The sequence below is a fragment of the Rissa tridactyla genome, chromosome 3, assembly GCF_028500815.1.
Source record: "Rissa tridactyla isolate bRisTri1 chromosome 3, bRisTri1.patW.cur.20221130, whole genome shotgun sequence".
NCBI lineage: Eukaryota > Metazoa > Chordata > Aves > Charadriiformes > Laridae > Rissa > Rissa tridactyla.
In genome coordinates, this window is record NC_071468.1 from 21724005 (window position 1) to 21785173 (window position 61169).

At 39.3% G+C, this 61169-nt stretch overlaps 2 protein-coding genes across 5 annotated transcripts; both read right to left on the reverse strand.

The window, feature by feature from the left end:
- Nucleotides 1–5271: 5271 nt before the first annotated feature.
- DNAAF10 (dynein axonemal assembly factor 10) lies at nt 5272–12984 on the reverse strand. 2 transcript variants are annotated; one of them, XM_054197482.1, is made up of 8 exons: nt 12454–12984; nt 11916–12016; nt 10869–10999; nt 10305–10406; nt 8890–9005; nt 8408–8542; nt 6830–6927; nt 5272–6059 (listed from the first exon to the last, which is right to left on the reverse strand). In XM_054197482.1, exons 1-8 carry the CDS (start codon nt 12967–12969, stop codon nt 5852–5854), a joined length of 1407 nt encoding a protein of 468 aa, XP_054053457.1. In that variant the 5' UTR covers nt 12970–12984; the 3' UTR covers nt 5272–5851. The 2 variants fall into 2 exon arrangements, with proteins under 2 accessions (XP_054053457.1, XP_054053458.1); XM_054197483.1 differs by lacking the exon at nt 12454–12984 and adding an exon at nt 12146–12334.
- A 6615-nt stretch (nt 12985–19599) lies between these two features.
- On the reverse strand, nt 19600–60103 carry PPP3R1 (protein phosphatase 3 regulatory subunit B, alpha). Of its 3 annotated transcripts, XM_054197489.1 has the most exons (7): nt 59865–60103; nt 36911–36950; nt 34326–34518; nt 27449–27625; nt 25168–25227; nt 24061–24245; nt 19600–21768 (listed from the first exon to the last, which is right to left on the reverse strand). In XM_054197489.1, exons 3-7 carry the CDS (start codon nt 34387–34389, stop codon nt 21721–21723), a joined length of 534 nt encoding a protein of 177 aa, XP_054053464.1. In that variant the 5' UTR covers nt 34390–34518; nt 36911–36950; nt 59865–60103; the 3' UTR covers nt 19600–21720. The 3 variants fall into 3 exon arrangements, with proteins under 3 accessions (XP_054053464.1, XP_054053465.1, XP_054053466.1); XM_054197490.1 differs by lacking the exon at nt 34326–34518 and having other exon boundaries at nt 59865–60096; XM_054197491.1 differs by lacking the exons at nt 25168–25227; nt 59865–60103 and having other exon boundaries at nt 36911–36949.
- Between the last annotated feature and the right edge of the window lie 1066 nt (nt 60104–61169).

Here is a 61169-nt window from a genome sequence, read left to right on the forward strand (position 1 = left end):
TGCCAATTGCTAGTTGGCCTAAATCAACTAGTTAAGGGTGTGACACTGAAGAATATTACAGGGAAGAGAGATTCTGCTGTGATCCCCTTTGCTGCAGGGTCCTGCAAAAACGTCTCTGCCTCTTTGCTGGCAATTGCCTTATTGGCGGCTGAGGAGGAGGAAGGCCAGGGTGTGGGGCAGCTACTCACTGCCCTTTAGATCCTAGATACTCCTGCAGCCACCAAGCAACACTGACCCTCTTCCACTGTCCTCTGTGGACAGTGCTGTGCAACTGCAAGAGCGGGCTGTGCAGCGAGAAGCAGGTCCTCCCAAAAAGGCCAGCAAGGAATGAAAGCCTTGTATGGCCAAGGCTAGAACTGGCCACATCACCAAGTCACCAAATAGCTCTGGCCGAGTTCCACAGAAATCCTGTCTGGTCTTTCCTCTGCGCTGAACCTGGGCTGCCGCAGGCAGTCCTGTAGCCATGCCTTACACTGCACGCAAGTGAATTCAGCTCTCGGCTCCCGCCTGGGTTACCAGCTGCCCTTGCCCAAAGTACTGGGACTCGCATTTGCTGTCTTTGCTACTACATAATATCTTGGTGCACAAAGGCTTTAAATACACTGCAGACATATGGACTGTGACCTGGAGATTCTTTGGGGAGTGGGCAGTTGTTCCGCTCAGAGTGCCTAGTACTGGAAATACAGCAGTAACAGCATCAGGAGCGGGAAAATGCAGGCTTAATAATTGGGAAAAAAAACCCAAAATGTAGTGAATCAATGTATTTCCTGGCAGTTTGTCGGTACCAACATTACAGTTAGACAACTTTATTACACTGATGAATACCCAGGCCACAAGTTAGTAGCTTCTTACTTATCAATCAGTCAGCTTAGCCAAACAATCCCTATTTGCTATTGAATATACTTGATGGCAATAATTTAGGGAAGATGAGCTGAATTCTATTGTCAAGCTGTATCTGAAGTTATCACTGGAGGACAGATGTCTTTTTTTGATGCAATTCCCCATCTTCCTTCTGTGCACCAGTCCTGTGCACAGTGACACACAGATGCACAGTGACAGCATCACTGGTTGTGAAGAGGCAAGGGCACATGCGCTTCCAGACATTAGTATATGCTGTGCACCTCGCAGGTTTGCCATTTATTCCCTGCTTCAGCTCTGCCCTGAAGTTCAGAGTTACAGTTGCTATTTTGGATGGTATAAGCAATAATTATAAACTAATACATTCACACATGAGCCATTCTGACTTCATTGGGTAAATTCTCAAATGCTGGCATGCTACTTAACTTTTTCCTCAGTTCTGTCTTCTGTCCTTGCTCTTTTATTACCAGTTCTGGTTTTGAATACCTTATGTATCACAGCTGAATTTTTGAAAATCAGAGACAATAGGTGGTATTTCATAAACCTCAACAGTGCACTGTATTACAGCTTCTTATACAGACTTATAACTTGCCTTTCTTTGCTTAAAATTCAGTCCAAGTCATGGCTAAGCTGTAAATAATTTTTTTTGGAGGGGGAATGAAAACTACATACTGTAGGCCAAATATACACTACCTGCACAGAAACCTTGACAGGCTCTAATGTCTAAGGACCTGTACAAATGGTGAAAGTCAAAGTAACTGTATTGATGTGAAACAAAAAACTCTGATTTGCAATAGCTGGGGATTTGGGCAACACCTGGTCAAAAAAAAAAAAAAAAAAAAAGCAAAACCAAAACTGTGTAGCACATACCTATATTCTGGCTTCAATCATGCCCATAAACAGATTCTTCTCTTCCATGAGCATTCAGGGATGGTTTACACAGGAAACAAGCGATCGCTGCCAAGCAGATATACTTGTTAAATGTGGTCACTCACGGTAGAGCCAAACTCGGTAGCACATTCCATTCCCTGGCCCTGGGCAAGGCAGGGGTTTTCCAGAGTGCTCCTTGGTGCTGCGTCAGAGATGATTTGGCCCTGTGCATTTCATCTCTGATGCATTATGATTTTATTTAGAACACATTTAAATTCTTCAGCCTCCATGCTGCAGAGGCAAGGTGCCAGTCTTCGGCAAGAGGGGGCAGGACTATAAATAGAGAAGGCTAGGCTGCCACGGGCAGCTTTTGGTCTGCTTAAGTTTCTCGTTTAGCCTGGGAGATGCAGAAATCCAATCTGCTGAGGAGATACAGCATAGTACAAGCACTAGCAACAGCTCTTCTCTCCAGCCAGTAACTATCTTTCATTTCCTAGGTACACAGATACAGACGCTTACCTTTCCTGAACAAGGACAGCATAACTATTCATCTATACTTCCCCCCAGCTCCCAGCTTTTTGCAAACTCTTGCCACGCAAACCGTCATGTACTTTCATGAAAACGGCTACTTATGAGGGAAATGCATTCCTTCATTTCCAAACCACAAATAAAATGAATCCCCAAATTAAGTACCCAGAGGTAACAGGCATTTCATCTTTTGGAGGCCCATGGCGCTTTAAGAAGTGTTGTTTATTAGTTCTTGCTCTAATTTGTGCCACCATCAGGTAGGCTCACTAGCTCTCCCTGGAGCTGTTTGTATAAGGAAGGGACATTTTTGCTGTAGGCCAAGTACATAATAAAAAATACCACCAAGAGCACAGTTCTGCACTCAGAGTTCTTTGTTTTCCCTCACAAGTACCTGTACTGAGAGCTTTTTCTTCCCTTACTCTGTGCTTGACTCAGAATTACTAATAAAGAGAGAAACCATATTTTCACAAATTTCCGCTGTCTAGCATACCTTTCAGTGAGTATATTTTATTTAAAGAACAAAGCTAATGGAGGCCATCTCTGAACAGTGCATTTTAGACTCAAAGCACTTGAATTGATTCTTTGAACTCTACACCCCCAGCTTTTCAAAGCAAGCTGCAGTCAAGATTGCAGAGCAGTAGTTCCCCCTATTCCCTCCTGCTAGGATGCACCCTAAGAGGGACGACATTTAAAATAATTTCAGAATATGCTCTCAGCATTACACTATGCACACAAGCAGATGGAATTACTTGTGCCAAAAAAAATATAATCAATCATATACTAAATATTACACTTGAAAGCAAACCATCAAGTCTTAAGGAAGACAGATGGATCTCATAAATCTTCACCTTCACCGAATATTTAGCCTGCATCCCTTGAAAGAGCACTTGCGGAACTGTGTACATCTAACATGCTACACAACCTGCCGTTTGCTTGCCAAGCCAAAGTAAAACCTGCATGTACACCTGCGCAAGAGGTTAGCACAGCATGTTTTTGACAGATGTCATTAGCCCTTGCTCAGGGATCTTGACATTTTGTGCTCAGCCTTAGAAGCTTTGGTGCCAGTCCACAGCACTGGGAACCTACCTCGCCAGGGCATCCTCATGGTTCTGGACATGCTGGGGCACCTTCCCAGAGCTGAGCCGCTGAGCAATGTGCCTCCTTCACAAGGGGATGGATTCCCACTGGTCAAAACTAAGGGCTGCTTTTCTGTAAGCTTTTGTTAGTTTCAGATACCCCCCAGTTTGTTACTGGGCTTTCATCCCTGCTGGTCCTTGCTAAACCTGAGATACAAGAGCCTAAATTTGAAGGCAGGCTAGAGCTGAGTATCAGTGACCTACTAAAGCCATGGACTTCCACAAACACATCGACTGTATGGTTTACTGCAATTTTCCTGCTGGCCTCCCAGCATTCATGATTTCTCCATTCCACAAGGTTTAAAAGCCTGTGAGCCTTTTCTACCCACAGGTGCCTGCTCTCGTTTTCCTCAGCTGGTTTAATAAATTAAGATACCCAGGAGTTAATACTGACAGTTTTATCTCACTTGTATTTAGCTGGAATCTTAGATGAGAAAAAAATCTGAAGCCTCTCAGTCCAAAGCTTGTCACCTCGTGCTCACCAAAACAGAGCTGACTGACAATACACGAACAAATTTGCATCCCATTTTCCTGTCAAGTTTGTGATTTAGCTATCCCAGTATCATTTTTCTGACACAAGCTGTTATTTCTAGATTTTGGGAAGCCAGTGAGACACTCATTTCTTACTATAAATAACTGTAACGCAGTAGTAGCATAGAATCATAGCAAGGTCCAGTTTGGATCCATCAGCACATTCAGACCTTTTAGACCTGCCTCACCCTCTAGTGTGTGACTTGCAGCAGTAGAGAACTCACCAGTCCCCAGCAAACTGAAGAGGCAGAGCGCTCTGATCTGTCAGATCAGAAACCTCTGATCAGAAAGCTCTTTCAGAGCTTTCCCCAGCAGCCTGAGGACATTGCGTATCCCCAGGTCTGCATGTTTGCCATTTCTCACTACCTGAATCCCAGTCGTAGTGTCGTCCTTCTGCTACAGTTTCTCACCTTTCAACCCAGTTTCCCCTACTATTTTCAATAGTCTCTACCCTGTTTCCCCCATTTGCCACTTTCCCTACCTTAACTTTCAGTATTTGGCTGTTTCCTCTTCCTCCTGCATCTTGCTTGGATGCCCGTTGGTGGCAGGACCAGTACAGAGATAAAGCCCCGGTCCCTCTCTCTTTACAGAGCAGCCTCTAGTTTTGAGGAGCAGGCCCTGGAAGGTTCAGGCTTGATGCAGCACAGGTGACTCACCCGAATTTGTCAGGAAACAATTCCTCAATCGGAAGCGTGAGAAAACAGAGCTTCTTTGCAAATGGCCACACGGGGGCTTTTTTGTAGTTAACCTGGACAAAGCCAACATTTTCCCATAACAATCTGGCTTCAGAAGTAGTTAAATGCTTTTACTAGAAATTTGCATATGCACATACAAGTCACCTGAAAGCTAAATACCAAAGAAGTGACAAATGAAATCATTAGAGCTTACTGAAATTAAGAAGACTCCCACCATACATCCACAAATAGAGGATGTGCCTGCTAAAAACTGGCAGCAGCACACACTGGTAAAATCAGAAAAGAAACACAGTGCAGATAAGGGTAATTACAAGAAAAGTTCAGGTGAAACTACAGTAACGAAGCTACTCTGTCATACTGGGTTTTGAAGAAATGCTGAATCGATGTTAAAAAAAAATAAGTACCTTATCAAGTTTTTCACAATGGAGTTAAATTTTAGAAACTTTTGCTGCAAAAAGAGGAAGTTTTATCTAAGTACTGCACACTGTTCTTGTAAACCTATACAAGTACATTCATTCTTTCACTCTCTGGATGTTTGAATAATATACTTTGTTTGTATTAAGACAACACTCCATGTAATTTTATTTGTAGAATACCAAGTTACAAACAGATAGAAAAACAACAGACCATAGAAACATGTTATGAAACCAAACTAAAATAATAAAACAGTGCATTTTACTCAATAGTTCAATTTCAATACACTCTTCAATAAAAAGCTTACTCCATTAAACCTGAATATTTCAGCATTCATTATAGTTTCTATAGTGTATTAGAGAGTCACTTTAACAAAATTCTAATTGATAGAGCCAATAACACAACGAGTTTCTGTGAGGTAATATATAGTAGTTACCATTACATGCACGCATATGGACAATACTATATATAAAAAAGCCACACCATTAAACAAGTGTGAACAGATTTGCACTGTGATTAAACTGAACACAAATAATTTAAAGTGATTTCTGAAATTATAGATTGCGTTAACACAAAGGCACATTTTATTTCAAATGTAAATTCACATTTCTAGAAGGTAAGAGTTTTGTGCCCAGGAAACCTCACAGTCAAACAACTCTAACAGCATATATCTGAACTTTCAATAGAAAGATCTGGTTTCTATTTCTTTAATCCAGTTTTAATATGGGAGAAATTAAATTAGAAACAGAAGGGCTATCCCTTCTGTATTTACAGGCTGCAAGCTATATTGCGTTCTCGTCAGAAATTCTAGTTTTCCTGTCAAACTTTGTTAAGCTTGGTAACTATCAGCACCCTCACAGTTTGGTCAAAGGCACCACAAACACACAGTCCCTTTTTGTCAGGGCTCCAGTCGAGGCTAGAAATCGGCTGCGTTGACAGAGTCACATTCTGCAAGAGGCTGAGTGAACCTGCCACCCCCATCTCAGCTCCTTCAGAATCCTTCTTTGAGCGCTGAGATGGGTACTCACTGGCAAGAAGTAAAGAAAAGGAAAACGTGCACTTAAAATTTACTCATAAAAACACATTTAAAAAAGACACAGAGAAGGGTTGCCTCTGCTTTCAAGATAAGGCAAATAAATGTCTTTAAAATAATGAATAATCGTATCCAGCTATATCCACATCACATACTTAGTAAATGTTTCATGAAAAGAAAAAATGAGGCAGGAAGTTTTGCATCCTGACACCTCTCTCCTATAGCCCTTCATTTTTTTAACTGCTTGGCTTTTGCTAGAGGCAAGAAAATTTCATCTCAGCTATCCCTCTGAAACTTAATGCACTTACTTCACGGCATTTAGGATGATTCAATTATTTTGCCACGTAATGTAAGAAGATGTAAATTTAAGAATCATTAAAAGTCCAGGCTTTCAATATTCTTCTCAGACATAACTGCTACCATATGACAATTTTAAGAAATCCATTTTCTTCATTTATCACCTTGTTAACCAAAGATTTAATTATGACGGATATAAGGATATAATTAGATCTTGATTATGTTAAGAAAAGTGAGAAGGCCAAAATTCACCCATGCTGTTGTCACATTCTTTTAGGAATTAATTCAGGATTCCAGATCAAGTATTGATACCCTTTCTACTGCATTTGTAAGCAGTAATTTTAACAAGATATCTGAGGTTGGAAGTGTGACCCCCCCCTCATCCTTTTCAGGAAGATTCTTTCTTAAAGCAATTAAATGGTGCGTTTCTTATTGCCCTTGTTGCAGGCTAGAGAGCGATCACTTACTATTTCCAGAGATGAAGGCTTCCAGCTCCTCCACTCGTCATAAATATATCTCTGTTCTGTGGTAGGTGCCGAACCTGCCATATGGTAGATTTTTGTGCCTAATAACAAAAGAAATCAAAATCGTATAGAAGTCAGTTATGGATGAGCTTCGCAAGAAAGGACGCAGAATCTTAAAATGGCAATCACTTGTACGAAGAGAACCCGGCCTTCTCATGGTGGATAGCAGAACATCTGCTCTGAGGTACATTCCCTTCCTCTGGCCTTGGAACAGGACTCCTTGCAACTTGCCACAGGAGTGGCCAGTTCCCATGCAGGACAAGCCAAGTCAGGCTTCAAAAGCACCCCGTCCTTCCGCAGAGATACAGCAGCAGCCCTGCCAAGGCTCACGCTCACTTCAGCTTCTTCCGGACTGGCCATATAAGCAAGGTTAAATAGAGGTAAAAGCAGCTGTGTGTAAGCACGTTTTTTGAAACTGCTCTAGAACTACAGGATTCCCAGGCTCTTAAGTAACAGAGTCACCACAAGGTTAATTTCACTGTTTGACATCCCTTAAAATCATTACTGGAAGGGAATATACTACAAACACCGTGCAAACACAACAAACAATCTACAGTTCAAATGTAAATCTCAGCCAGGGCACAGCAAGATCACAGAGCAACAGAAATCACTTAGAGAAAAACTGCAACGCACCTACTCTGACTTAACGCATATCTGTCTGCAAATGTCCAAAAGGAAAAGCTTAAATGCAGTGAAAGAAAGATAAGATGATCCATTTTCACATTTTGGTTACTACAAACAGTAATTCAGTAAGCACTTTTATGTTATCAAAGTACTTCTAACACCTTATCTGCTTTGAATGGTGGTAGGGAAAATAGCAATTTAAAGATATTAAGACATTAAGTTGAAACTCAGCTTTTTCTAATTTAGGCAGTCCTGGAGAACTTCACCACAAAAATTCGTTTTCTCTAATTATCACAAGATTTTGTTCACTAAAAAAAATTTTAAAAATACTGCTTTATAAAGAACTTAGACTAATTAACGCAATGGTCACAGATGGAAGAAAAGAGGCCAGTAAGTCTCTCCTATATATTCTTTCACTCACTCCCAAAGCAATCCAAAAATGCTTGGTACTGAAGAAAAACAATGATTTCTCTGGCTCACCTGAGGTCTGGTGAGTGCAGAATGAAAAGCGTTTGCAAAGGGCTCACTTTGTTTTGGGATATATTTAAGATTTGAATCTGCGTGCTCATCACAATTTAATATGACCTCCAATAAACATGACACATGACTCCCAGACGAGGGGCACAGCTGAGTGCACAGAGGTGCAACCACACAGAGAAGCCCAAATACCCGGTTATAAAAGGGATGAAACCTGGGTGAGTGCTGGCAGCGAGAGGCAAGGGGCCCTTTCACTGCTTGCACCTGGGGCCACACCAGCCACACTGCCGCACTGCTTGTGCCCCAGTAACACGAGCATCTATTACCTATCGAAGACAAGTCACCTTAGACCCGCAGTACTTTGACAGCATATATTCAAACAGTCTGTCTCTTGTTAAGAAATACTCTGTCTCCCCATACCTTCTCTGAAACAGAAGCAAAACCTTTGGTTGGATGCTGAGTTCTCATATCGAAAACATGGAATTTTCCCTCAAGTGATGTGGCCACTAGCTTGTTCATATTTACATCTTTTCTGTCAAACTCCACACTGCAAACCTGGAAATATAAAAAAAATACATTCAGCCTTGAAATTTAGCTACTGCTAAAAAAAATAGGGGTTTGTGATTTGTAAAGACATATTAATCATTGGTTATTTTTACAGTGACATCATCACCAATTTGGAAATAACAAAATCATCTGAAAACATGAATCCACTGAAGAATACCCCATGCTATCCAGACCAAGAACTTGAGGGGTGCAGTTTGGTGAACTTAAAGAAAACGATTCCTTGGTACAATCTCAGCAGAAATGTCTTCCGGGAAGATTTCAGGTAGACAAACTCCTTTTAATTTTTCCATCCCGCATAGAAGCTGGAATGAAAAATACTTTTATAGTTTCCTTACCCCATTCTTAATGTTGGTCTCCCATTGTAGTGACATGGTTTTTAAGTCAAATAATTTAATGTCCCCGTTGTCGTATCCAGCACATACGACACGTTCCTCTTGATTGTAAGCATTGCCTGGAGAAAGAATTAATTAGAATACAGAAACCCTCCCTCCTTAGGCTGTAACTTTCAGACATCCTAAACCTGCAATTTCAACTTACATTTATGCCAGAAAAATATTACTATTGGGATATTAAGATTAATGAACAGTCTGGTTTTCAAACCTGAAAAGTATAGAAAATATAGCTTCAAAATTGGCAGTCTATTTCTTTTAAAAATATGAATAAAATTCTTACTCTCCCTGACATTACAGCCTTAACCGCACACACCAAGTACTGCACGCTGGTCTTGTAAACCCATACGAATACATTCCTTCTCCTAAATCCTCATCTGCTGTTAGGCCACACTTCCTAGACAGCACCACAGCAGAAAGCGGTTCCTTAACCAGCCTCTCAAGCGTGAAATGTTAGTGGGACAAGAAGCCTCTTCTGCAGACCCAGACTCACAGGGAGGCCCTGCGCACTACCACGGCCGTCACCAGGCAGAAGCCTGCCTCCAGGAACTCCCAGCTGACAGGTTCAAGGAAGCACAGCAGTGCCTGAAAGAGGCTGGCCCAGGGAACGTAGTTCAAGATGAACCTGGCCTTGGCTCACGTTTCAGTAACTCAAAAGAAAATTGAAGAAAATACATGTCCACTTTTTTCTCCATTTGTCAAAGCAGAAAACAAAGGTATCAACAGCAATGAGTGTTACAATTGCACCTACTTGCCAAGAAATGTCCTCTCCCTACTATCAATTTTGTTATTATAATCCATCCACTTATCAGCGGTTTGTAAAACTCACTTCCTGACTGTAGGGGCAAAAATGGAGGTAATCCAGAAATACCAGCTTGTGTAGAACACAATCCACTTGTTCTCTCCAAAGCAAAAACGCAGAGCACACATCAAGCATCTCTATGGTCTTTAATTAGCTCTTAGCTTCAAGGATCTTCTCTTAAATTAACGCCTTAACACTTGACAGTTGGAACTATGCTACAACAGCAACTTACGCACTGCAACATTTACACTCCATCAGGACAACGCAGCTGGATATACTGTTTTTACAGTCCTCGGCAGAGAAATAAAGCTTGCACAGCTTATCTGTGAAATGACTGACCAAAGGCGATAAGAAAATGAGTCCAAAACCCAGCCATCACAAAACTGTCTTCTTTTGAAAAACACATTAAAACCACATACATTTGACAACGTTGAAAAGCAAAACCTCCTACCGATTGGTCCACACAAAATAAGCTATTCCATAACACCCAGAAATACTTTGATAGTCCTCAAAGCACAGTCATATTAGAGGGAGGAATGGTTATAATCTGATAAATTACCGAATGCTACTGTCCAGCAGTCCCTTTTGCTCTCCCCCTGTACAGGTTCCATATTGGCGACAGGCGTATCTTTCTGTCTCGGGTCCCATACCTTCACAGTTCCTGGGAAAGAAGGACAATGGATTTTGTATTATGGATACACCGCCACATTGCGTTCACCTTCCCAGGGAAGGCCTTTGCTTTTCACCCTGATCATTCAAAACACAGGAGCACCTCTTTCAATTCCAGAAAGCCAGACTGCATTTAGCAGATAGAAAAAAAAAATATAACAGAAATAAAGCAAAAGTATTTGTTAAGGATGTTTTTTCTAGCTGATATTTTGCATTTATGCTGCTTCCCATTCCTTCTGTCCCACGCTCAGTGACAACAGTATCTTTTGCTTATCTACAGCTTCTAAAAGAATTAGAGAAAATTTGTCCCAAGCAAGACTGAAAAGACAGCGTACGAAGAACTAGTTGCAACGGATTTGTAACTAGTTCAGATGGCAGACTGCGCCCTGCCATCAAAGCTTGCAGGATACTTTCTCGGAATAACTGAAAAGACTTTCAGAGTTCACTAACTCACCATCTCGACTGCCAGTCACAATTTCTGGTGCACCTTCCCCAATTCCTAAGCCACCTACACCATCTATACTGTTTATGATTTCCTTATGACCTTTCACAGAATACACTGGTATTTCAGGAGCTTCTAAATTCCTAGGCAAGAAAGAAAAGAACAGACAATATGGCATTTTCCTTGACACTCAGGATTCGTATGAAAACGAGAGGCAACGTGAGCACAAATTATATCAGCTCAGATTAACAGTGGGAACAAAATACGGATATAACAAAGGGAACAAAATATGGGGAACAAAATATGGGTATCACTATTAAGAACCACATGTCTTTGATTCCTTCTCTGGCTACTGCTTTAGACTGGTCTGAAAGTTTTTGCTTAGTTCTGGACTTCCCTGTTTGTAAACGCAGTTGTGGGATTCACCACAGTGACCCTTAAAGAACAATTTTTTATGTTGGGCTCAAAGTGAATCACGCTACAGACCAAAACGCTCCAATTAGCTTTACCTTCAGTTAAGTACATAAAATGACCTTATTCGCTGATCCCCACCCAGATCTGACTACTGCTCTTCAGCTTCAAATGAAAGTCGCATGCAGCCGTGGGTTTCACTGTTCTTTCCCAACGATTCTCATCCTTTGAGAATCCTTCAGAATTTATTTTTAATTTCAACTAATGACTAATCCACGTCCTCTTGCTATCCCAACAAAAGAGAACTGATAGTTCCTTGGCAAGGGAAATATTATTATAGTAATAACAATAATAATAAAAAACAACCCAGCCTCTTTTCAGAGGAGGACCTAGAACGTTAGCAGGTTTTGTAGCTGCACACAGAAGAGGCAAGTGAAAGGCACCGAATTAAACCACTGCGCAGAATTCACCTTATTTTTACAAAACAGAGAGGTTCCAATACAGTAGCCGCCAAAGCTCGGGGCTGGGTCCCAACCATGGGCAGCACAGAGAACACTGGATGCAAAAGCCAGCCACGACAGAAACATCCCACCGAATGGACATGAACAGCGTCAAACTGAAACGCTCTGAGAGAACACGCGTGCTCACCATATGTTAAGGTTTCCGCCAAAATCTCCCGTGGCGAAGTACCTTTGCTGCAGAGATGTCGCCCCAAAAGTTCCACATTTCAGAGGTTTAGCCTTTTCAATCTTTTGGGAAAAAAAAAAAAAGAAAAAGGATATATTCTGTGCCAGCACGTGGGAAAAAGCAGCACAACCGCAGACTGCGGCAGCAGCTTCTGGAGAGCCCACGGGGTGGTGGATTTCAGGGACACGTACATAGGCTATTTGGCGCATAATACACTCAGAACACCAATTACACTTTGTATTTACTTCTTTGCGTACAGAAGAGCAGAGACTTCGGCTTCACGGTCCTACACCCCTCACGACGGCTCAGCTACCGATGCTCGGAAGCCGCCGTCTCCACCCATTTGCAGCGGAAAAACAAATTCCCCCTCCCAAAACCAAACACAACGCACCCACGGGCGCCCCCTAGGCGAGGGCGAGTGACGGCACCGGCAACTTTAACAGTCGAACCGTGCCCAAGCAGGGTGTTTTTCTCCTGGTTTTCCCCGGCCGGGCCTCACCTCCCGCAGCAGCGCCAGCCGCCCTCCCCGCAGCTCGTAGAGCTGGAGCAGGCCGCTGCCCCGCGCCGTGCTGCCCAGGCAGAGGAGCCGGGCGCTGCGGGGCACCCACTTGCAGTCGAAGAGGGTGTAGTTCAGCGCCTGCTGGGCGTGAGACGCCACCTGCGGCCGGTCCAGACCCGCCGCCATCCCGCCCCGCCGCCGCCCGACCGCGATCCAGGCCCGGCAGGAAGCGGAAGGGGCGGCCGCCACTTCCAGTCTCCTTCCGTTGAGGCAGGAGGGAGGGCACGTGGGCTCGCGCCCCAGCTGTCGCCCCGCTTTAACGGCTGCCCCGCCATGGAGGCTGAGGCGGCGGCTGAGGGCGGCTTCACCAGCGTCTTGTCCAAGCGGAGACGGAGGAAACGGCGGGCGGCGGGGACCGCCATGGAGACGGCGGAGCCGCGGCCCAGCAAGAGGCCGGCCTTCCCGCCGGTGGCCGCTGAGGCGCTCGAGGTAGGCCGGCAGGGGAGACACTGGCATGGCCGACACCGGGCCCTGGAACGGTGTCCGGTTCTCGGCCTGCCTTTGCCTCACTGGCCCTCTTTTCTCTCCCCCCCCCGGCTAGGTCGGGAAAGGGGAGCTGCGGAAGGTCGCGGTGCCGGCCAACAGGTACACTCCGTTAAAAGAGAACTGGATGAAAATATTCACGCCGATCGTGGAGCACTTGCAGCTTCAAATCAGGTTTAACTTGAAAACAAGAAACGTTGAAATCAAGGTAAAATAAGCTCCTTCTCCGGCTTGCCCCGCTGGTACCCGAAACGCGGCGCTTCTCCTCGCGGGTGTCCCTGTCCCGTCTGTTAAAGACCAGGGAAGCGTTCGGAATCTCACATAATGCCCGGGAAAAGGGAAACTGCATAGTTTGACCTAACCAGAAAACCCTCGCTGGGCGTCAAAATAAAATCTGTCAGTGTCTGCTTAGAAGCAAGCCGTTAATGTCAGTAAAATTTGAAAGTGTCAAATCTCTTCTTACCAGCATAAACTGGTGGGGTTTTGTGTGGTTCTTTTGGGGTTTATTCGATTTTTATAGGAGGAAATTACATACTTAAGAACTACAGAATAATCTCAGTCTGTTTGTTAATGATTTTGGAATGCAGTGTTTTCCAGATTTTTAAGGCTACTAAGTACTTACGTGACAATTTTGAGCTAACAGCGTCCTTTGAGTGGGGACGCACAAATTTTCTAATGTCTTTTCTTTGTGGCAGAAGATAAAGGCCTGTTGTTTAATAGCCTGTGGCTTTTCCTTAGCAGATTGCACTGAAATAGCTTAGGGTAGAGATAGCAGTATATAATTGTAAATCCTGTAGATGTGCATTCATCATTCTTACTCCTTCTCAGGAATATCCAGACTAGCTGTTTTTAAGTATATATATCCAAAGCTCATGTTACGCCTTTGACAGATGAGTTACTGTATTAGCAACGTTGATGTATGAGATTTTATAATGTAATGGTGAAAATATAGACACCAACAGTAATTTTGCTTCCTAACCTTGAAATCTTACTGCAGGTTTGACGGTAGCAACTAGAAGAAAAAAAATTGTATCGTTAGTGACAAGTGGGCCAAATTATTAGGAAAGGTGGCAGACCTGGCGCTTATTTATCCTTCCTAGAAATAACGTGAAGGAAAGTTAGGAACACTCTTGCAGTTCCACTGACTACTATACAAGTAAAAATCCTGGGATATTAACCCCGCTTTTTGATATGGCATGATGACTGCTCGAAAAGCAGGTTCTTTATCAAGCTGATTGAATTTTGCCCATATCTATCATGAGTATAAAACAGTTGAAAACTTTGAAATTAGTTTCTGTGATTTCTTTGATGTGGTGTGGAAGCTGTAGATGACATTTCAGCATACCTTTGACATTACAGGCCTTAACATAATTACCTTCCTTAATTATTCTTTCCTCCTTTCCTTTTCTTACAGCTTCAAAGACTGCTCTTTTCTAAGTTGTCCCTGTTAGGATTTGTAAACGCAGATGTGCACAAACTTTTCCACTGGTAGCAGAGGAAGGCTTTGGCCCAATTTTAAAACATGAGCTGAAAAAATGCCCTCTGGCAGCAAATCCCGTGGCCTCTGCTGGGGGAAAACGAAAGTATAAAACTTAAACACTCCAATATTTGCAGCTTTGTGAGGTTGATTTGTTCCTGTTTCAAATATCTTGTTTATCTTGTCCCATATATGTTACTGAACCTGTCTGGGATTCTAATCACCTGCTAGACTATCTGTAGGATATTGTCATTAGAATAACCTTCCCTCCTCAAGCTGTCTCCTGCCGTCACCCTTCTCTTTTACTCTGCTGTCCCACATTGCAGTTTAGTTTGGAGTTCGGGGGTTTTTGGTGTGTGTGTGTTTAATAAAAAAGTTTCTCCTCAGCCATTGGTGTTGGGGATTTTCAGTAGTTTCTCTTTTCCCTCCCCTCCAAACACAGGCTGGGATAGTTGGTGTGTTCCGGTAGTTGAGGGTCAACGTTATAAGCAAGCACAAAGTTTATCACTTGGGCCTTTCAGCAAAACGCAATATAGGAGCACTACCTAAATGTGTCTTTTTAATGGTTAGCCTTCACCTCTTAGATTTTTCAAGTCCTGATCCTATTTCATGGTCTTAATTTGCAAATGTAACTTCTTGTCTTGCAGACTTGTAAAGAGACAAAGGACCTCAGTGCTCTAACGAAAGCAGCTGATTTTGTGAAAGCATTTATACTTGGGTTTCAAGTAGAGGTGAGTCTCCCAACAGCTTGATTGTGAGATTGCTAGAATTTGCTTGCATGAAGCCTTTGGCCTCTCTGCAAATTACATTAGGAAAGAAATAAAATCTTTAGGTGGTTTTCTGGAAATAAATTTGTTTGAACTTGTGACTGGAGTGGAAGGCTAATTTCTTAAGCTAACACTGAATAAAAAGGTAATCTTCAAACAGCACACAATTAAAATTCTGAAATTGAGGCAATATTTAATGGCACGCAAGAAATTATATTCTCTCTGGCTCTGAGGTGCTCTGCACACGTAGAGATGGTTCATTTTGCTTTAGTCCTGGGTCAATAACCATCAGTCTGTTCAAAACTCAGACTTTACTCAGGGAAAACAAAACTACTTTTTGCAGTATCGGATGGGCTGCTCGTTGCCACAGGCTCATACCAACTTCATTAGCATAGGTGGGTCTGCAGGTTCTCTACACAGAAGTAAATGCTTATATTGTTATTGAAAATATAGCTGATTGATTAACTTTAGCTGGCTATTGTTTGATATGTTAAGTGGGGCAATACTACTGATGTCATCTGTTTATACGTGTAAAGAAAACATGTAAGCTTGCAATTCTGTTGTGGTACTGTAACACTCATGCTGATAACAAATCTCTTAATATTTTAGGATGCTCTTGCTCTCATCAGATTAGATGATCTTTTTCTAGAATCGTTTGAAGTTACAGATGGTAAGTAGTTTCTGCTGCGGTATTCATGTAGTCATGTGTGCCATCTGCGAGGACGTTTTTGGGTTGTTTTTTTTTCCCCCTGCTCCACTTGTGTCACTTGTCCCCAGGGATCAGGAAAACCTTTGTGCCAATACACAGAATTATTGTCTAGGTACAGGTGCCTTGAAAGAGTTGTCTTTTTTGTTAAGATGTCCCAACAAAAGCCCCCAAACCATCATCCTTAAAAGCAGGTCACTGTCACTTTGTCAGGTTGATTGGATTTTTCTTGTCACAGTGTAAACATTGTTTTAAACTTACAGGGAACATGGAGTGTGTTGGGGAATACATATCCACTAGACTTTTAAACTGGAATGTTTAAACTCCCACTGTCCTGACAGCGAGGGGCAGGAAGTGGACAGCAGAAACACTTATTTCCTGTGTTACTGTGACTCCTTGGAGCAGGGCCCAAGGAGGGTGGTGTTTAAATGGGATTCATTTCACTTCTACTGGTGTTAATTGTGTGCACTCTGGCTCTGTTTCTTCCCCTCAATCTTAATTGCTCAGTAATGAAGAGACTGCCTTGCATTACAGTTCTGTATGAGAATCTCTCTCATGCCCTGGTCCTGTAACGCTGGATGTGACTTTCACATCCAGTCCCATATATGAATACGGATACGGATGTATTTCACCTATAGCAAAGCTGCCTTCGTATTACTTAAAATGAGTTGTTTCCAGTAATGGAATTACAGAAATGCACGCCACTGCTGTTTTACTGAGTGTGTTATCTCTTTTTAGTCAAACCTTTGAAAGGAGATCATCTGTCAAGAGCAATAGGGAGAATAGCAGGAAAAGGTGGAAAAACAAAATTCACTATAGAAAATGTAACCAGGACACGAATAGTTCTTGCTGACGCGTAAGTATTGACTTTCTTCCTTCTAGGCAGAGCACAATCCCTAAATTAATTAATGTCCCCTTCCAGGAAGAAAGATAACTTGAATTTTTTTGAAACTGTGGCAGAGCATTAGTAAGACAAATGATTTAAGTGCTTTCTTTTAGTGAGTGCTAACTGCTTATTTATTTGACCTTTTGAGAACCATGACAGTGTCACCAGCACACCTGGAATCAAATGATTCTAGAGAGCATAAGAATTCCTTCTTCGGAATACAGTTGAACCCACCAACCCCACAACAGTGTTTTCCTTCTAAAGCTGCTACACTGAACTTGCAAATTTTCAAGATCCTTTATAAAACAGATTTTACGAGCACAGGTTCTATGTTGTAGGTTGCCTGGTTTTGAGCGTTTGGGGTTTTTAATTACACTGTAGAAAAGGAATTCACTCATCTGAAATTCCATGGTCATCTCTCACCTCCAACTTAGATACTCTATTAACTAAATATGATGACAGGGAGGTGTGTTCCATTAACTAACGCTACTTTGACTGCTTTTTACAGAAAAATTCATATTTTGGGATCTTTTCAGAACATTAAAATGGCACGAACAGCAATTTGCAATCTAATTTTAGGTAAGTCCTGTTATCTAATCTTCTCCGTTACACATGAATCGATCTTGCAGTTGTGAAACTGCTTTCTGGGGGTCTTGCTACCTTCCCTGGTGTGTCCACACCTGCACTGGGAGCAGGCAGCTTGCTGGGAGTTGTCTTGTTGCTCGTAAGAGAAGGGTTTGGTTTCTGGCTCTGAAATCCTCTCCATGGTGCAGAAGGAAGAGTTTTTGCTTTAGCAGCAGCATTCCTGGAGGGGCTATTTTGAATGCACTGTCTCGAAAGCTAAAGGGGGCAACCCACACTGACAGCAGAGGCCTAACTCTACGCTTACGGTAATACACAGGCTGGCTCACTTTGACCAGCCTTCTCAGCTGTGGGCTTATTTCTCCACATTTAAAACAGACATGGGAGTAAAACATCTGTTTCTGCAAGATCCATTATCTTGGCTGCTGACTGAATCTGTGCTTTCTTCTGCAGGAAGTCCTCCGTCAAAAGTTTACGGCAATATTCGGGCAGTGGCCAGCAGAGCAGCTGAAAGATTCTGAGCTGCAGCATGGCGGCACCACCAAGGACTGGGGCTGGCAGTTGTGGTTTCTGTAGGCACAAGAGGCCTGGAGCTACACACTCAGTCTTCTGCTTGATTTGGAAGCCCAGAAGAAAACTGGGACTGTTTGTGCAGTCTAGTTTCAAATCAAACAGCACATCTGATTTGAAACACACTTGTTTGTGTATAGTCATTAAAAGTTATTTTAAATTGGTTGTGTCTATATCAGAAGTATGGGTACCTGATTTTACTTAAACATCCTCCAACACGACATGCTTCATTCCTGACTTTCTGAACACCGAAGTATGAAAGAGACTGCTGTGAGGACTTCGGAAAGCCTCTGGGCTTGAGCCTGAAGGAATCTGCATAGTTAAGTGTTCATAACCATCGTGGATCAGCATCTTCCTGGAAAATGGAAGGGGGAACTGGAACGCAGATTCAATGGCAGGCTCCCCAACCAGCCTCTGCTACTGCTGGGACAGTGTATCACACACAAGAGGTAGATGGTGTATTTGAACTTAATCCTAGAATTTGCACCTATATAGACTTCTTTTTGTTCTCTCACAGCCTAGTGAAGCAAAAAGTCTCCACATTAAATACCTGCCAGCGTACCAGAGCACAGACAACTGCAAAGTGCTGTGTCTCCCCCTCATAAATGGTACACGTGTGCAACAGAGGGTGGGGAGAGATGACAGAGTCCCGCCACAGTCCCAGTGTGACTTCAGTGCGGGCCCTTTTCTCCTGGTAACAAGTCTCCTGCAAAATAATAGTTTAAGTTTGTGAACAGAAACAAAACCAAATGAGATTAAACACCAGCAAACTAAGTAAGCATTTTTCTCAATGCCTGAGTTTCCAATGCAGCACCTTGTAGTATGGGATTATTATTATAGCCAAATTCATTCAAGCCTTCAATTGTTAAAAGAGATTTAAGATTTGCTGAGTTACTAAACATACAGCTCTCGGCAGTCTGAGCTATATAGGGGAGAGTGTGTCTATTTTGAGCAGCTCAAGGTAAAACAGTGCACCTACCCAGTTACCCCATTTTCTGGTCAGTGGGTGCTTATGTCATTTATTTCAAGGGGAGAGTGAGGAAAGGACACACAAAAGTTACCTCATCTTTATCCTAAAGCAGCTGCACAAGCAGTAGAAAGGGAGAGGGCAGCACACAGAAGGCCTGAATAACTGCACCGCAAAGAGCACCAGCAAACAGCTTCTGTGAAGGACGTGCCTGCTACAGTGAGGATTGTTTCCACCAGCAGAGCTCAGACCTTTCCTTAAGAAAGAAGCTGCCTTTCATTCTCCACCTACATGAAGGTTAGGAGATTTTTGTTTGGTTTGTTTTTTTAAACCACCTTCCAACTTACCACAATCATTCTGGATTTAGTAGGATTTAAACAAGGTATTTTATCCAATTTGGACAGCTAACAAAGAGAACCGGATGTGCCTTTAAGAAAAAAGAAAAAACACATAAGCAGTCTTGAAACACTGAAATGAAGCCTGGAAGTACTCGGGGAACTCTGCACCCTGTATAGTTTGTCAATAAATCTTTATAGTCAAAAAAGGAACCAAAACTACGAACAGCAACTTTTCTTTTTTTTAGAGCAGGGTGCAGAGCGGCTTTCAGTTGAACGGGAAAGGTCTAGGTAAGTACTGAAGCACCCCAGCCAAGGTTCAAATATTTTATTTTGTATTCATATAGTATGAAGGTTCTTATAGTTCCCACAACATATGATGTAGCATGCAGAGGAAAAACTAAACGTTCAACATAAATCATTTTTCCCCACACAAACTAAAAAAACACCCTCATCCCTCCCCCTTCCAATCCCCCTAAGGAAATAACATTAGCACTAATTTCTATAATGCCAGCCAAGATATGCACAAGCAAGTAAGAGAAATCGAAAGCATTTGCTAAAATGTTTGTAACAAATACTTATGTACAAAAAATTCACAAAAGACTAGTTCCCCCTTGAAGCAGAGCACATGGCAGTTGACACTGGAACAGATACAACCACTGGCTGGGATTATAAGCCACGTACTGATCCAGAGGAAGAAAAGTTACATGTAGTGGAGATTTTTGTTTTGAACATTAACATTTACCAAAGTTTGGCAACATTATCTTTTTAAATTATGCAAATTATGTAAACAAGAGGAACATTTCAAATCGATCTACATGCAAAACTTCATGTCATGCAAGGACACCAAGCACCTGGATTTCTCTCTCACAGACAGAGCCCATGATGTGCAGCACTCAGTCGAAGGAACAGCTATGGCAGACAGGTGCTCGACTGAAGTAGGTTCAGACAACCTGCGCTTTCCACTGCTGATTATAAAACAATTTTTTTTTAATAGAAAAACTACTATACAGGAAAGATGTACTGTCCTAAAAAAATCTAGCAAATGTTTTTCTTCCAGCCAATAGTACCATTGCAGAAAAGGGAAGGGCTGATATAAAGTTGTAAAACATGGCTCGCTACTTTTATATCACACAAATATATCAAGTTACCATCCGTTACAAATTATGATATGGACAAATCTAGAAAAGAAAAAAAATTCTCCAGGCAAAGGACTGGAGAACTGCAAGAGGTATAAATTTAGATAGTGTGAAGTTTTCCTCCTCTATGGCATAGGTTAACAAGATTTTCCCCCTGTATGAATCCTATATACATATATATATATAAAATATTACCAGTTTATTTATGCTACCTGTAGTAGTATTTAAATGCAGAGGGGAAACTATCGTGGTTGAAACAACAGAATTTAAATGGCAAGAGCATTTTATCATCTAAGTACTGTATAAAATAAGTAGATGGGAATCCTGCACAGTTACGTCGATCCTAATTTCATTAAGCTAAGCGCAAGAGAAAATCATGAATGCGTCTAACACCTTGAGCGGCTGTATCTAAACTGAATCCAGAACAGCAGATTTGCCTTAACTTCAGGACAGCTGTAACTGCTCCGCATTCCTAGGTGACGAAATCTAGTGGCCATCAAAGCATTCTGCAGTTACTATACGCACACGAGGGCTAGTTCTTGGCAGTAGCATTAAACTATATTCTCATATTAAGTAGAACTGTACTAAGTTATTTAGCAAAGAGACACAGTCCCTGGTAATATATTAACAGGTATAAATAAACTTAGTCTCCTGTGTTACAAAAAATGTAATTAAGGTGAATTAATAAGAAGCAATGCTTTGTCAGCCAGTCAATATATAGAAACATCTGAACAGTCACAGGAAAAGCGAAAGAGTTGACCTAACACCCAGTTAAAATTTTACATTCTTCTACTATATATATAAAACTGTGTGAAATAAAAGTAAGGATGTATATCCATATATTGAACTGTTAATATTCTGCTTGGCACTTTGTACTCTAGTTTTGTTTCTGAATCAAGTATATTAAATTAAAGCCCACCTAGCTACTACATATAGAAAGCTACATATATATCTATATATAAATACACACACACATATATATATATAGATAGATATTTCCTTGTTATAAAAGATGAAGAAAAATAAATTAAAAAGCCAACCCCTTCCCTTTCTCCACCACACTGATATGCTCTTTCCATCTTTGCTGTCCTTCAGACTTTAAAGTGCTACACTGAGTTATTGAGAGAATAAAAGTTCAATAACACTTAGTTGGCTTCATGAGGCTCATGTTGGAAAATGTGGCTTCACAGAGAAAAATACTTCCATTTAAATACACAGAGAGCATTGCTGGACGTCTTGAGCAGATCTTCAGAGATGGAGAAGAAAGCAAAAGTGTTGGGTGGTGCCCTACAGAGTCACACGTCTACAACCATCTTTTTGTGGATATCTAGGCCTCCTACAACCTGGGAGAAAAAGAAAGTGTTCATAAATAGATGAGAACTGACAGTCAGCACAACACAAAGAACACACTTTATTCGGAAGATTCAGGTCAGTCATAATTACAGCACCTCTCTGGCCTCTCCAAACTTATTTACATTTCCCAAGTACTGTGTGCTATGCGAATGAATTATGTATGAACCAAGGTAATTACATTAGTACAATTTACACACTCAAGGGCCTGAAAAACAGCGTCAGTTACACCATTTTGGCTTTCCTCCCCCATCTCATATGCTGACTTTGTATTATGTTTCAGCATGTTAAAGGAAAAGCTGACTTTACTTCTGAAACGCCCTGTAAAAGCGTGCACCTTGACATGAGAAGCAAAGGGCCTTAGGAAAGGCGGCAGGATTTCTGACAAAACCACATGCATCCAGAAAAGAATTCCCAGGGTTCAAAGGTGTACGATTCATGCAGAGAGAAAGGAAGAAAGCTGTAATGTCAGAGGAACTTTTTGTAAGTGGAAATAAAATTCAAAGGCCAAATGGTATGGCCAAACACCATGAAAGAAAAAGCATTTTCGTAGATGGCGTAAAATTCGAAGAAGGTAAAATGCAAGAACAAGAGGATAAGAGATTGTAGGAATGAAAGGTGTCTCGTCAGGAGGTCAGCAGCTGAAGAAATTGAAAGAAAGGTAGAGGAAAAAAAAAAAAAATCAAACAGCAGTACAAGACAGGAAGTGTGGGGAGAAGCCCAAGGACAAAAGAAAAGAAAGGGCAATATCATATTGGATGGATGGCCAGAAGAAGACAGCCCAGTGCAAGAAACAGATATTTCACTAATGTAGGTGTTTGCAGGCTGCCACTCATTCCAAGTTCTCTGCAGATGACCACGGATTTTCACATGATGCCATCAAAATAATTAAACTCTCAAAAAAAAAAATGCAGACAATAGAACCTTTTTGCTTTAATAGTCTGGGGGCAGGCAGATTTTTTTTTTTGCCTTTTTTTAGAACTTGCATTGATGACGAGTACGAACAAGTTATGTTGGAACTGAAGTTGTAAATTCAAGGAGTAGGAAACACTGGAGTGCCTATCGACTCAAACAGTGTTACCTAGGTGTATGTTCATTAAGACACCATTTAGAATTAATGTGTAAACAGTCATTATTGCAATTTTTAAATATTCCAGTTTTGACGTGTCATTTACTTTTTTTTTTGAGAGAGAAAGAATTTAAAACTTGCTGTCAACTAATTAAACAGATATATGACATGGGTGAAAATCGACTATTTCAAGTCTCCAGTGCTACATTCAAACATTCTGCTCAGTAAAACGCAGTTTTTAAAATGCACATTTCAACTGTTTGTCCTTTTTCAAGAGCAGCACCTGAGCGGTTACTCTCCCTGTAAGTGACACAAATCCCACTACCCTGGCCTTTGTAAAATCCCCCTCTTCTGCAGCTGGCAATAATCTCCCCAGGCTCTCTCCAAACCCTTAAAGATAAATCTTTCTGAAGGGTGATCTGGAGCAGACGCCTAGTTTAGAGATTGGGAGATTAACCTGAAGTTCACCTCTGTGGAACACACCTTTTCCCCCTCCACGCACCACCCCTGGTAGTGATGCTTTTTTTAAAAACAGAGATCTGCTGTGACATACTCTGGTTTTACAGCTTTCAGATGGTTTGAAGCCTTTTTCCCCCTCCCCTCAGCAGACTGTACGTGCCTGCCCATCATGCTTGGAGATTTTTTACTCAGGGTATTCTGTTAAGCAGCTAAAGACATTTAAAACAACTGAAAGTGCTGTTTCTTTTTCAATCAAATTTAGCTATTGAAAACAAGGAAACCCAGCCTCCTACGACAAGCCAGTCACTCACAACACATCTTTAAAGCTGCTATTTTCTACCAGCATAGAGAATGGAATCCAAGATACGTCTTCACATCAGGCTAACATTTTCATCTATATACAAAAATAATTAGAACTAGTCTTGTGTTTATTATGTCATAAAATGACATAGAAATTACTTTATACAAGTTGCTGTGCTCTGAACGCAACACCCTCTTCTTCTGGCAGACCAGATTCATGGGGAAAGTCTGCACCCTGAAGGAACCGATTCAGGGCTTGCTCACAGGCCATAAGACACATTGCTCTGTTGGAAGCCACAAGACGAAGATATCTATCATAAAGCTGTGCCAAAGGGTGACTGCTGCCAGATCTGAATAAATACTCTGCTTTTAACACCTTACCCTTTATACTGTTTACCATTTTTCCTCCTGTTTTTTTAACTGCAAATTATCGAAGTTTTCTTTAGAGGTTACTTACAGCACAGAATTCTTCAAAGGATATTCTTCCATCACCATCCTTATCTGCATTAATTATGGTTTTATCTACAATTTGCTGTAACTGAGTGTCTTTGAGATTGTTCCCAACCATCATCTTCAGCACCTGGAAGAGCTCTCCATTTGAGATATAACCATCTTTGTCCATATCGTAAATGCGAAAAGCAACTGCAGAAGTAAAATATATATGTATATATGTAAAACTTCCAGTAACAAATGTGGTCAGAGAAAAGCAATATACGTTCATGTCCTTTTGCATTAACAATAAGTGATGACACAATCCTGCACAAAGTGAGATTTCTAACAGCCTTTCCAATTCATTCTGAGAGACATGAAACGTCAGAAACAATATAAGGAATGGTGCTACTATTGAGTTTAAAAGGAAAAAAAACACTTTAGAAATGTCAATAGAGATTGTTTTAGCACCAGCAGTAAAACAACTCCATAAACACTGAACCTCACCACCGCGAGTAAAGCACCCAGGTAGCAGAAAAAATCAAAGCCTTCCAGGGAACAGATGAATCAAAATCCCACCTAGTTACTTTGCTGTAAACAGTTTAGCATTAAGATGAATTTATTTTTAAACATTTCAGTACAGCAGATTTCCTTCCCAAATCTATATTCTGTCTTAGTTATTGAAAGCTACATCTATGACTCAACCTATCCCTTCCCCACTCCAAAAGCCTGGGTCATGTTGTGTTCCTGAGATGCAGTTCTCAAACAATAATTTTAGTGCTGGTCTACTGCAATAGCAAAGAATTTCATATTTTTCATATACTCCCATAAAGCAAAGCACATAGCTAACAGTTTTGTGAACTAAGTATCCTTAAATGATTCCCCCCCCCTTTTTTTTTTTTAAATGGGAAGCACCTGACGATATTCAGAAGGCAACATCCTCAAACATTCCCCACAGAACAGAGTGCTGGCAAATTCTTCACATGTGACAAGGTGTGCAAAAAGCTTACAATCTACCTTCATCATCTCCCACTCTTTTAGAGCAATCTGGATTCACTGATTTCTCAGAGTTAACTAACAAAGGTAGATTTTTAAGGATCAAAAACATTTTGTTAAGGAAATTCAAAATACTTACACCTCAACTTCTGTTCCTTATCTCCTTTGACACTGAACTGGGAGACTCCTTCTATAAATTCTAAATAATACAAGAAAAACATTTACAAAAAGATATTTTTTTTAACACAACAAGGAAACCAACATTCAGAAGTTGCCAGTAAATTGCCCTAAAAATCTTTAAAATATTGCCTACCTTGTGACACCTAAGTGTCCACATACTTTGATACTTTAATGTTGTTTCATGTGAAGTACTTTAAATCCAATACTGCACTCACTGAACCAACTTGTTCACACCAGAATTTAACTAATTCTGAACTAGACTTTCACCAGGTTCTGATACAAAACTCCATTGAGATTTGTACTAAATCTACTCCCAGTGGAGTTTCTCATTATAGAGCTCCTTCTCAAGATTGGTTTCTCAACTTAATGCAAGAGTTACATGAAACTAAACTGCTCAAAAAAAAAAAAAAGACCCTAATAAAGTATTTTTATGTAAGAAACAGGGTAAAAAGAAAATTTATACTGTTGAACAATGAAGTCATTATCCCAGGAGCAAACTCTTCACTTGCCAAAAACCCTGGGATGAGATCCCATAACTAGACTTCCTAGAACTTTGGGTGGTAAAAAGGACAACAGTGCAAAACAGCAAGCTAAACTATGGTATAGAAAGAAGAGAGGTACAGCAATATAGCATTAGATTAAAAGGCCTACTACAATTTCAACAAGTTTTGGGAAAATATGTCAACAGTTCCTATAATATTCATCAACAACATGCTTGACTGATAACATGAGCTTTACTGTTATAGTTATGAAAGATTAGTCTAAACTTTGGGTCTTTCAACAAAAGAATGCAAGTTTCCTCACACTTGTAGTTTTCTTTTTCATAGAATCACAGAATGGTTCGAGTTGGAAGGGATCTTGGAGATCACCCAGTTCCACTCCCCTGCCCTGGGCAGGGACACCTCCCACCAGACCAGGTTGCTCAAAGCCCCATCCAGCCTGGCCTTGAACACCTCCAGGAATGGGGCAGCCACAGCTGCTCTGGGCAACCTGGGCCAGGGTCTCACCACCCTCATCATAAAAAAAATTCTTATATGCAATCTATCCTCTTTCAGTTTAAAATCTTTCCTTTGAGCTTCCCTCTGAGATAGAAATAAAGAAATTAAATGAATCAAACTTGGCCAGATGACGACAACAGAATTCATTGCCACTTACTGCAACAGCATCATTTTACCATGGAAAATTGATTTTGACAACTTCCTGTTCCCACCCAAGAACAACAGCTCTTGATAATTATATTAATCACAGCTCAATGTCACATACAATATAGCATCATCTTTCATCACGGCCTATTTTTCACAAGAGGATTTTGAACAATTACATACAACAATTACTGCTTTGGGAACTGATACCAAGAAAAAGCCTCAAAACCTCAACATTCCAATTACACTGTAGTTCTCCCTATAGAAATTTCTGGGGTTTTGTAAAGGTTATCAGCTTTTGTATTTTAACATTTTATTTAAAATGTCAGCCTGACAATATAAAAGACATTTAAGAATTTTCTCCAATAAAAAAAAGCCACCAAAACTCAAGAAAAACTGATTAATCTTTTCTAGTCATGAGCAACAAGAGCTACTAAGTTTTACTTGAACTGAAGTTACAGACTATGACTTCTTAGAGTCAGAGACTGTTTTATCATCAACTACTAATGAAGATTTTTAACCTGCTGGCCCTTTTAACCACAAATACTTAAAATAAGGCTAAAATTTTGGAGGAATTTACCAAATCAAAACTCTTCTCTTGAAGTGTCTACTTAAGATCATAAAAAGAATCCTGTAAAGAAAGTATCAATACAAAAATATGGACCACATTCCCAATTTTAGAAAACTATTTTCGAAATACTCCAAAAATCTCATAACATTTAGATAAATACAACTGATGCACAGACAGGTGATGCACACACCACTTACACAATCTATCCCACTTTTTTCAGTCTCTTCAGCCTAAGAATAGACTTCAGATAGCACCACAATTAAGAGTATGAATTGGTGTACTTCAAGAGATACTTAATGAGTAGTCTTAAATCAGTATGACCTGGAAAGCTATTCCTAAACAATCTGCTCTTTTAAGCATTTCATTCAGGAGTGCCCTAATACACCAGAGAAACTAGTTTTACTGGTACTCAGTTTCCCAAGGAATTAGCACCTTATTTTGATTAACAAGTTTCCTTCGCCCTTCCTTTCTTGCAAAATTAGATTGCAATAAAATACCACCACCTGTCACAAAACACTGCATCTTACCTTTGAAGTCAACTTCTCCATTTCCGTCTGTGTCAAATATATCTATTACTCGCTGTACTAATGGGTTCTGTTGCAATTCAGGTAAAGACATGAACTCTTCCACACTCAAAGAGCCAGAGTTGTCCAAATCAAGCTTCTTAAATCTCTTTCCTAGTCGTTTTATCTCATCAGCATCAACTGAAAGGAAAAAAAAACCAAACAAAAAATCCACACCTATTCTCAGAAATGCTTCAGTAAACTCTTTGCCAGTTAAATACAGTGCACATTTCTTCATTGCTTTTCTACCAGAATTTCTGCTACTTTATTACAACTATTAAACAGTCTCATGGAAGATTATAAAGGTAATGTCAAATTCTGAAGACAAACACAAGTCTTTTCATTTTAAATAAGCCTTACCTTTTTTCCTCCCTGCACCAGCCATAATACAGTTAGCCCTGTGACTCACAGAATAGCACATGCTGACACAACGTTTTTAAGGATTGAGGGTGCTTAGCTAGTTCTTAGTCAGACAGCTCTTATAAATACCAGGTATGAAGAAATTAAAGAAGAAACCAGGTTTTCTTTGAAGGAGCTAGCATTACATTAACACTAGACTAAGATAAGTTAGAAAGACAATTATACTAGTAAGCGTATTAGTAAAACTAGTGCTTCTTTAGCACAGCAAACATGTGAGATCTCCTGGGATACATGCCAAGTTAAGCAGGTTAACACAGTCCTACTGTTGACCAGTTATCACTCACCTACTCAAAACATCACACAGACAGACCTAAGATAATTTTTTTTCTTCTGTCTCAAACAGAAAAAGACATACCTGTAGCCTTGACCTGCATACATCATTTTTTTTTTGTTCCTAGAATTTAAAGCAGACTCAGGTTCTGCAGCAGCACCACTTCATCTATCTTCTTCAAATTTGCAGAGAATCTCAGTTAAAGCATATAACCTAGTACCCTACTTTACACCTTGGATTTTGCCAGGAATAGACTAAATCCGAGAATCCATAAAAATTACTAAAAGAAATCTTGTACTCTGTTACCACTGAAAAGCTTGAAACATTTTCCCTGAAAATTACCTATTGGCAGCTTGATTTATGAGACCTAAGTTAGTTCACAAATTGCTCACCGTGTTTGGGTATGAAGGAGGAACTGAGGTTCTTAGGAAGTCATAGAAAGCAGCCAGCATAGAGCAAGCCACAGCAAACAGATCTTGCAGAACCTGAAGCTTTTACACTCTCCATACCAATTTCTTTCCTAACATGAACAGTCTCCTCTGCATTTCTTACCTTCATTTAGTGCACTTGCTCCAATAGTAAAAGGAATTGTTTTTTTAACTTCTACAAGGCACATACATACCCCCGATCCACTTTACATCACATTAATACCTTCTTAGGCTTTTGTAAAAGCGCAGCATAAAAACAAACAGCACTTAGTCTTTCCAGTACATCAGGTCAGCCAAGATGCAGAGCTTTATGTTTGGAAACTGTAGCCAATTCAGAGACCAGATCCTCTACCAAAGCAGTCAAAAACTTCCATTTAAATTTCTTGATATCGTTGTCTAAAAGCCAACCAGACACAAATCCAGAGACAGACACAACTGCAGTACTTCAGAATGAAATGGAGAGAGCGCACTTGAAGTCCAGAAGCACAAAAGTATTTTGCCCGAATAGTAAATTCTGACATTCTGCAGTTAGTCATTCTTGGTAACTGCTTGCAACTAGAGAGGCAAAAAAGGGTCGATACTGCCAGAATAATCTTCCCTTTGCTGTGCCAGCAAGCGACAGATCTGACTGCTTCTAGGGCTATAAAAATAAAGCTAAACAGCATTTGCAGAGGCTTAAAGTAGTTCCCTCAGTTTCCAGTATGCAATTTGGCATTTCAATTAATTAGGTTCTCGACTGCAAAAAAGCCCCGTTCTTCTTTCCACCAGTTTATGCAGAAGCCTAGAATGTGATTGAAGGTGTACCCTTAACAGCAGGACACCGCAGCACAGCGTCAAGAACACATTGCTGTCGACACAGCTACACAGAAACCCCTCCGGATCATGTGAAAGGAGCCATATCACCACCATATGGTAAGCTGCGTGTAGAACATAATCATTAGACTAAAAGACGACAGTATTAAAAGAGAATGGCAAAGCAGAGCTCCACTGGCAATTAGCCCAAACAGTTGCTTATGAGTTCTGCCAGCACAAAATGCTGCTTCTCACCAATTTGCTGAAGGTATTTGCCAAGTATTGCTTCTGTCCGCAGAAACTCCTTGGTTTCCATTTTCCTCAAAATCTTAAAACTGTAAATGGAGTCAGTCTTCGAAATGGCGGGCACGATTCTATCCTCACTCCCTGCCCTGAAGTTATCAGACCTGCTACAGTTTAATGCAAAGCCAGCACCTTGGCAAGCTGTTAACACGGGAATCTCATTTTTAGTGCAAGCTCTACACTCCAGACTTGCAACTCACAGAGTTAATATCCTGAAAAAAAATCCTCACAGCACAAGCATTTAAAAAGTACAAAAACATTAAGTATGGCTTGTCACACTATGTAAACACACTTTCCAATGTAAAATGAACGTACAAATAGAGATAATTTTTACCCAAATTACAATCATGTATATAAGGACTTGTCCAGCCATGACATCAGCCTCTCTACTTTTATTAGCCATGTTTAAAATCATAGCCTGCTCCAACCACAACTCCCTTACTTCCTTTACCTGCACTCAGAAATCACAACATCTTTCAAGTAACTGGCCATTTATTTTTGTTATGACAAATCCCTCACAAATGATCTATTTCTGAAATCAGAAGTTTGCAATTGCATCTAGAACCCATGCTGGGAAACATTAAAACAACGTCCATGAGGTTTACTATTAGAACTATTTCCTACTGGAAAAAAAACCAAGAACAATAAAAGGTACATGAATTATTTCTTTAAATTATTTGTTTTTTAAAATTAACTTAATAAAACAACTAAATAGGAAATTGAAAGTATTACCTATAGTGTATATAATGCACTGTTACCAGATCAGTGAAATCTCACTTCCAATATTAATAGAAAGACTAGCACTGACTAAAAATGAAAGATTAAAGTCTCCGAAACAGCCTGAAATACTTCATAGTTCTGCAATTTCACAAAATCAGAGTAGAGAAAAAAGAAAGAAGCATTAACACAGCTGGATCTCTTCTCCCTTGCCACACAAACTCATGAGTTAATGAATTGCAAGTTTTTAAACATTTCTAACTTACACTTAAGAAAATCCTAAGTATCAGAACACAGCAATGACATTTTTACAGATGAGGATGCAAACAAAGAGACACCTGAGCCAGGACTGAAGACCATCAAAGTCATCGCTCAGAATCCTAAAGTAACATTAAGCAAAGTCTTATTTCCTGGTTTAGGAGCTAAAGACCATGGTTATTTTTCCTCACAAATATATAAGCAGAGACTGAAAGTGAGACTCAGAGTTCTGTCAGTGTTCTGCTATGAAGTGGAACCAAATACCACGCATACAAGTCACTCAAACACTGCCACATAGCTTTAAATTATTACAGCTGGCACAAAAGACAGACAAGACTAACCCTGCCGTTACGCTGGCCTGCTAAAGTAGAAAGAGAAGATCTTCCACACAAGATGTGCTAAGAAAACAAACTTTTTCCAGAAAGGTATTTTATCACAAGCTAATCTATCTCTAGCAGGACCCGTCAATGTGAATTAAAAAAACCCAACATTTAAACAGGACATTCAGAAACTGATCCAACACACACAATGTTAACAAGCAATACTACAGTAAAAATATATCCTCTGCCATCATCTGCATTTGCAATTAACCAGATACTTAAATTTACAAACCAGCAATGCTAAGAGAAGAATAAAGCACCCAATTTATTTTCTTCTTTTGAAGATCGTAGTCAAGGAGGTCAAAATTACGGATGATAAAGACAAGAATCAGATGATGGGAAGGGGAAGAGGTTGGAGATGCATGTCAGATTATTTCTCAGAATGCTTTTTGTCTTTTGTTGAACTCCAGCAGAGCAATGACGGCCTAAATTATGAAATTATAGAGTCTTCATACTTAAAAAACGTTAATTCCTCTTTCTCCACACATACCCACGTCCAATTTGATAGCTCATATGGTCAATTCCAGTCCACCTGCAATACAGAGTCCAGGTACAGATGCTAAGCAGCAGTTTTCTACTAGAAATGGGTATTAGAAATTTCTCATTCCAAACCTCAAGACATTCAAGCAAAGAGTTTGCCTACATTAGAGAGCTGAGACGGGTTCTACTCTTGGGGGCAAAAAAAACAAGTCAAAGAACAGTACTGAAGAAATTAATATCTCTGCAAAAAGCTGACCAAGTATCAACCTTGTCTAACATTTTGCTTCTGGCAATGGACACACCATGGACGAGAGCGGTTAGAGAAGAAAATAATGAAAAATCAAAGTAATTACAGGAACAGGAAAGTTCATGAGCCTCTGTTCATAATGAACATACGCATAAAAACATCTGCAGGTCAGTGTTTCATAACTGAATGTATGAATTTCATATAAGAACAATTTCATTATTTTCTCCCTCAATATATTGCAAGCACCCCACCTACCTTTAAAATCCTTTCTACAAGCTGAAATTTAAGAAGCTTATACACTTTTTCATATTTCAGTCATATTTCAGTAACATATTTGTCTTCATAAAATAGCTTTAAAAATAAAATAATAAGAACATAAAGTAAGGGATGAATGCATTATACTATAAGCCTTATTTTAAATTTGCACAGTTTTGTCTATTCTTTCTTCCTTTCATTCACAGTCATCACTTCTGCTGATTATCTCTGCCTGGGCTGAACTTACCTGAAAAACATGTAGGTTTGCAGGTTTTCTGCATTTGGGTTTGGGGTTTTTTTGTTTGATTTGTTTTGAATTTTTAAAGGAAAACGGCAAGCATTTAACAGCAAATTTCAAAAATATCCCATTCATTTTTTGTTCAGATTTCCTCCACAAGTGTGCATATACAACAGTCCTCATCTATGGTGGATGTGACCCTTTTACAAGACTGCTTTTTCTTCAGTATTCAGCAACAGACTGACTTTCTTAAAATTTCACATAGCTGTCACTGAAGAACAGAATACTGAATTAAGTTTTCAGAGCCTGAACAAAATAGTTCTTTTCCTCCTTCTCTTAAAGGCTCCTTACAGGCAACCTTGTGGCTACACAAACATCCTGAAGCTCTAGTGGAAATGCAAGGCACAGGACAGTTCAGATACAGTGGAGGTTTCTGAGCCAGAAAGACTGATGGTGGCAGTAGCAGACAGAATTTTACAAGAGTAGCTCAGGAGACCAGGACAGAGACGAAAACACTAGGAAATCCAAGGAGGTCCAAGTCCACAATCGTGTAAACAGGGTGATAAAAATCACTGAGCAAAATAAGGAGGATCAAGCTTTGTTTATATCATTTGAGACAGAGTTTGCCTGTGACTCATCACAGCGCTCTGAGCTTCCTTGAGCTCTGGCCGCAGGGAGCGTTTCTCTAACCTCAAACTCAAGTTAGCCTTTTTTATGCTTTGCTCCCCAGCTGAGAGGAGGCTCTGTGCTTCCTATGCTTTTCAGCAGAATCAGAAAGTATCCTGTCAGCTTGGCACCAATGACTGAGCTCACAAACTTACTAACCGGCTAGAAATAATACCTGTTAAATGTTTTTCTCTGAAACACTTCGCTGGTAGCCCTGCAGAAACATCAAATTATTCACTTTTCTAAAGTGCATAGAGTTACTTATGTTATTTATGTTTATTTCAAAATCTATTTTGAATTTCATTCACCTTTTAACTAACACAAGGTAGGGGTTTTTTAAACAGTACCAGTATGAAGGACTTTGGGTTAAAGAGCTATCAGTATTCTCAAAAGATTCCTCTTTCATCCAGGTATTAAAATTCTAGAGCCAACAATACCTGCTTTGTATCTTGAATTTATTTACATACATCTAAAAATGTGATGAATTAGGTTAAAATGCAAGGGCTCTATGCTTCCAAGGACCACATGCAAATTTTCTTGTGTAACTCCCATTTTAGAAAAGGAGCTTTATTTTTCAGCTGGACACTCTCTAATATGTTGATACGTGTTGCTGAATACCCCACTCCTTTCCCCCAACACAGAACAGAACAAAGGATGATCCATGATGTTTTAAAACACTTGTGTGTTTCAAGCTGTTACTCATACAACTGATGCTTAGACAGTATTGTACAAAGCATTCAAGAGGCAACTCAAAAAGCTTCATTAAAAGCAGATTTCTGGAGCGCAGTGTGCTCTGTGTTAAAAAAAGGAATTTCAGAAACATTTTTAATGGTATTTTTTCTAGTCAACATAAACATACATGGCTAGCTTCCTATTGATACGATAGTCAAAACTAAAGAATGCCTTAAAAGGCATCTCTCTGAAATCCACTACATTTAGTGATAATGTAACAGGGTAACTGCTTCTGTATTCAGACATGCTGTACATCCACTGCTGCAGAGACACAGGCACCTGCAAAGTTCACAAACCTTAGAAAAGCTGTACATCTCTCAGGAAAGAGGTGAAATCTGTTTACCTAAATGTTTAAACCTGTATTTAAAAGGTTGGGTTTTCAGATACTCTTAAAATACTGGCTCAAAGTTACAACTAACAAAAACCAGACCAGAGTCTGGTCACAGAGAGCCTAGTTTCCACATATTTTTCAAATATGACATCATTATAAACAAGAATATTGCTAAGGTATTAGAAAAAAGATTTTTGTAAATAAAACACATTCTGAAATTTATTTTAAAATATTTCCAGGTTAAAAAAAATATATTTTTTCCACCCATAAGAATGGATTGCAGAGATCTCAAAATAAAACAGACCTTCAGCAAAAGCTCTCACCTCTATCTACAATCTTATCTGATTCAGGAATATAATGTTTCAGAGTAGCAACCAAGACAGCCATTTCAGTCTTGGAGATCGGATTTCAAAAAGATGACGCCCTTGAGAACACATTCAACCACTTGTCTTGTATATGCTTACACGCAGCTGGCCTAATCCTTTTCATGACTTCAGATGTGTCAATTACAATTTCCTAAGTTAGAAAAGAGATACTAGACTCTTTATCCTAAAACCAAAACATACTATAAAGTATTATTTGTATTCCAAAATGCTATAAACTATTTTCTACTATAAAATATTGTTCACTATACTATAAAATAGTTTTCTTCATAGCTTTTTGCTATGGTAAAATTTTCTTACAGATAATTTGACATAGCTTGGCTGACATCAATTTTTTACCATGTAAAACAGCACTAGATTTCCAGTAATTTCTCAGACACAGCACAGATGAGAAACAAAACCATATTCTTTTAAGGAATCCAATAACACTAATTCACCCACTGAAAAGAATTAATGTTATAAAATGAAGGGTATTAAGAATATTCTTGACTACTCAATGGTGTGCATCCTCTACACAGTATCTTGAACTTGCTTCCTGTAACTGCCAACTTTAAAACAAAATTAGTGTTATAAAACAAGGCACCAAAATAGCGATTGCAGTGCCAGGCAGAGGTTACAACCCAATGGCACGGTGCAGACAGCATAAATATATTATTGCTAATTGTCAAGTCTCCCAAAAGCCTAACCATTCAAAATCCTTATCAAATTATCTTCAAAAACGTTGTCTGTTCTTGCCCTGCAAAGCTTTTGTCCTGTCAGTGACAACTACTTGGAAGCAGCATGAACATTTAACATTTGAAAAACAAGATGAATACGTACTTAGTGGACTTATTCACAGACATGCTACTGTACACATCTGTAGCCCAGAAAAAACCTGCTTTCAGGATATTCAGGCATACAGAATCTTTAAACACAGTGCAATCATTCCAGCGATTAGGCACAGTCAAGCAAAGGGACATGTGTGATTACTACATCTTCCCCGATGTCTGTAGTTACATTGCTCCCAGAGAAGCAACTGACTCTCTACTGTGAGAAGGGCCATCAAAGCATCGAAGCTTTAATCATGCAAAACCTCAGATTTACACAATGATATCCTCAACATACAGTTTAACCACAGAATATAATGTGGAAATCTCTTCCTCTGCAACAAAAGGGAGCAAACAAGCTCAGTAATAAACCTTTAGGTTGGCAGTTGCGACCAACGAATATAGCCTGTCCCAGAATCAAGTTAAGGATGGCAACACACTGCTTACAACTCTGGCAGAAACATATCTAGTTTAAAAAAAAAAAAAAATAAGTCTTCAGAAGCCAGTTTATCCCTAAGGAAAATCTGACCAATGGAGCAGTAACCTAAGACTGACACACGATTCAGGAAGAGACTACTGAAGGCTTCAGCAAATACGAAACTTCCACCCACACATCCATATTTAACAAAATATACACTGAAAGGGTAACAGCAATGCAGTGCTGTGGGTAAGATTCTCAAGTGTTTACAAACTGATGACTCAAATTATAACTCATGTGGACATGTGTATTAGGCATAGAGGACTTGTAAATTACTAGCTAAAGCCTCATTTCTCTGAAAAATGTATTTAGAAAAAGATTCCGCCATGATTATTTATTTTATATTACCATTTGACTTACGAGAGATGGAATTCAGTTATGACTAGCATTGTGAAAGCAATCTAGAAGACAGTCTCTATCTTTAAGAATTTATTATCCTGGTTAAAAACAAGATCTGATTCACTAAAGATAAGGAATCTTACCAAGCAGTCCATACATACACAGGTCAATGCATGACTTAGTGCTGAAGAAAAATATTCAAGGGAAAAAACGGTTAAAAATAAGTATGCTTGGCACAACACCACAGGGACACTTCACAAGACAACCCTTTCTTTGGTCAGCTTCAGTCAGGAAATACTTTGTTATTTTTACAGGGCAGACTAACCCTGTGAGAGGGAGCAATGAATTTTATGCTCATGTGGCCAAAAGCGAGTAACACCCAGTGGCTTCTCACCTAAATGCCTGCCTGCAAGCATACACAGGAAAAAAATGCTCTTAGCCTCAAGCTCTCTTTCCTCTGAGGGTGCAAAGACAGCTTAGGCAATATACTTCGCTCCTAACATAACACGTGCTGCACCGCAAGCCGTTCCGCATCTCTGAGCGACTGGCACTGGGATCATGGAAAAGACCCCCCAGTTGAACTACCACTTCTAACACTTCACTGTACAGACACCAAATCTATCATAAGTTTGTTTCATATTCTAATAGAAAAGTTGAAAGAAACTTTACATGGCTTTTTTTTTAAGATAGATTGTAAAATCAAAAATCAGTCCAACAGCAATAGCTATTTTTTTTTCCAGAGGTAATCTTTTACCTTTTAATTGTACTCTTTTGGTTACTATATAAACAGCACAATTTTTCAAGCAATAAATTAAATAAATTCATACATTAAACTTGTACATATCGATCTCCAACTAAGATTAACCTCTCTAACAATATAATGTAGCAATTAAAAAACTTACAGTGCGAGCACATTTCCAAAGGGTAACTTGCCTCATTTCCCTGAAACACAAAAAAAGAACAAAGTTGCAATTATTCCCAAGTTAGCTTAGACGATCTATTTTAAGTTTCAGCACTGTAAAGATCTGGGGCAATACAAGTTACATGGTTATTAAATATAAATATATATATACACATTAAACCCAACAGCCACAGACTGTTTTATTTGGATGGGTCTATGTTGCCAAAACATACAAAGAAATATAAAACCATTGAGAGGTTTCCTCCGATGAGAACTCCCATGAACATATCAACAGACCACACTATGGTAAGAACTTCAATCACACATTCCAAACTCCAAAAATCAAACTCACTACTTATATATTGTGCAAATACTGCTTTGCAAATTAAAATAATACTTAATTTCAAGACTTCACATAATCTTTTTACCATTTCACTTTACACACATAAACAGACATGTCCTTACAAATTACCATGACAAACGTTATTCAATTAGCGTAAGAAAATCACAGCATATTTTCCCCACAGAGCCACCTGCCCACTCCGCCCAAATAGGATTCACACAGGAAGAGTGATGCAAAGAAGTGGTTTATGTGACAAGAAATTCCAATGTAACAGCTTTACATTTAAATATTTTTGTAATGTACTATGTTAGTATGTTCCTGTTTTGTAGCTGAATGGAAAGTTAAACTAAGATTTTACATCCTTGCTGCACTACAACAGTCATAGCAAGAAAAATTAACACTTTGAGTACACAGTCACTTTGAACTTGCACATACCGAAATCCACTACTACCGCAACATAAACGCCAAAAGACGCTAAAATTGTAAGTTGTTTTTTTTTTCTCCAAACGCCTCATCTTGAGCCAGAGAAGATCACAATACACACACGTTTAATATTTTTTCAGAATCAGTCAGCAAAGGAGTGAACAGGTAACTGAAGAGATTCATAACCATACATTTTCATAAAGTTCTTTTTAAAGGAGTGTTTTATACAAAATGAAACATATTTAAGATGAGTCTAAGACACGTTCTATTCAGCAGTGTTTCTCTTACAGTGTGGAGCGTAAGGGATTCCATAGCTGAGCACAGAAAGACTCCTCAAAATTATACAAAATTGAACAGAAATACAGATTACTTGATAGAATAAAAAAAATTTTTTAAAAAAAGGAAGAACTACATTTAGCCTGGAAGCATGCGACTGCATTTCCTAATAAGGACAGAAAGGGGCAGAACAAACATCTTGTGAATCTAAACATGTCGGAGAAGAGATGCATTGTTAGAGGGGTTGTTTGCTACTTTTTTTTACCTCCAAAATACATTCACTTTACTTATCCCCCACAATCCCCAAGCTCTCTTGCTTCTTAAAAGTTAACATACTTGCTTTATAAGCAGAGCAGCAAAAGATACAGCCTTAAGTGCTTCCCCAATGGCTACTTACAGCAACACAAAGTAGCAGAACAGAAATCCTGAAAACCTCAAGAGCATGACTGAGATATCCTGCAGGAGAAACTTATTCCACTGTGGCAGGGAACCTGGGAGCCCAGTGCCACATGGAAAGTCTTGGACAGAACCCAATCAAAGTCTTCGAAAAAACAGTGAAGACCAAAACAAGATAGTGAAAGCCTAGTATATTTACATGAATACAAAAGGGTAGGGGATTTAAAATGGGGGAAAGCAGAATTTTGAAACAAGAAGAAACAGGAACCAGGGGATCCAGCTAGGCTGCTCAAGACACGAGGTCATGAAGAGGCAAGAAAAAACATCAGACTGGAAGGCTGCAAATTAAAGGAGAAAGTTGAGTTAAAACCAGTGCACTTACGCACACAAATATACAATCATAACTACATTAGAAGACTGTTAAGCACACTTACATCCTTGTTCAGGTATTGGGAGAAAGTTAATTTCTATTACAAGCTACTGAAATCAACCTGCCTAAAGAAGCATAAAATGCTTCTTAAAATTGAGCAGGAAAAATTAAAAAAAGGAATAACTTTTTTCAGTTCATAAACTGAATAAGTGTAAAGTTTATAAGGAGTCTTACTACACATCTAGATGCACATGCTAAGCCATAATCAAGTTATCTACATGAAGTAGCCTAAAAAAATATCTGGAGAGCAGAGAAAAAAGTGAATACACTTCAGCTTAGTTTTCCTGTGAAACAATTATTGCTAAAATGAAACGTTGAGAATACTTACCTATCCAGGACCAGAACTTGCATATCTACAAAAAATGAGAAAAATCTAGTAAAAGACAACGTAAAAATTACATCATTATTCAATATTTGCCACATAGTATTTAAATAAGGTATGTAAAAAAGTAGTTACCTGCTATTGATGTGCTGAGAGTTCATCTTCACAGGAGATTCCAAAAGTCTAAGTTTTAAAAACATTTTAATCCCCTTTTTCTTTTTGGTACAAATAAATGTTCGATCGACTCATGCCAAGATTCCTGCCTGCACAGCCACAGCCTGGACAAACACAAAGGTCTTCCTCTATACCAAAGACCAGATCCTCAGAGATGAAGATTTGGTCTTGGGGGCAGGCTTTTTTTCATCGTATTCTGAACAGCAGTACAAAGAAGTCACTCATTTGTCCCCAAATACCATTAGTATGCGTACACACTGTATGAGATACAATATAAGCCCTGAAACACAAGTGCTAAATAGGTTGAATATTTTCTTGCTGTTTAAGAATAGATAAGTAGTAAGACGGAAGATCTAGAGCTACATCCACATTAACACGTTACAAAAAAAAGGAAGGAGGGAAGCACGGCTATGAGACTTCATAAAGTGTCTAATGAGTCCCTTTAAGAAAAGGAAAATAAAAAAATGGGGTACACATTTTCATCTGTACAGTTTTAATGCCAACTGTTACCAAAGCTTAACACCAAGACTAGGCAGCATTCTAAAGAATGCTGGAAAGTATTACTTTGCACTAACAGAAAATTTGACAGTTACCGCAAAAGATCATCATAATTATAAACCTTATTCAGCAAAGTAACACTGCATTGACATATATTTTTTATTTTATAGTTTTAAGATAATCATACTCATTTATAAAGACAAAAGTCACTGTAAAATCTCCAAACAGCAGTAATTTCATCTCTGATGCAGAGAAGTTGACTTACACAGATAAACGTCTAGAGTAACAAGGTTCTTATTCAACTCTTAAGATTGCCAACTTAAAAAACTCATTATAACATTAGTATTTCCTGCCAGATATATATTTTGCATACCTCACATGAAGTGAGAATACCCTCTCATATACACCATATCAGCACATTTAGAAACAAGTGACACATGGTTTGTTGAAGAACTGCAGCTTGTATAGCACCAACACTCCTCAACAGATTCACTTGGCACCTACGCCTCCTATAAAACATGCTTTCTTCAGCTGCGTCTGGGCATCACTACCACACTGCGGGAGTTTAGCTCTCTTCTCTCGAGTTACAAACTTAGAACAAGCAGCTGGACTACTAACGATATTCTGAATAGCCTTATCCTTTTAGAATAGTCTTGAAATTTGTTTTGAATGCTGTTAGATCCATACAAGTTAATTTCTGGTTAAACAGCTGCAAAATCACTACTTATAGACAGAAGTAATTACAGATCAAGAACAGTCCAGAGTCTACTAACAGAAGGCTGACCAAATTCTGAATACTGCAGAAATATCAGTTTACTAGAGAGAGGTCAAACCATGTCACTAAAGTATTTCAGAAGCTCATATGACATGTAGTTTGTTCCTTTAAGAATAAAAATGTTCTTTGCAATTTTATTCTCTAATTATTCTCCTTTTCTCTCCTTTCAGCAGCTGTGCCTTTTTACTGATTAAGGGTAACCTATTAAAGGACTTCAGTCTTTATTTCTTCTGCAGATTATCCATGAAAACGTGTTTCTTGATTTCCTGTTCTTTGGCAGTTACTTCAAATACAAGCCGTTCTCTCTTCTTAAGATCAGTTTTGCACACGATCCTCCAAGGTAGGATAGTTAAGGGCAATTATCTTGACAAGCTTCCTCTTAGTGAAAGACATGAAGAGCTGCGGATAGAAAATAAAAAAGGAAATTTGCAATTAGCTAAATTAGCACAGAATCTAAATTCTTAGATGAAGCTGTTTATACAAAATAGCTTGTACACAGTAAGACATCAGACTGCAAAACAGTTCTTCAGCATACATTAGTAGAATACACTTTCTAGCTCTGTTTGACAGTATGTTACTTCTCTGCATGATGTACATCTTTTTGTGAATAGTTCAGAGACTTAAGTTACAGTGCTACCCTTCAATTAGTTTCCTGCTTTTATAAATGCAGAAAATGTTTCAATGCCAGCAAGCCATGATGTCAGTTTAGGATTTATCGCAAATTTAGTCCTCAGGTCGTGGTGTGTGCAGGACTACAAATACAAGTGAACTCCTGTAACAGTTTAAAAGTTAGATTGTTTCAAAACTTTTGATATGTTTCCATAGGCAGACAAAGAATTAATTCAACAAGTGGCAAGATCCTAAGATCTGTTTAGTACATGTACAGAAGTAAATCTGAGATCTACTACAATTTCTGCAGCAACATATGGAGAACTGCAATAAGCTCATCCTTGTTCTAAGTGGCCTTATACATGCAAAATGCCTTGACGCTGCAGTCAGCTGTTACACTTAAGCACCAGAGCTTTGCACAGAAACAGAACATTACTAGCGTTTCTGCATCTGTGTTTTTGATGCGTGAGCACATCATGGGGTGTTGTCAACATGCTGTATGTTCTGCTTCCTGCATTTCCTCCTGCACCTCCTAAATTACTAAATATTTTTGTTATCACAAGAAGCAAATTGTTTTGTGCAAGTGAAACAGTTAACCAAGCCATGTCTGCTGGGGGTCAGAACTAGGGATTGAGACAATCAAATTCAACTCTCAAGTTACATAAAAAGCTGTTTTCCATCATCCACTACTACAAGTAGGAAAGAATGGGAGTGCTAAGAGGAAAGATGGCAGAGGCTGGCAGTCAGCATTTAAAAAGAGTCTACTCCAAAGATTCTTCCTCCTCCACAAAGACACAAAATGCTTCTCTATCTTTTCTCATTCTTCTCCATACCACGAAAATTAATGATTAGTGAAAATTACCTGTTGCAGAGCACTCTTCTTCCTCCTTGTCCTTCTTCAAGATTGTTTTCCATGATGGCCATTTTCACAAAGCTTTAACAATGAAGAACTGACAGCTTGGTGAAGAGTAGTTTGGTTTTGTTTGGTTGTTGGCTTTTTTTTTTTGTGGGTTTTTTTTTTTAAATGACCACTGTTTAAGAAATTACTAGAGCTTTGGCTGTCATAAGTTGGCACTGTTTCTTCATCAACAACCACCACTCAAGCTGGCAAACTAAAAACAATGGTATTTGTTATCAAGGCTGCAGAAACTTCTGCATGAAAAGAACATGCCACATAAACACATCCACAACGGTTTAAATATTTGTTAAAATGAATTTCAGACAAAGCCCAGGAAGCTTTAAGCCACTTTAATATTTGAATTTCTGAATTAAATACTGGTCACAAAAATATGCAAGATCTCACCTACTGTAATTTCATGTGTGACTTACTGGAGCAATTAGAGGCTAAGAGGAGTTTATCAGAGCACAGATGAAAGACATGCCCAAAGTTTCTGCAGATACCACAACAAATATGGTTTAAAACAAGACAAACAGAAATAAGGTTTGACTGGAAAGAAGCAGCAAGAAAAACACCTTCATCTACCCTGTTCAGAAACAGTGTAAATCTACTTTGCGTTTTTTTCGTTAAATCTGGTTAGAAAAAAAACAAAACACCCTCAAACAAACTACTCAATACAGAGAAGTTGTGTCTTAGCCGGAGAATCAAGAAAAACATGTTCCTGATTATCTTCCAGTATATTTAACAGGAATATCTAATTTGTACGCTACAAAAGGAAACTTGTAAAGGAAATGTCATAGGTAAGATTGCTAGGGAATTGGCATTTCTGTTTGTCTTGGAGTAATTAAGTCACCTTTTAGGCTCTTCATTGCAGACACTAAAGGAAATTTACTTAAAATTGGAATACCACAACATAGTTACCCAAAAATAAGACTGGACTTAAATTAATAGTGCAGATAATAGTGCCGACTAACTGCCAAAATTTAGAAATTAACATTTAAAACAACTTGGTGACTTTTACATTGCTTTTTGCAAAGCAAGTACTTAGTAGTTGCTTTGCATAAAAGTATTCCAGGCACAGAGTGCAACTCCCCCAAATACTAGCTCCTTGGAATTTGCAGCTCTCCAGCAGAAGACTGCTACTCAAATACTAAGAGAATAAATCTATCTCTGAGGTTCTTATGATAATACTAATGTTGAGTCAGATACTGTGATGCAAAAGTATTAAGCTAAACCAAGAAATTAAGAGGGCATTAAATTAGAAGCCATACAGAACTTCGAGAAACTTAAGAGCTGTGACAGTTTCACTGTTGACCCCAAATTCTCAACCAAGTTTCTAACATCATGACCCAGAGAGAGAATTAAAGAAATACTTAAAAATGCCTGACACCTGCCTCACATTCAGTAAGTTCAACCATTAAGTATCTTTTAGCAGTATGCTGTACTACATCTCCCAGTCTTATGTTATTTTTCCAGGCTATCAACAAATCCATTCACTGTTCTGAGGGGCAGCCTAATTCCTTGCCCCTCTAATCCTGAAGCTAAAAGAGTATAACAGCAGTTTAAGATGCAAGACTTCCACGCTGCATCCAACTAAGATGATAATTTATCGAACCTTCACATTTACACCATTTTTACAACCTCAGCTCTGCTTATGCCCCAACTCATTTTTGTAACCAAAGGTGTGGAAGAGTCCCACAACATATTTCAGAGCCATCATCTTGTCTGTCCTAAAGTCCAATATAGTAGCTGAAAGTTGGAAACCACCTCGTTCCCCTCCTGGCATTCAGACTGTCAAATCTGGGCACCTTGTTACTCTTTGGTGTTAACATTCAGTTGTCCACTTGTGCCACAGAAGGAATTAAACAGGTTACAAATGGGCAAGGAATTCTTAGAGGGTATCCAGAAAAGCAAGGGATTGCAGAAGAAAAATAAGGAAAGAAAAGGCAAGGAAGAAAAATAGAAGCAGCAGGAATGGTACAAGGTAAGTAGCACAGACCACAAGTGTGACAGTAAAGGACTCAAGACATTCAGTTGGTACTTAAGAGTTGTGCTCTCCTGCTCTTCTTTCAGTAAAACTTCCCATCAAAATTGGTAATTTTTATTATTAACAAAAATTGCTATCATATACTGAATCACAGAATGGCATGGGTCATGAAAGAAACAGATACCATGGTCTTTACCAAATAAATCTTGCAATGTTATGTTAGCAAAAGAATAAACACTGTTCTTGTAGAAGAGTTTCCACCATTTGTTTCTTTAATTCTTTAGTCAACCAGAAACAAGGTGCATATTACAGCAATAGATTATAGTTATTTTCTCCTGGACCCTTGAACACAAGATGTATCTACAAAAACAAACTACGAAATTTATGTATTGACCTTAAATCTTGGCATTCAACTAGTACTTCCTATGAGCTGTTAAGAGTTCCCTAGGTATACAGAGATAAGAAATGGATTCAACATCCACCAAGTTTTAGATTGCATCCTAAATATTTTTTAAAAAAATAACAAACAATCCATACTTGAACTTGCTTTTAAGTTATTCCAAGTGTTTTTGGGACACACTTGCTTTACCAACTATGACTGTTGGTCATTGGGAAAACCCATAAAGCACAAGGAAAAAAAAAGTTGCAGGAAGGCTACTTATTCTAGTACAACAGTTTGTTTTATTTACTTACTTCTCTAATGATTTTTAACTTCTCTGACTCAGCTACAACCCAATATTTGAAGCTTCTCATGTTGAAGACGCTAAACCAAATGTGTCCCACAAAGAAATAAACAAGAGAAACTGAAAACTGCTATCATAGAATCACTTAGGTTGGAAGGGATAAACCACTAAACTTGTATCAGTGCTCAGTTTTTATATATGATCTTAACTCAAAGGTGAAACTACAAAGGTATATGGGACAGGTCTTGCAGCTGCTGTTAATATTCTAACTTCATATCTCACCTGAATGCTAATCAACAACAAACATTAGGGAAGGATACAAGCATTTTGCAGTCAAAAAAGGGCAGTGCTGGAAAATAACCACACAGCTTGTTTTAACTTACCTTTGGAAGGAGAAGATTTCAAGTTTTAAATGTGTTATCACCAAAGTAGCCTAGATTTGTTAATCTGGCCTCTAAAGAAAACACTCTGTGACCTTCAGTACTGGAGGAACTCAAAAAAAGATTAATACCTAATTCTTAAACATGGCATTTAAATTGCAGACATCAGAGATAATGAACCAAGGCAAAGGGGATTGACGGATTTGGGATTACAGTAGAGATCAGGCCAGGTTAAAGCTGTTACACCATTCTGGCATTGTTGTTCTTTACAAGCACACAGAGTAAGTCTTATAATTCCCTTTGCCACATTTAAAAAAGAAAAAGTCTTACTACAAAACTCCTACTTTCGATACATTTATTGAATCTGATCATAAAAGACATGATGATTCTTTAGAAGATTCTTCCCTCTCGGATGCACACCAGGTTCTACCACATCCCCTCTCAGGACACAGGAAGCAAGAAGGACTGTACAAGTCTTAGGAAAAGCCAGCACTTTACTCCTTAGTCACCATCTAATCCAGTCCTGGCTCTGCTCAAGCTCTGTCAGTCATTTTAAGGGAAGCCACTTGTCCTCTGGCTGGCAGTTGGCCAGTCACTTCTGCTATGCTTTATTTAAATCCTCCACTGTCCACGGGTCTCCTCCAAAATGAGATATTAATGGCTTAAGGCCATCACAGTCAAGTAGCTATTCTAGGATATCACAGGGAAGCCCTAAACCAATGAAGCAAGAAGCGAACCTGAAATCAGAGACAGCTACTCTTGCCAAAGCTTCTACCAGACAGGAAAACTAAAGGAATCAAGAGTATAATTGTAAGAAGGTTCAGCCTTTATCTTTAATATGCCCTTTTGGTTTATTAGCATTAAAAGGAAAGATAGAAATAAAACATGTATCTAGTCAAATAGAATAAAAATTGGAATGCAAAGTGTTTAGGATCAAAAAGCAACCTGTAAAGAATGTGCAGTTATAGTAGGGCTTATATGATTTATATTCATATACATAAATGCCATAGCTTTTCCTATCTGAACTCCATTATAACTGCAGAGCTTTCAACAAAAATCTAAACTTGCATGACCTTGAAGATAGGATAAAGTACTCAATTTAATCACATATCTATACATACATGCATACAACACTATTTATTCATCTGCAGATAAACTGAGAGTGTCTTCAAGAAAAAAAAAAAACGTCACTTAAGACAGAATGAGACATAAGGACCCAATAAAAATACCAAAGAAAACAGTTTGTAAAACTGCTTAAGAAGAAAGCATGATCATAGATGGAAAACAGTTCTACTGCGAAGTCCTCTTCCTGAATTTGGAGGAGAGAAGGAGCCACGAAGTCAGAGCATACAGTTAGCACTGATAATATCATTCACTAGATATATGTCAATCCCCAGAAGTTATCTTACACAAGTCCCATGTAGACATAATAAAAACCTAAAGGATAACTGGACTGCTTTAAACTTAACATTACTCAAGTGTTTCATCTGTAATGTGTGAACATTAAAACTTTCTGTTCTATTTAATGACCTCCCTGACAGAGTTTGCAGCATCAGGTACAGATAATTAACAGTGCTACAGACAAACATAGTGCAGTTTTTAAAACAAGGTGAAGCTGAGAAAAAATTGTGCCACATCTAGAAAACTAACAAATAAATATCATTATTGGAAGACAAGCAAAGCATCATACGTACGAGAAACCACAAATTCTCATGCAAAATAACAAGATCTCTCATTGCAAAAACTTGCATAAGCACTGCAATCTGCAAATAGAACTTCAGAGAGTCACAGAAACAAAAGTATTAACTTTCTGAGCTAAGGTACGATTCCCTGTGTGCTACTAGACAATTTCACTTTTGGCAGTTCCCAGCTACTACTCTTGAGAGGCAAAAATCCAGTCTACTTATGCAATCACTATGGAGCTGGCATTTCTAAAGCTTGCAACACTCTTGAAAATTCTCCGAACCCTGTAATTTTAAGTGCATAAATGAATAATGAACTCTTCAAAAGCCAAGGAAAGGAGTTTCCCAGAAAGATTCTGAAGCAACCCAACCTTCAGCAGGGGAACAATAAAGTTCCGTCACCACTAAATCAAAGTAAGTTATGATGCAATTAAGAGTTCACATTAGAAAGTCTTTGGGGTGAGACAGGTTGGTCCTCCACTCCTTTTGGAGAACTCACAAAAAAATGTGCAAGACACTAATGTATTTGTTAACATATTGGTTTCACCTACAAAACATCTTACTAGGTTTACTACACAAGCCTCTTCACTGAAGTTTATTCAATTTCCTTGGCTAAAGGGAGCACAGCAGTCTTCTTTCCCAACTTTAAAGATAATTGCAATAAAGTTTCCAAATCAATCAACCCCATGACTGTGCTGTTACATTGACAAAGAACTTGCTAGTGAAAACAAAGAGGACCATGGTGTCCAACCAGAAAATCTGTAATCCAAGTACAAAACAACATAGAAGACAGAGAAGACCGCAAGGCAACAGACATGTCAATGACGAATTTTAAATATACAAATCTTTATGCATAACAAAAGCGGAGCTGAAGAGTTTTAGAGAGCATTTCAAAGCAGGCAATTTTGTTTGTTATACTAAACAGTATGGGTGAAAGCATAAAATGTGACGAAGATTATAACAAGTCACTAAGGTGTCATGGGATTATCAATTAAGGGTCAACATCTTAATAACAAAGAAATGACATCAACTTACACTTAATGGGATACTAGAGAAAAAAAACAAAGCATATCATGTTGATCTTGTTGTTCAGGACACAGACATATAAATTGGTTATCAGCCATTTATGATCTTCTCTGATTTAATCACTTCATTAATAAGAAGGAATTTTTTCCTTTCATTGGTGAATATGAATGTAGAAAATCCAAGCAACTGCAAACAGTAAATTGTGTCATGCTTGTGTGAAAGAACAGCTTCAAATTTGGAAAAATAAAGTAACACATAGAACAAAGGAAGCAAAACTTCATTCAAAACATTAAGCCAAAGTATGCAAGCACCACTGAGAACCTGGAGAGACTACAAAGTCACAGTTTTCACCAGTAATTAAAACAGATTATACGTAAGCTATTATTTAGCATCTTATAGTCTGTCCAATGAAGAAAGACAAAACTACCCCAAAAGAGTCAAAACACCTGTTTTACAGGTCAAACATTTAGTACGCAATTAAAGCTCTTTCGGCTTCTCCCTTTCTCTGCAACCATTTGGAGATAAAACAGTTTTTGTCTGAAGTACCTTCCCAGAAACCAGACAATGTTCAAAACTTCCACTCCAACACAAAGCAATACAACAGCAAAACAGAGAATTAATCGCTGGCTGACCTACATAGAAATAGGAACAGACAGTTACTTTACAAGAAGATATTAACTTGACCAAAAGCCGTATTGAAATGTAATTCCCTATATATAGATATACTCTCATGAGGCTGCTTTCAATTACACCAATTTAATTCTCAGTACTTCCAGATACCATAAAACTAGAAAGAACTAGGGAGCTTCAGCAAACAGCTCTCTAGAACAATCCCAGCAAAAACTCTGCCAAGTTAATTGGTAGTTAAGTACCCACCACCCCATCCCCCCCCCAAAAATATAAATTAACAGAAACAGTCAAAAAATTGGTTATATTCTCCATAATACTTCCAGTCAAGCACTCTTGCCACTGGATTGATGAGGGTTGTGAACACTAGGCTTTCTTTTCTCTGCATTGTTTTTTAAACATACTTTAGTATGTTGCATAAATTACTGTCACTTAAAGATACATGCTTGTTACCATGCTTGCAAATTTAAACCTTTTTTGGAGTAATTTTCAAAAAGCTAAAGGCAAGTGTTATCAACACTTCTAGAATTAAACACTCTACCTCGTAAAATGCTATTTGTGACACCCCAAATACAAAAAAAACTAAGGGTGGTCCAGCCTTTTGAAGTTTCTGAACTTCCCAATTGTGCTCGTACCAAGATCAGACCAGTTTCACACTTGTATTCCTCAGCAACGCTATAAGCCTTAGAAGGGAGTAATACTACTTCTCTTTGCAGAGGGTTTTCCAAAAGAAGGGAACGAGCTATGGCCATCACAGAACACCCAGTAGAGAAAACAAACCTCCCCCCCAACTTCTGCAAGAAATGGCCACAGGCCTGCGCGTGACTGATGAGCTGTACCCCGCATATGTATCAGGCTGAGGCAAATATGAAAGATGAGAACCCAGCTAGAAGTGAAATGGAGCATGTTATGCTCCAACAGCAACTGACAAACATACAAATTAATGTGTTTGTTCCCAATGTATCTGTTAAAGTTCCCTCGCCACAAACTGTTCACCGATTTGTGCAAGCAAAGAACAGGAGATCAGTATCAGTTAGAAAGTAAGATTAGAAGGCTTTATTTTTTCAGAGGGTTTAGGCAGAGCAGATTCTCTGCTGCAAGGGGTATTTGTAGAGAGAAAAGAAAATAGCAAAGATACATTCTAGAAATAAAGATAACAGATTATACTGCATCATATAACAGTATTATACTACTAACTGTAAAAGACAATACTACAGTTGAATATAATTCCCTATTCACAGAAAGGCTGCAAATACTAAAGAACAGTGTTACCAGTGCATCTTTCTCTACCAACTGATTATCCTAAATTTTAGATTTTAACAGTGTATTCAGGAATGAGTGAACTGCAAAGGTTAAAGTTTTGGGAATCGATATTTTTAAATAGATGTAAGAAGGCCTGGAGGAAAAAGAAAGCTGATGCAGCTCTACTGCACAGAACAGCCTACTAACAGTTTTAAAAGAGTTGAATATCCTTGAGCTGGAAATTTTAGGTACCATTTCAGAGAATATCATCAATTCACATAGTCTATGCCACAAGGACTTAAAGTTTCAGGAAAGTCACACAGGTCAATGTTACAGAAGCAGAGAAACAGGTTGCATAAGCAGATGCTGTCATCTGCTCTTCTTCCCATTTAAGGAACTTATAAACCATTTAATAACAGTTGGTGAGAAAAAGGGAAATCTGAGTTTGAAAAAAGGCAGATAAGTGTCTTATGGCTGGCCAGCAAGAAAAGATAAAAAGGAAACAGTATAGAAAAAAGATCACAAACGGAAGTACAAAATTAATAAAGTGTCATTCAGGATCTATCACAAAAGAGGCTGAAGAACATTGCAAAGAACTGCATAAAGGACACATATCTGAAAACAGAGAAAGACAGTTCAAAAATGGGATTTGATTTCACAAACTGACAAGAACAGAAGACAATCAAGGAGGCAAAGACACAGAAATGGGCAAGATGTAGAAATCAAAGGAAGCAGCAGACTATGCTGAAGGGGAGCTGTTGCATAGATACAGAACCTGCAACATAGAGAGACTGTATTCCAGTATTCTTAACCATCTCTAATAGCTAATACTAATCTTAATACTTAGTTCTTTTTTTTTTTCCAAAAGAAAAATAACTTCATCAGAACTTAGAGCTGTCAGCCATTAAATTGAGACATTTTAACAAGCTCTGGTTTGGTTTATGCCACTCAAGGACTCAAGAATTCAGTAAAGAATAAAGATGAGTCATATGGTTTGAAAACAGGCCCTACCAACACGGTGATGCAATACAGAGGGATCAAAACCATTATAATTAAAATATCAAGATTTTTACAAGACATTAAGCTGGAAGACCTGTTAAGTGAATGCTTAGATTTTCCAGCACTCTAGAACTTCCAGCAAATTAGGAATTTATGTTCTGAAAGAGATGCACTGAAAATTTCCAAGGTCTTACAATTATCATAGACTTCCCGACCAAAGGAAGGCAAAATGAAACACAGTAAGACACAGAAAAATACCACGCTGCTTTCAGTTAAGGTTTTCACTGCTAGGGAATATTCCAAAATCTTAAAACAGTTTTCTTTCTATGACCGCTATCATGGACAAAATACTGACTTTTTCTTTTTAATTATAACTCTGAGGCCACGTTCATTCAGGAGTTGTTTATATGAAGTAATATTCAAATGCAATTAAAATGACAGAATATTTTAGTTTAAGTTCTTCGGGGCAGGAACTGACTTGTTTCTAATATTTACATCCAGGAATGTAAATACCTAACATACAGCATCAAATATCACTTTTGCTTATTTACTTATAGACATATAAGTACATCTTATACAAGTAAATCTTATTTACTTACAGATGTTAACATTATTTTTGGTAAAGATCCACAGCACTTGCTAAAGAAAAGATTCCTTCATCCTGTCAGAAATCAAAGCTTATTAATTGCTTTAACTACCAATACAATTAAAGACAGCTGTCCTGGAGAGCTGTAAATTTTCACAAGTTGTAAATGTGCACACAAAGCAGCATTAGAAAAGTTATTGCTATTTATAGTGTCCACGGGTCCCAAAATAAGACAAGTAGATGCACCCCTGCAGAGCCCCAGTGCCCTCCAGTACTAATTACCAGTTGCTCTGGAGGTTCACAATCAAGAATCTAGTTGTCCTAGTCCAAGGCACAGTACAACTAACTGCATCCACCCCCCAAAGACTAAATGGCACAACTATGCATGTATACACAATTTGCTTACAGAACCACAGGCTACCTACCATCTTTCTGCTACTTCCCATCTTATCTCTTCATAGGCCATACTTCCAAAAATTTACTGCTTGCAAACCTTAAAGGCAGCATATTATTTGTATGCATTTGTCCACCAGACTGTAATATAAACTGCAAATTAAAGACCCTTCTAATTTTAAAATAAGAGGTTTAACTACTCTTTGTGAGATTCTGGGTAACATGGATTGACTTGACAAAACATTAAATGACACTGCAAAGATGCTGAACAGTACCTCTGAGAAAGTAGCCAAGGTAAAACTATTGCTAAAAACCACTCAATCTCTCACTCAAACCAACTGTTCCCAATTTTTCTGGAACCTTAGCTGCTCTGCCCCCTACTATAGAGCATTACAGTACTTCTACATCGTGACATACAATGGCAAAATCTTAAACCACCATCATCTACTTCCCCTCAATTTTAGTCCCTTTTACTCACGTGACTTTGTTTTCTCACCAAGAAATGTAATTTGGCCACCTTCTAGCTCACTGTTCATTTTTAACAAGGCCTCTCAAAAGATATATTTCAGAATTGAACTCTGGCAAACTCAGCTGCACCAACACTAGAGTGGCACTCTAACATTCACAACTACACAAGATTCAAACTTACTAATCTTTCATATTTTATAAATTACATTTGTCAGTAATCTGATTTTTCAATGCACTGCCTGAAATAATCTTATTACTAGAATAACCAAACTTTGTGTTTTGAATGAAATACTTCAGGAAAACTAACGCCATTTTTATAAAAATCCCTGAAAAAGTTTAAGAATAAGTAGGGAACAGATATTTTACTAGACACCTCTATGAAGAACAGTGATTAGAGTGCTAAGATAATCCACTTAAGTCAAATATAAAAATCAAGTCTATTTATTCAAATGGCATTTTTTGTTATTGCTGTTTAGAAGTTCTCCTATTTATCATTATTTTTTTCTAGACTTGTTAGGAGATCTGCATGGCTTTTATCTGTGAAATCTGTGAAGTGTTCCTTCAGTATTATCAACAAAACTGATACATGACCGCTCAGATACCAAGGTGCTAAGACTGTTAAGCAGCGGCTCAATACTAAATTAAACTTCCCAAGGGAACATCATTACATACACAACACTGAAAAACCAGTTCAGGCATCATTCCTACAAAGCACTTGAGAAGTTCTTCTTCATAAGGTCAGGTCTAAAGTCATGTCTGTTGTATTTGTTTCAAAACAACTCCTTTTAAAGTCCTCTCTGCTAGCCACAGTATCATTGAGCAGAGGGAATTCAAGTGACTTCTTTCAACTTCAGTGATGCTATTCAGAATCTGCACAGTCAGCAGTGAAACAACAATTGTTTTGTCTTTTACTACCTATTAAAAAAAACCCCAAACACCCGATAAATGTACACAGAGGAGCTATTCATAGGGCAATAATGGAGAACGGGTAGAAAAAGAGACAAGTACTGTACCTTAGGTCTTCCTTCCCGAAGTTTCCAGATGCTTAAAATAAAGGGTAAAAAGCTTCCATATTTGTCACAAACATACCAGGAGAAGAAGAGAAGTTCCATAGCATTTAAAAACAATCCTAAAACTATATTCTCGTGAGACTCACAGCTGAATCCACTCTTCCAGTAGCTGGGTTTCTTCCCAGAAACATATGAACCCTGGCTTCCTATCTGTTACCCCATCCATCCCTCCCCTCTCCTGCCCCTCCTGAATTCTGACTGAAGTTCTTTAAATAACAAATGTATTACTACATTTTTTAATTCCTACTTTACCTAACTTAGACAATAATAGAAAGTGCTTGTGAACTTCAAGCTGACTGCATAAGGCTTTTAAAATAGGCACAGTGTCAGCTTACTGGAGGAGTTTTGGTTCTTTGCCTTAACAGTTCACTTAAAAATGTCCATTAACACAAATAGACAAATATTCACAATATTAACCTGAGTGTATTAACTGGCACAACCTGCTTAAAGCTTGGAAGCTGAGATTTTATTGGCAGTTTATGAGCAATGCTGTCCTTTAATCCAAAGCATTTAAAGGGTTTCTGAGACTTTAACGCAGTTAAAGATGATTATTTATATTGCTAGGGATTCTTCCTTATTTGTGAAACAGTGTATCAATAGCAGGGCCAATTCACTGTCAAGTTACAAGCAAGTCAGATATAGTCTACAGCCCATTTTGCACCATCTACATAGTTTTTCAAGCACTTAAAGTAACAATGTGCTTGTGGCTGCACTAGGTACAATCTAAAAGCAACATGAACCATTTTAATGGTCTTTCTGTATGTGGAAAAGGCCTAATAAAGTATAGTTACCAAATTAAAACTTTAAAGTTATACATTTAGAAAGCTACATAAAATGTCAAGATTAAGTTTTCCTATTTAAAAGAACTGTCACTCCAAAAATCACTTCACCTGAAAGATGTGGGCTTTATTTTTAGACACACCTGAAACTTTAAAAAAAAAAAACCAACAACCTGGCCATAGACTTTTGACATTCATATTATATAGAACAGACCTGAATAGGAAGATAAGCCATAGTTTAAGTTTAACCCTTGTTAAACTTATCTTGATATACAATATTACTAAAGAAATACAGTATTTCAAATGGTGGCCAAAATAGTCTAGCTACATCATATGTCAAGCAGAATATATTGCTTCTAGTCTCGTACTAAGATCATTACAAAACCACGAATTTCAAGTCATATAAGCTCCCTGATCATTGATCCAAGGAAAGAGCAGTGAAAACATTCCCAAAATACTCAAACTGGTATACTAAAAGATCTATCTATTCCAGATTAAAAGACGTTGGTCCATATCCAAGACTGTCCCACTTCATTCAGCACACTAAGGCAACCCTTTTAGCAGATCTTTCTCTAAGTGCTGGTGTCAAGATTACTTTAGGCCACTGACATCTAAGGAACTGAATAGCTTTTATGGGATATGAAAGGCCCATTTCCAGGTCTAATCTTCAGAAGCCACTTTAAGTGCCTAACACAATGCTACAACAATGTTGAAAGAAGGTAGCGTATGACCAAGCTTTCAATCACTGCACACCATCATATGCTTTAAGTCAAATGGACAGTGTACAACACGTTTTCTAGTGGCTGCCTTCTAACTCCAATAACTCATCAGTCCCAAGACCTCAAAATTCATAGCAGTTAATCTGATTTAGGATTCTTATTTATTTTCAGAGCTACACACATATTATCTGTTCCTGACATCACCTACTAATGTTAACTTCTGAACAATAAAGAGAGCCTTGGATAAGTTATTACCCTGCCACGACCTCAACCTTTTTCATTTGCAGAACAAGGACAGCATTTACCAGCTTCACAACAGCACAGCAAGATACACTCTTATGGTCTTTGGGAAAAAAAGAACATGTTTAAGTAATTTATATAATCAAGCCAGCCAATAAAATTCTTACAGTTTCCAGGAGTTCCAACTTTTTTTCTGTTTTAATTAACAGGGGCATGCAAGTAAAACAAGATACTTATTTTCTTACAATATCCTGCTCAGAAGGTTCCAACTGCGTAACCTTTAAGCATAAGCACTTTTCACTCCTCTCTTCTGATGTAGATCCATGCCTCTCATCATTCCTTCCTCATCACTTCAATCTTTACTCCCCCACCCTTGCAGTGCTCACTCCTCCAGAAGCAGAGGAGTTTGATCATGACAAGGACATCACACAGTAGCACCTCCCTTATTTCTGCTGACGATTTCAAAGACCTAGCATGTAGTTAGTTTCAACAAAGAACTAGCTTGCTGGGAACAGCCAGCCCCCTTTGCCCCTGTGGTCTTTCTGTAGGGAACACACAGGAATAAACAAGCTTAGGAAAAGAAAAAAACATATAAGCCAGAAGAAGAAAAGGATGGAAAATAGGGAAATGTGTCACTAAACGAATTGGTTGCTAATCAACAAGGACCAGTTGTGATTTTTCTCCCAATTAGAAATTCACAAATGATATTACCCAGAGCAGGGAGAGCAGACTTGGGAGGAAAGAGGAGGGGCAAGGAAATCAAGAGCAATTTGCTTTCAAGAAGTCATATATTAGCTCAAATTACAAAAAAGTTTTTCCTGTGAACACAATTTTTGGTCACGATTTCATACAGTTTCATGCTCAACTACCATTCAGACCTAAAACATTTTAGGAGGATACAATTTTCTTTAACAAAACTTAGCTAAAAACAGGCAGTAAAAAATGGTGAGGGAAAGCAAAAGAATTCTTTTACTAGCAGGGAAATCAAAGCAATGCTGAAAAATCTTATGCAAGCGTAATTTATGAATTACAGTAGGATAACACTATTAAGCATACCGACAATTAAAAAAAAAAGCTATTCCTTCTGCAATGTTACCAGGTAAGCACTGATGCAACACCCAGCTGCACAAAAGCTCTAAGATCTTCATTGCTAGATTAATTTCTTCTTGAAAGTATGCATTATGTTAATCAAACCTGATAAATAATTTTCTTATAGTAGCCTGGCTACACTTTAACAACTTTTCGTATGTCTTTCTGACATACAAAAATGAGGGAAATGAGGAGGCAGAAGCAGACCAAGAAATGGTTTGGCACTAGAAGTGTGCATTTCTGCCTCATTTGTTTCCACAGAAATACCAGAATCACCAAAGCTTCCTTTTCTGTCACTGATTGACAGAACATAGTCCCATCTCCTTTAAGATATGAATAAAAAAATAAATTTAGATGCTATTAATCTCACTCCCTTAAAGCTTCCCTTTTAGTGCTAAGTCAGATGCCTTAGAAGATGAATATTCTGAAGTTCTGAGGCATGCCCACCACAAAACATTTTCCCTTAAACTACTCAATGTTCATTCCTCCCTATTGTTAAATCAATAGTTTAACCATATAAAGACAGAATTCTACAGCAGAAATAGTGTAAAAATATAATTACTTTTTAAAAAGTGTCTTTCCTCCTCCATCAACAGGATCTGTCTTCCTTTATCACAGAGCTAAGTAAACTTGCATATTCAAATTGGCCTCTAAATTATGCCTCTGAAAATGGCTTCCAAAATAAAATCTTTCATCAAACAAACTGGCTTAAATAAGCCTACCAAATACTTATTAAGACCTACACAAGAGTTTCACACTTTGAATCCTAGACCAGTTATTCCACCTGTGGCAGAAGACCACCAGTAGGCTGTAAGACATAAGACAGACCATGCAAGTGCCTGTTAGTTCCTGCCACCTGTTACAAAACTCAACTGACTATTCAGATGTTTGTAATGATTAGCAGCGAAATTACGATTTAGTAATGGAATAACTAGCTTTTTCTTCAGCTAAGAACGAAGTTATTTAATACTCTCCCTGCTAAATAGTAAACAATGATTCAAGATGGTCTTCTGTTTGTTTGGTTTTTTTTAATTGCAAAAAATGGTTTAGTGGTTCTTGGCTTCAGTAATTTAGAAACATTGTTAGATCAGCTTCAGCTGGATAAAATGCACCAGAAGCACCACTACTCAAGCAAAGTGAGTCAAAACAACCAAACAGAGTCTAGGTAGGAAGATGGGCGCACTACATAACATGGTTTGGGTGACTCCTGTGGAATTCTGTGTCTTCTGCCCAACAGCTACAAAGCTCAAGAGCTGGATATGAACCAGAATGCAGACCATCCCAAGAAAAAAGAATTTATCTATCCAAACCCAAGATTGTTTAATAGCACCTATCTGTGCTATTTACCTTTTCCTAGAAAATACTACTCATAGCAAAAACTTGCTAAGTCAACTCTGACAGAAATAGCGTATCAACATTACTTTTAGCATTATGTAATGGACTCATCATCTTATGCTCTGCCTGACAGATTATTTTAGAACTGGCTATATTAGAACATCCAGAACTACATTCTTTGACTCACTAGATGTTTATGTTTTATCTTAAGCTACCTACTATGAACACAACAATATATTCACCTCTTTCTTCACTATAACTGTCATCTCTCTGGTCCTGTAAGAACACAAAAGAAACGTTACTCCAAACTGCAAAAAATAATTGCTTTATTCTAATAAAGTAAAGATTGAAACAAGGTCTGCTCTACTTCTTCATTAGAAGTGAGATCTTTCAGCAACAACATCCACAGGGTAATGACGGTGAAGAGAATGCTAACTTAAATGATTTTTTTTTTACGTTTATCAGCTGTTTAGTTTTAGCTTGGTTTTCATTCTACAAGGCACCTAAGATCAGGTGTTATCAGAAACAGCATACCAATACCACTACAATGAAAATTCTACTGTTGTTGTTACTGCTTACATGAGCAAATGAACACCTTTACTGGTAGAGATAACATCCAGCATACCTTTTTTCCCCAGCATCTGCATTTACACATTGCAACTGATCATACAGAAATACCATTCAAGAAGTCACAAAGTAATAATCAACATGATTATACCATCAAAAGATGCTAAAACAGCTTTAGTTAACACAGAATGGAGGAAAAAATAATCAAAGTTAATCATACATGAAAGTTAGGTTCATTACAGGTCACTGACACATACACGGGCATCATGGTTAAGTAACATTTTCTTTCCTTTTACGCATGTTAGCATATCTCATCAGGCAAGTCTTTGAGAACAACATTTTCACAGAAGACACAACTAATGGCAGTATGAGCGCAACTGTTATGTGGAAGATGATCACTGTTCATCTATACATTCACAGCAATCAGCCATATTGCAACCAAGGCATTATTTCTAATCATAATGTTTTTCTTTTTAAGTCTCAACTTCATTAATACCTTGTTCTCAAAATACAAGCCGCCTTTTCTCACAGTCTTCATGTACTCCAAGACTGCATGAAGGCACTCAGTAAGCACATTGGTTTAGTCCCCAACTGACGCCAAACCTTTTTACATTTCAAAATATTTCTCTAAATGCACATCTAACAGACATTGAAGCGTACACGTAAAGACAGCCTGACCATGGCACATCATTTTCTGCTACAACTACATTTTTTAAAAGAAAAGACCACAATCCACATTTTTGGCTCCCAGGCCTTGTGAGGCTAATGTGAAATGTGATAAACAGCTGGCCTTGTTCTAAAAGGGTTAAGAATGAAAAAGTTTAAACCACTTATATTTCTTCAGCTGTAAAACCAAAATATTGCCAGAGTCTTCCTGCAGCCAGGGTACTGGATAATTTAGGCTAAAATAAATGTTTATTAAAAAAGGGCGTTGATTTCTTGGCAGCAGTGAAAAGCAGGAGACACCCCTAGTGTCGACGTAAAATACTACAGGACTCCATACCGTATCTCTGGGTTAATTTTACGGCAGTAAAAGGGAAGTTTAAACCATCATGATTTAAAAAACAGAGCAACTCAAACACACACACACCTGGACATACCGCATACCTTCTTCCTGTAGTCTCAAAACCCCCATGCCTACAATATTTGAAGTGTCAGCTTTCTAAACCTCGACCAATTAAAGTATACATTATCTAGCCTGTCTCCCTACCATAGGCTACGTGCATTATAGCTTTCCGGTCTGCACATGAACAGAAAAACGCTGCTGCACCAACGGCGGGGGGGAACCCTGTTTGAGATTACAAAACAAACCACCACCCCCACCCCCCCCCCTCAAGACATCGCTACCAAAATGCCGGGCTCGCTTAGGGCGCTGCCGATACATGTAGAAAACAAACGAAGCGCAGGCCGGGGGAAGGTGAACCCCCCGGGACCGAGGGGAAGGCGAACCCCCCGGGACCGAGGGGAAAAGGTGGGGGAGCGGGGATGAGATGAGGGGGTGCCACGGAGGGGAAGAACGGGAAGGGCCGAGCCCGCTGAGCGCTGCCGAGGCGGGGGAGGGAGTAGGCGGGGAGGCAGCGGGGCGCACAGCGGCGGCCGTGGGCGGCGGAGGGGAAGCGGGGGGACGCGCCTGCCCCCGGGGGGAAGCGCGGGGCGGCCACAGCGGCGGCCCAGAGAGAAGGGAGGGAGGGGAGGGGAGAGGAGGGGAGGGAGAAAGGGGGGGGAAGCCCAGCGAGGGACGTGGAACGGCTCGGGGGTGGGAGGCGGAGGAGACGGGTCAGAGGCAGGGCAGCAGCGGCAAGGCGGAGCGGCGGCCGGGCCGATCCGGGCCGCGGGGGTGGAGGGGGATGGGGGGGTAGCGAGCGAATAGCCCCACGACTCAGCCCGGTCTGGAATATTCCAGCGGGGAAAGGGAAGCTCTACAGGGAGGGTCCCTCACCATGGCGGCGGGTGGGCGTCAGGCGTCTCCCCCGCAGCTGAATCCACCAAGCCCCGGCCTCTCTGTTCCGCGTCCGGCCTTGTCGTCACCGCCGTCCGGCTCACGGCTCCCCTCACTGCGGCAGTGGCTCACGCTCACCCGCAACGGCGCGCGAGAAGCGCGGGAGGGAGGGGGCGCGAGCAGCGCTAACACTCAGCAGCGGAGGGGGGGGGGGGAGGTAATAGAGAGGCGGAGCCTCCCACATCCGGGCACCCGCCGCGCTCGGGAGGGGGCGGGGCGAGGCCGTGACGTCAGGCAGCGAGGCGGGGGAGGGAAGGGAGTACAAAATGGCGGCGAGGCGAGGGCGGGAGGGTATGAGGGAAGGGGGGGGTGGTTGTAGTGGGTTCGCTGAGAGTGGGGGGAGCCTTCGTGGACGTTGGGATGTGGGAGACTCGGCCGAGGGGCTGCTCTGCTGCTAGGAGGCCCCTTTTCAAGGCATTGAGTGTTACCACAAGACAGGCTTGTGACTGCTTCTTTTAGGCCCAGGGGAGGGTTCCCTGAGGTGCTCCAGGGCCTGTGAGACCTTCTGGTTGTCCGTCTTCCACACGACCTCTGCTTAGTCTGGTTGCCCTCAGGCACTTCACAGGCTGTGCTACTGGAGCTTTGCTGCTCTAGCTTCCTTCCCTGTGTTGCTTCTGCTTTTTGCAAAATACTAAAAAAATCTCTAGGCAGAGGGAAAGCTCAGCCCAGGTGGGCCTTTGGAGGCATGGCTCTGAGTGCTGTCTGCTCTCCTTATGTTATTTTCCTCAGGTTTTTAATGTTATATGATGAGGTTATTCAGCTGGGAGGTGCTCGGAATGCTCGGAACTTCACAGATTTTTAAGGTGTTGGGTTTCAGTAGTGTTAATAGTTAATTATACAAAACTAAAGGAACTGCTGTGATGATTCTTAACAGTGTTTATGTGTACTTTTGTGGTTTCCTGCCAGTAGTTAATGCTTTATACCCTGGATAGCTCACAAAATAAAATGACTGATGACAATTGAATGCAAAGATGTAGTCTTAGTAACCACTTTAAGGCAAGATTTAGGGCAGTACAACTGCTTGCATAAGTAAGGCTGACCCTCAGGGAGTGATCTCTATATATTGTAAAGTCTTAAGTAGGCCAGATGACACCTTTAAAAAACTCCGTGAAGGGTAAAGTAAAATAGTGAGTAGAGATGGCTGACTTCATGTTCCCTTTGCTGTTTTTGCCCTTCTTTCTGTGCTTGCTCTGATAAATGTGTTTATTTTGGAGCACTATGACACAGCGCATAACACTGTGACAA

Coding starts and splice junctions, on each gene's coding strand:
- DNAAF10 (XM_054197482.1), bottom strand. CDS start 12,969: ATGCCAGTGTCTCCCCTGCCGGCCTACCTCGAGCGCCTCAGCGGCCAC. Junction 11,000..11,915: donor GGCGGAAACCTTAACATATG/GTGAGCACGCGT, acceptor TTTCTTGCCTAG/GAATTTAGAAGCTCCTGAAA. Junction 9,006..10,304: donor CTGCTGGACAGTAGCATTCG/GTAATTTATCAG, acceptor TTCTTTCTCCAG/GCAATGCTTACAATCAAGAG.
- PPP3R1 (XM_054197489.1), bottom strand. CDS start 34,389: ATGGCTGTCTTGGTTGCTACTCTGAAACATTATATTCCTGAATCAGAT. Junction 27,626..34,325: donor AGATAAGATTGTAGATAGAG/GTGAGAGCTTTT, acceptor TTTTCCTTTCAG/TTGATGCTGATGAGATAAAA. Junction 21,769..24,060: donor CCTTTGAAGAATTCTGTGCT/GTAAGTAACCTC, acceptor TTTTTCTCCCAG/GTTGTAGGAGGCCTAGATAT.